The sequence below is a fragment of the Liolophura sinensis genome, chromosome 2 (genome assembly GCF_032854445.1).
Source record: "Liolophura sinensis isolate JHLJ2023 chromosome 2, CUHK_Ljap_v2, whole genome shotgun sequence".
Classification (NCBI taxonomy): Eukaryota; Metazoa; Mollusca; class Polyplacophora; order Chitonida; family Chitonidae; genus Liolophura; species Liolophura sinensis.
The window spans coordinates 26,312,340-26,384,428 of NC_088296.1; the positions used below are offsets into that span (position 1 = coordinate 26,312,340).

General features: G+C 43.1%; 3 protein-coding genes across 3 annotated transcripts; 1 reads left to right on the forward strand and 2 right to left on the reverse strand.

Annotated features, from left to right (window-relative positions):
- Positions 1 to 13,248: 13,248 nt before the first annotated feature.
- Positions 13,249 to 32,960, reverse strand: LOC135462783 (riboflavin kinase-like). Its single transcript, XM_064740038.1, has 4 exons — positions 32,858 to 32,960; positions 21,694 to 21,845; positions 16,761 to 16,863; positions 13,249 to 15,683 (listed from the first exon to the last, which is right to left on the reverse strand). The coding sequence occupies exons 1-4, from the start codon at positions 32,940 to 32,942 to the stop codon at positions 15,565 to 15,567; spliced, it is 459 nt and encodes a 152-aa protein (XP_064596108.1). The 5' UTR covers positions 32,943 to 32,960; the 3' UTR covers positions 13,249 to 15,564.
- Positions 32,961 to 33,575: 615 nt separating this feature from the next.
- LOC135462618 (serine beta-lactamase-like protein LACTB, mitochondrial) lies at positions 33,576 to 45,656 on the forward strand. Its single transcript, XM_064739842.1, has 7 exons — positions 33,576 to 33,941; positions 34,616 to 34,682; positions 36,160 to 36,350; positions 40,018 to 40,110; positions 41,718 to 41,877; positions 42,895 to 43,060; positions 44,294 to 45,656. The coding sequence occupies exons 1-7, from the start codon at positions 33,576 to 33,578 to the stop codon at positions 45,009 to 45,011; spliced, it is 1,761 nt and encodes a 586-aa protein (XP_064595912.1). The 3' UTR covers positions 45,012 to 45,656.
- Positions 45,657 to 47,140: 1,484 nt separating this feature from the next.
- On the reverse strand, positions 47,141 to 60,378 carry LOC135463140 (uncharacterized). Its single transcript, XM_064740457.1, has 6 exons — positions 60,053 to 60,378; positions 58,407 to 58,661; positions 53,973 to 54,159; positions 52,792 to 52,905; positions 51,802 to 51,879; positions 47,141 to 47,955 (listed from the first exon to the last, which is right to left on the reverse strand). Exons 3-6 carry the CDS (start codon positions 54,142 to 54,144, stop codon positions 47,903 to 47,905), a joined length of 417 nt encoding a protein of 138 aa, XP_064596527.1. The 5' UTR covers positions 54,145 to 54,159; positions 58,407 to 58,661; positions 60,053 to 60,378; the 3' UTR covers positions 47,141 to 47,902.
- Between the last annotated feature and the right edge of the window lie 11,711 nt (positions 60,379 to 72,089).

Genomic DNA, 72,089 nt, shown 5'->3' on the forward strand with positions numbered 1-72,089 from the left:
GCGCGTTCCTGCCGCAGAACCCCTATTTCTAAAGGAAAAGAATCACGATGCGGAGAAGACAGCCACCGTCGTTGCTGGGGTTGGTATCGGCTTACTGCTGCTGTGGACTATGCGTTAAATACTTGCGAACAGCCACGAGCATTAGGCCACCTACTGTGACGACTAGAGCCCAGACATTATCGGCCAGCCACCCAGCCGCTTTCCCGAGAAGGTTCAGTAGCCAGGACACGATACTGCCAATAATACCGGAATCGCAGCGGCAGCCTTCCAAGCCAGATTGCTAAGGGCGCGCGCCAGGGACAGGAGATGCTTTTTCACCCATTCTTTAAGACCACGCCCGTCGGGTGGAGGTGGTGTTGGCTGGATGCCCCCGCCGGACCCGCCAGTCAGCGCCAACTTTATTGCTAGCCCCAGTGTCGAGATCGCCATCCCAATTGCCGTAAGAATGGAGACCACGGTTATTCCCTGCTCTCGGAAGAGGGTGCGGACGCGCTCGGCCAGAGTGGTATCCTTGTGTAGGATGCGATCGATCGTCTGCTTGGTGCGGCGTATTTGCGCGCGCAGGGCTTCGCCCGTTAAAGAGGCTGCTTCGAGCCGGGCCACCCTCTCGTCCTCGAGATTCCTTATCCGGTCTGCGATCAGGCGCCGGGAGAATTCATCAGTGGCCTCCTTCAAGTTATGTTGTTCTTTTGCGATGTCCTTATCGAGACTTGACAGCTTGGCGAGGTTATTCGCGTGATCGCCTTCCAAGGTCTGCAGTGCCTTGTCAAGCCCCAGAAGTTCTCGCATGGGAAGAGGAGAGTCGTTAATCGTTTTAAGAGCCCGCCCGACCTCACTCTCCGTAAAGCTTGTATCCATTGTGTGGATAGCATCATGGACCTTTTCCACTGGTTGGATTAAATTCTTCAGCGGTATGGTTTCTGCCTCGGCGGCCGCGGCACCAACTTCTAAACTCGCTTTCTACAGGGCTGCGACTGCTTTCGTAGTCAGAGATTTCTGTTTTCTGTTTTTCACTTTGCTTTCTCCATTCCGGTTTACAAAGCCCAGCCCATCCACATCCTTAACAATCCTTCTCCCTCCTCCTCTCTGGGCGATTGTTGTGAGGGCTAGCGGTTCGCCAGTTTGTTCGTTGGTGAGTTCCAGGTCTGGGTATTTCACGAGTCGCAGACGCCCATCGACAAGCATAAACTTTTTTTCTTCGTTAAAACGGAGTGGGGGAAAGTCGGGATACCAACCATCCTTCGCTATTATTTGGGAATAAGACATCACGGCGTTCTTGACCAACCTTGGTTTTTGGGCTTCGTAGATCGTACCCAATATTGGTGTCTTGGGAAAAACATCACCTGTAAAGAGAGAGGTCTGTTCGACGACGTCGTCATTGGCGTTGTCCTCTTGGGCATTGTCCTCTTGGGCTTCGAACGGATCATCAATGTCAAAATCTGCCAAAATCCTCGTATTGAACAGTGCAAGGTATACCTTCAATACAATAATGGATGCATACGGACGCAGGCTAAACCCCTTCAGAACACTCCGTAAGCCTCGGGGGGTACAGGGTGTACGACAGTCTTTGGTCGTCACCAACCACCCGAGTACGATGGACCAAAATCAACAACTCTTGGCCCGTTTCCCCAACCTCGGCCCAAATGACGTCATTGTGCCCGGTACCGTGCGTTTGGCCTTCTCGATCACGATCAATTCAGAAGACTCGAACGCCACAGTGGTCGGGAATCTCGGACGCGCAGTAGTCAAGAAAACCACGATCAGAATCAGCGGGAATGAGGTAATGTCCATCGACGATTCTGATGTGTTTCTTTGCTATGGCGACTTATGTCTGACCAAAAACGAACGGAGGAATGCGGCCTACCAAGGCATCGGCAGCGAAAACATGCTTAAACTTCGAGTCTGAGCGGAGGACGCAAGTAACGACGATGCTGGAGAAAAAGCCATCGCTCGCGCCTTTAGCAGCCGGTTCCACATCCCGCTAGACTTTGAGCTTCTAGATAGCCACATGCCATTCTACCAGAGTGCCTTGGCCGACCGACTGGAGTACGAACTGACGTTCAACGATTACAGCCGGGTCATCAAGACAACCGACGATGACACAACTTACACCATCGACAACATCAGCCTGGAGTTCGATATGGTCACCGAAGAGGAGCTCGCTAGACAGATCCGCATCCAGTTTGCCAGGGGCGTCTCCATTCTGTATGATCGCGTCCTCCGCCACCGAATGTTTGTGAAGGACAAGTCTGATACTCTCTGGAACATAAACCTGAACACGCCAGCGACAGCAATGAAGGGCATCCTCATGCTGTTCGAGACTAAAGGAATCCCGTGGGAGAGGAGGTCGGAATCCTTCTACAACCCGAAGATCACCAAAGTAGGTGACAATAGAAGGGGTCCCCTATCAGCTGTACAGCCAGTGCATGCGGGCGTACCAAAAATGGGGCGAGGTCCAGAGGTTCTTGGCCAGCTCACCCCTTAAGAAGCGGGACCCTGAGATGGCCAGGGTCGTTAAAGACTAAGGCCTGGCAGACGTCTCCCTGGAAGAGTTCTTGATGTACAAGCACACCTTCAGGCTTGACCTTCGGCCAAGCGACGATAACGAGTTGCATGGCAGTGGTAGGCGCGTTCTGAACGCCAGCGAGGGGATTACGATACAGGTGACAAAAGAGAGAGAAGATCCCGGCGTGTTAAACGTATATCATTATGTGATCATGGACGCAAAGCTGCACATCCAGAATGGTAGATTCGTTAGCGCGCTTTAATGATGACGCCCACTGCACGATTATCTGTGGGCAGACGAACTGCGGCAAAACAGTCTTCGTGCTGGACCTGCTTGAGGGCCCTTTCCGCGGTTTCTTTCATCGCATTGTGATCCTGTGCCCCACTCTTAAGCATAACGAGGCGTACCGGCGGCGATGGATACTGTCTGACCCTAAGGTCTATTGTTTTAATCCCGGCGGGCGGCTCAATGACTGTCTGAGAGCTTTCTACAGATTGTTCGAGGGGGAGCCCACCCTATACATCATCGATGATTGTAGCGCGTTGGAGGCGATGAAGAAGAAACAAAAAATGCTTTCATTCATGGCTTTCTCGGGCCGTCATGCAAAGCAAAGCGTCTGGGGTCCTCACTCAGAAATACAACGCCGTCCTCAAAGACTTTTGCGAGCAGAACAGGTGGGTGGCTTTATTCCACTGCAAAGATCGGCACTCCTTCAACGAATGCCTGAAGGAGAACCACATCATCGAGGCCGAGAGCAAAAAAGCAGAGGTTCGACAGAAGCTCAAGAACAATCCGCATTCTAAGCTCCTGCTAATGACCGATACGCCCGCCACATCTAAGATTGTATATTAGATGTAGGCGCCCCTACGTATTAAGCATGGATACCGACGAGCTTATAGACGAGATTCTGGGCGCAGAGGAGGAGCCCAGCCAACAGCCCGGTCCCAGCCAACAGCGCGGCCCCAGCCAACAGCCCGGACGAAGCCACCAGCCCGGCGAAAGCCAACAGCCCGACACCAGCCAACAAGATGACGCACGGCAGCTCAGGGATAGGTTGGCAGCACTTGCGGTGGGTGGGCAGGTCAAGCGATATCTGGGAAAAGACGTAACAGCCGCTGAGATCGACGCCATGAGCGACGAAGACGTTGAAAGGCTGCACTCCCGGTACGAGGCTAAGCTCGGTGCGCGGATGGTTAATGGTCTCGGAGGTATATTCTTGAGATCATATGTAAGGGCGTCCAGCTGGCTCCTACCAATCCCACCCGAGAATCGACTAAAGCTCATGGCACAGCTCGCCACCGACCCATTTGTTGAACAGGCACTTAGCAGTGCTAGCTGCTGGCTATACAAATGCTATGGTAAGTACTTGGTACCGTTAACCATGGCGCTGACCACTACTGAGCGCTGCTCATTTGAACACCACTGCTGTCCTAGAAATGAGCCGTATGATCCAGAGGAACATGAGTACAACGAATCCGAAAGGCCCGAAGGAAGTGGAGAGTGTGACAGCGGATTCGACGGATGACGGCCCTGCGAAGAATCCCCAAAAAGTTGCTGCCGGTCGAGCGGGTGCTGCAGCGAGACAGGCCAAGGCTAAAAAGCTCAGGGACAAGCTTCGCGAGGCAAAGGCTGCTTTGCTTGGCGCAGCTGATTCCACCAAGAAACAGCCGAATGAGGCCGCGAAGGAACCGGATTCTACGAAGGCACACCAAATCACCCACTGGAGGGCGCTCCCGGCGTTATTAGGCGCTGGCAGCCTTGCAGTGCTAGTGTTGCTACGCGTGTGGCGCAGCCGCTATACAGCACGAGGTGCAGATATTAAACCGCGTGCAGATATCACGCCGGAAGAAAAGAATCTCCATTTGAATACACGTCGCGACCCTTTCTATATAGAGCAGCACGTCTACTCCACCCAGTGACGGAAAAGTGCTAGTCAACGCGGTCTACCACGCCGCTGTGGTCTCTCTCCTGGCTACTGGGTACGCTCGTCTCGTCCAGATGTTCATGAAAGGAGCCCTCCCGAAGCTGGACTTAACACCCCGTGACGTCGGCATGGTCATTGCAGATGTAGGCCTGGCCATGTTTTCGAAGGACCTGCTAATTAAAGAAGGGCTCCTTCCTCCCAATATAATCAAGTAGTAATGGCCTCCATCGCAATGATGATGGGCGGCGCCCTCGTGAACGCTTTGGCCTTCAGCGGGAGCAGCTATATGTTTTCAATGCTGAGGAGTTCCGGTGTCGACGAAGAGCGTAGGCGCCATGACCGCGCTGTAGAACAGCTCCAAGCCGCCCAGGAAAAATGGGCCCGAAAGCGCACTGAGCGCTTGGACTGGATCAACGATGAACTCCGCCGCCAGGGCCACGCTATCCATACGTTCCGGGATGTCGACCCTGCAATCCGCGAGTATTGTAGGGTCACGGGCAAAACTTTTACACGCGACGCACGCGACGCGCTGCTGGGCTCAGAGCCACAGCTCTCCGATTTATATGTGCCTAGTGAAGATCAAAAACACCGCGAGATGACCTTCGTCATCTTGGGAATGTGTGTGGTTGGGGGTGTGAGTTACGGAATCGCAAAACTCACCAAGTAATCCGAACTGACTGTGCCGGACTCGCCGGGCACGATCTTAGTAGTGAGGTTGTTCTGCGCGCGACGATTAACATCTTTTTCGTCGCAAATCTGTTAAAGGGCTGCTAGAATACCATGATGACATGGCTAGTAAAGTGTCTGCTCGCCTGGCAAATATCTACTACAGCCCTCTTTGGTGCTGGAAGGGCCGCGCGGCCATCCAGAAACTTGCCACTGCGGCTAAAGCCTCAGAAGGTGTGGTCCGGGCCTGGCTTAAAAAGCAGGCTATCTGGCAGATATACCTGCCTCGTCCCCGAAAAATACCGAGGCCTATGTTCGATGTTTCCACGCCGACTGACATCCACCAAGCCGATCTTCTATTTCTACCACATGATCCGCGAGGCCGGAAGCTGTATAAGTACGTGCTGACAGTTGTTGATGTCGCTTCTTGCTACAAGGAGGCGGAACCTCTGGCTACTAAAGATTCCAAAGAAGTCGCTGATGCTCTCTCTAGCATTTACAAGAGGGGACCCATTCGATGGCCGAAGCTTCTCCAAGTTGACCCTGGGCGCGAGTTTATGGGTGCTGTGAGCCAACTGATGGCCAAACACAATGTCACAGTCCGCCGAGGCCGCGTGGATATCCACCGAGACCAAGGCATAGTGGAGCGTTTCAACCGTACTCTGGCTGAGCGGCTCTATGGACATCAGTACGCCCAGGAGATGCGCCTCCCTCCCAAACACCGGTCTACTGAATGGGTGGCTCGGCTGCCCTCTGTTGTGGCCGCTCTGAATAACGAGACAACGAGACTGATCGGTAAAAAGCCGAAAGACGCCATCAAGGCAAAGGGGGTGCCCCATAAACCTTCCTCGACGGTTCCAGGTCGTCCTGTTTGAATTAATGAGCGGAAGATCCCCGAGGGTGTTGGCGTTCGTTATCTCTATCAACCTGGAGAGCTGGAGGGAGGCCGCCGTCGCGCGACTGATCCTGTTTGGTCTCTAGAGATATATCGGCTTGGGCGCTCTGTCACAAAGCCTAATGAACCCGTGCTGTACTATCTAGACTATACGTCGGATGGCCTGCGACGGGGATTCGTTCGTGAGGAGTTGCTTATAGTGCCTCCCGATACTCAGCTTCCCCCTGATGGCGTTCTACGGCGCTAGTAGTTCCTGGATGTCCATTCCTGCGTTAAGGAGACGCATCTCTATGGCCATAAGCCAAGTTGTGGACACCATCTTCGGCGATCCAGCGCTTACTATCGAAGGGGGACAGTGAGACCTTATTCAGGTGCTGCCTATAGATATGGTGGCGCTCTGATCGCAGCACGTCTATACCGTGGCGGGAGATCTTTTTCTCGAAGAGGGCCTCTTTGTACTGCTTATGGTGGATGCGCTTTTCCACAACTCACTTTTTCACGCACTTGGCCTTCTTAATGTTGGCTCCACCTGCCTCCAGAATGGAGTACATCTTGGGGCGCAGACCAATGTATTCGGCGATCGGCCGCCCCGCGCACTCGTCCTTCATTTTCCCCAAGACCTTCATATTTGCTACGCCGTGCAGGGGGTGGTCTTGTGGGTAATCTGAGGAGTCGTACAGGTTTGCATTCTCAGCTATATCCCTATAAACATCCTCGGTCTGAATCTCGAGTAGCAGACTATCCGTGTCAGTGTAGTGGAGCTGGCAGCGCTCTCCGTACTGGACCTTCATGTGGTTATAGTAGAAGTCGTACATCAGGTGCTTGGATAGATCTAGAATGCTCATGCCCACGTAGATAGGTCGGTTTAGGACTAGACGGGTCTTATGCATCTGAATCGCTGCGAGGTCATCATCAAATATGTTTACCCGTGCGAAGCTCGGGCTGGCTATCAAGCGTCGGAGCTTGTCGTCTTCTCCAGAGCGTACCAGCTTGACGTCAACACGCCTCCGACGGCTCTCCATAGTTTTTCCGAAGACCGAGTTGTTCATTAGCTTGTACAGGTCCTTCTCGAATTTACTCGCGGCCGTTTTTCGGAGCTCGGTGTTCATCCTGATATAGGGTTCCATCCAAGGGCTCTGGGCGAATCTTAGGGCCCGGTGAACGTTTGTCAGGCGCATTCCCAGAGATAGATACAGCTGTAGGTTCTGGTAGTGCAGGACGTACCATTCCTTGTTACGGAGGTTGGGGAGCAGCTTTTCGAGCTCGGTAGGCGCTTTCTTGCCGAGAAGACCGTGCTGATAGTCTGACATCCACTCCTTCTGGACCACCAGACGCTCCGGGGTTAATGGGTAGCCGTTATGTGCGTTATGTAGGTCGGCCGGATACTCTAGGTCGACCTCGAGGATGTAACCAGAAGGACTGTCGTGGGGGTGGGTAGCAATCGTTTCACCGAGACGCTGCGCGTCACCTACCCACTGAAACCAGCCCGTTGGAAGAAACTGACTCATAGCTCATCCATATAGATTATTGGCGTCTAGGTATTGGATGTAGCTGTTTGGACTTTCGGGGTTGTATCCCTCTACCTGCGGATTATTAAGTTGGCTAATCGCTTACTTACCATGGAGATACCTCATCGCAACCCCTTCTCAATGAAGAGATGTTGGTCATAGTCCGTCAAGAACTCCAGCTCTACCCCGGTCTTCTTGAACAGCGCATTCCACGAGAGACCTGGGCTCGTAAAGTAGTGAGGAGGGTCCAATCCATACTGCCGTAAACAAGTCTTCCGGAAGGCCTCAAACACATCGGCCAACAGGAGCACGTCTGTGAGGCAGTAAAGGTCTGTGTAGTCTCCCAGATTGGTGCAGTCAAATACCTTCCATACTTGTTGAGCATGGATGTAGTCCTCATCGCTAATGCCTCCGACTTTGAGCTTACTGTAGAAAGCCTCTTTGGGTGGGAGGCTGGACTCGTCGAAGCGCTCCCAGCAGCCCATATACTCATAGGGGTAGACACCCTTTCGCATGAGTAGGTTTCGTTTTTCTTCGGCGGGCTCATACCGGGCTGTGATGTGGAAAGCCTCAGGTTTGTTGGCCTCTACCAGGTTGTCAAGGGAAGTCGGTAAGAATTGAGCGATGTCGATGAAGCGGAGCTGCCCCAGCGAGAAGGAGATGTACTTTTCCGTGTTGTTGGGGGTGCAGGAGATGCGGCCCTCCGCCTTACTTATGGCTTGCATCAGGAGGTGCCCGTCGTAGCCGCGTAGGTTGTGGAAGACTACTGGTATGGCTCTCTTTGGACCCAGCCGCAACTTTAGGTTGCATGCGTTATGGGCCGCGCCTCTGTACTTGCCGGTGATATGGCAGTGCTCGCGCACAGAATCGGCGCCTAGAGGCTTCTCACACACGTGACAGGTTGTGGCGTTGTTGTGGGCCTGCCACTCTTGGGGAGTCATATTCATGGCTATAGGATTGGCTAGAACATTTCTGATTTCTTGCTCCTCCTGTTGGAGAGCTCTGAGGAAGTGTTCCGTCGCGTTAGTGCCTCTGTATTCCACGGGGCGTTTTGTGCGGCCGTCGCAACGCACCACAACATAGCAGTAACTGCAGGGCTCGTGGTGCTGAGTCTTTTGAGTGCTGCTCTCTGTGGGGCTGGGCGGCGGGCCTTCAACCTTTTTGGTCAGAGCCTCGAAGTCGGCATATATGATGAACGGAGCCGGTAGCTGTTTGTGGTGGTTCTGAAAGGTGAACTTGTTTTCCCCCTCTTGAGGCATTTCCACCCTCACCGCCGTCTGGCCAATCCCTCGGCATTCCAGTTTATGCGCGTCGAGCAGGTCCTCCCTTGTGTAGCCGTGTAGGCAGCGATCGCAGAAGTGTTTGCGATTTCGTTTCTTACTTTCTTGGAACAGGAGACAATCGAGATCTTTTATCCACATATAATGGAATTTACCTGCCTTCCCAATCAGCTGCAAATTGATTCGGGGCGTGCCACTGGGCTGCTTGCTGAGACGATGCACCATCACACCCTTGTCCCACCCGAACACGTTGATGGCGAGGTCGTTCTTTTCCTCCACCTTATGGATCTGAGAGATGGGCGTGTGGGCGTCGATCCCACTAATGTCAAGACCATCATTGGTGGGATACTTTGTAGGTCTCTGAGGGTCCCGGGCGGCTGGAAATAAGGCAGACCGGAGTGCCCATCGGCCCATCGGAAGCAGTCGTCGTCTTTCTTCACATTGATGACTGCTTTCTTGTTACTCACAACTGCAGGTAGGGGGATGTAGGACCCGCCTCTCAGTGGCTGATACCTTGCAATGTCAAGCCAGAGTGTTTGCACGCTACTGACAACCCACCCTGACCCTCGCTGTGTCCATTTTTCCAGCACCTCCTGGATGGTGGGGAAGGCCTTATCTGGAACCCCGCCAATGTCACCAGCCTCTAAGAGGGTCTCCTGTTTGCTGTGGAGTACTGGGCTGGTATACTCTTCACTGCCATCGGCGTTGTCCTTTCGCAACTGAACCCTGAGGCCTAGTTGGAACTTAACCCCGTTGAGTGCCAGGATCTCTTCTTCTAGCTTCTGGCGAATAATAGCTCGATTTTCTTCTAAGAAGGCTGCTGGGTCCGTCCAAACGCCTTCGGGTACGCCCATCTGCCAGGCCCAGAGGAGATTCCTTATAGCCCTCCCGGTGTTAGTGAATTCTAGTTTCTTTTCACCCAGTATTCCGCCTAACAATTCATCCAACTCCTCGTTACTGAGGAGGTTCTTGACGTCTTGCTTCAACTCCTCGTTACTGAGGGGGTTCTTGACGTCTTGCTTCAACTCCTCGTTACTTCGGGAGTTCATGCTGTCCTGCAGTCGCTTCAACTCAGCCACAGCCGTTTTATGCCTGTCGAGGATCCCATGCAATTCTTCCAAGACATTGCGGGACCGTGGGTACTTAGGCCGCACACCTAGGAGCGTCTCAAACTCCCCCCGTAGTGCTCGCGCTTTTTGATGGTGGTTCATTGTACGCGCTGATATTATCATTATACTAATAACATCAACTCTCTAATTGTAAATTTCGAGAGCCGCCAGCCGTTTGAACTCATCCAAGAAAGCCTTTAACCTCCGCTGTCTTTCACGCGTCTGGACCCTATTATATCCGCAGGCCATGCAAAGCCGAAATTGGTTTTTAACACCCCGACCACAGTTAATACATGGCTTGGTGCCAAGACCCTTGCGCAGACGGTTTAGGTGAACCCCACAGTACTCACCCAGACAACTCTTACCACAGAGCTCCGTGAAGCCGATGAGTAGCCACCGGCAATTATTGTAACCCTTTGGCATGTTGTTGTTGTATACACAATTGGTGTAGAAGCATATCTGAGCAATGGGTATGTCTAATAGAACCCCAGATGAGGTTGGTGGGGCCTCTATTTGTTATGGGGAGGGCCCCAAGGGGGTGGTTGCTTTATTAGCTCGGGCAGCAGCCGGTTTTCATAATACTGCCGGATGGGCTCGGGGTGCTCCACCGAAGCGCACACGTCGTTGGTGAAGAGCTTCAGCACGAGCAGCCGGCCCCCGTGGACGCGGCCGTCTTCAAACATGCTGCGGGTGACTCCTTGGTAGCCTCGCAAGTCTTGCACCGTGCCGACTAACTTCGCCCAAAGAGGCCGGCCGTCCGCGGACGGTGGGCTGGTCATTTCCGCCTGAGCGGGAGATCCCATGATGATGATGATTCATTGTATGTGCTGTATACCTAATAAGAAATTTCGATAGCCGCCAGACCCTCCGCTGGGGGGTTGGGGACCTCTATTTGTTATGGGGAGGGCCCCAAGGGGGGGCGTGCGCCAGAACCCTCCTTCCCTATACTACTTAGAAAATTGTTTGGACGCGGCAGAGAGTGGCCGCTTACGGCAGATGAACGCTGATTACAGGTGGCCGTAGGTACAGGTTGACTGTATATATATGCTCCTAGTAACTCAGTAGTTTGTAAAAGTGACCGTTTTCCGTGACTGAACACCTGTTTACATGCTGTTGTTGAATTAATGCGGGTGTTCTTATTCAAACATGGTTAGTTCATTAAGCGCTATTATTATCTGATACAAGGTGTATATGTACGATATGTTTACTCCGATATAACACGATACAATTCTGTGGTAATATGTCCGGATGATGAAAGCCACCCCCAAAAGTCTATTATTATGATAACGCTCAACAAGTCATTATCAAACATGCCTGCGTCTTGTTTAATTAATCTGATGTCACCCCAGGCAACGAGTTCTTTGAATTCAAGGTGATTAAGATTGACATTAAACAAATTTGAAAAAAAAAAAAAAAACAATCTGGTTGAATATTCTTTACAATAACATGGAAGTCCAGCATCTCATTGTGTAGAGCTTGTCGTGTTTGCGTGTCACTAACAAGACGCAGTTTTCATTGTGACTCCGACTGATTTTACACAGAGAGCTGAATATAGACGACAAGCTAAAGAAACACACTATAGTAACTGACCTCTTAGGCCTACACAATGAAATAAAAATATAGTTCACCCACTAGTTGACTGCTGATATATGTAAATAGCAGCAAATACGTTAGGCTTTTTCCCCAGAAAAGACTTGTTGCTAACATGTAGTTACTTAGTTATAGTCAAACACACTTACAAAATGGGACACCTCAGGAAACGAAGTTGACTTGATTCATTTGATGGGAGTAAGCGCCAGTACTCAAACGCATTCTTACACAACGGTTGTTAGGTTTAGTAAAGCTACCTGCCAAACTATTTGACATAAAACAACCCCCCCCCCCCCCCCCGCTTCCGCAACCAACCAGAACTGGACTGGAAACCATGATAAGTCCAAATGTATATTCATTGAATGTCACTTACATTTCGCAGACATTATGGCTTAATCCAGACACACAATGGGCACATGTTTATCAACCGTTTAAACATTAAAAGGTTTTACTCCATGAAATCTAAAATTGTATTCCGATTCCTTACTAAAGAACAGTGTAACACACAATTTGTGTTTTCTGTTCTGAGTTTATCTTTCTAAGCAATTGCAATCAATGATTTATGCCGTTAACTGTTTAATCAATACAAGCCCACGACCTTCGTTCGGGGACATTGTGAAGAGTATGTCTGGTGAGATCGATGCACTATCTCCCAATAACTGGCGTTCACCAGGCAATCGTGTAGACAAACGGTTAGAATCATGTAGACAAACGGTTAAAATGTTCCGAATGCATAATCATACATGTACACTAGTGCGACATTGCTCTCCGACTACACATCATCAGTAACCACACATCGGCTCTCACAGACATGACATGCGCAGAAGTTTTCCTGCACTATGTAAAAAGGCCTATGTACAAAAACCAATAACTCAATCACAATATAATCACCTAGAATAAATCGTCTTTTCCAAACGCCGAGTGTTGGTGATGTGTTTAAAACTTTTCAACGCTTCCGATACCAGATTGCTCACAGTACACCAGACAAAGCCAGATATACGAGATTCTGCGAGACTTGTGGCTGAGGTGCTAGCCTTTCCATCGCTTTTTCACACTGGACGAGGGTTCGAACCTAGTCTCGAAAGGAAATTGTTTTAAAGATTCTGGTGCTTCCATTGTTCTCGTGGCGGTACTGATCGCAAGAAGCGGCCAACGGGGATCCTTTGTGTGGCCTTGCACGGAGTCCTCTTATCAACCCCTTGGCTTTCGCCCCTGATACGCGGAAGAGATAGTTCATAACCTCATCAACGGCCAGTGGTTTAGCCCAGGCACTCCGGTTTTTACCCCCAATAAAACTGGCCGTCATCGTCATCAAATTATGACGTTATACAGGAGTGACACATAAATAAAATGCCTTAAATAATTAAAAGAAAAAAAAAACAAGAAGACATGATATGCTATGTTAAATATTTAATTATGTATTGTGCATTATGACAGCACGCAAAGATAAGTTAGCCTCTTGAAAAACACAGGTAAAAAGCGACGACATATCCACATATGCGTAATCCTAGCACACCGCTGAAACCGAACACACAACAAAAAACATGTGAGATAGCTTGTAAAAGCAAATACCCCAGATACTAACATTTATTCACGTCAATAAAAAACACGTCAATACATGTAATCAACATGTAAGTATTTAACAACATTGTACATGGTGTGCATGCGAAGACTGGACGGGTGAATTTGATCTGGCACGGCTGCACCTATAGTCATATATATATATATATATATATATATATATATATATATATATATATATATCAGATAGTGATAACTACGTGTTCCCGATGTACATGCACGTGTACAAATGAGAGCACATTCATGTATGTGTACAAATGAGAGCACGTGCATGTACGTGTACAAATCAGAGCAAATACATGTGTGTGTACAAACCAGAACACATACATGTACGTGTACAGATCAAGAACACATACATGTACAAATCAGAGCACATACATGTACGTGTACAAATCAGAGCAAACACATGTATGTGTACAAATCAGAGCACATACATGTACGTGTACAAATCAGAATACGAACATGTGCGTGTACAAATCAGAGCACATACATATACACATTTGACTGGAATGCCTATGTACTGGATTTTTACAATCAAACAACAAATTGAGACTTCTGCGACTGGCAGATGGTGTGTTGAGAGCGTGCACAAATATACACTGCATGGTATGAAGAGATCGAATTTAACAGTGGTCCGAGGCCGGTGGAATTTTGGATTAGAAAGTAGGTTTAAAGAAACTCTGGTTTATGTGGCATGTGACTGATCAAAACTGAATCCAGTTACCGCGCCTAATCATTTACAAACTACAAATCATCTAAACAAATTATTTCTACCAAGATATAAATTCTATAAATTTAGATGAAAACACAATGTAACCCGTAAACTGTTTGGATCAGTACACTAAAATCTATTGGCCAGTGATATTTTTTATAGTTAATTTGGAACTCACGAATCCATTCAATGCCTTGGGCAAGCCAGAACCCACATTTCCCTCAAGTACTCATGATGAGACATGATGATGGCACACAGCACTGTACAGTAGGGGAATGTCAGGATCAAAACATTTCACCTCCAATATGTTCTGCATTCCAAGATCATCATCACTGGGAAATACGGTGATTGTATTTATGTTGATTTTGATTACCCTTTAAGGATATTGTTTATTTAATATTTTTGATGTAACACTATGGCCTAGTACTTCAGGTATAGACCTGCTAGATAAGGTACAATTAATTACCCTAAGGCATCTATTCTTCTGCACCATGTACAGCATGTTACTGCTTCAGGCTTTATCATTTCTGGTTTGTCAGCAATGCCTTTATGTCTGTTTTATTCAGCCTTTGGAGTCTACTTCTGTGCTATCTCATATTTTCTGTACTGAAACAACCCATCTGGTTGTAGCCTATTTAAAAACACTTATCTATAATTCATTTACTAGCCCTATCTTCACACTTGTGTGTCTAAAACACAAAGCAATCATGTTATTTGGTGTTGCACATTTTGGTCGGTTGTCCTACGTACATAACAAAACTCCTAAATCTAAAACTCTGATTAAGTTATCACTTCTGCACACTTTGATTGTTTCCCTGCACAACTAACTTCCTAGATGTGTGAAACCCTAAACAATCCTGAGTGCTTCACAGTTTGGTCAGTTACAGATGTGATCAGTTACAGGTGTGATCAGTTACAGGTGTGATCAGTTACAGGTGTGTACCTGCTCTTAAACATCTCATTACACATCACTTTGTTCTAACAGGTAAAAATTCTGTGTTAGATCAGAACTTTACACACAGACATACCTACATAACAAGTACACCCAAACTTTACACGCAGACATACCTTTGTGTTTGTACCTACACTAACATTACACGTACATTTGAACACATTGCACATTCAATAACATACACACCTGTGTACAATAACATCACAAATGCTCTAACAGGTCAGACTCTGAAAAGGTTCCAGTGTTCATATGGATGCCCATCCACCCATACATCAGTCAGCCCATCCACTCATCCATCAATCAACCCATCCACTCATCTATCAGTCAACCCATCCACCCATCCATCAGTCAACCCATCCACTCATCCACACAATAGTTGGTCCATCCACTAACCCATCTATCCACCCTTCCAATATTTGGTACATCCACTCATCCATTCTTCCATTGGTTGGTTCATCCACTCATCCATCCTTCCATTAGTTTGTCCATCCACTCATCCATCCTTCCATTAGTTGGTCCATCTACTCATCCATCCTTCCATTAGTTGGTCCATCCACCCATCGATACATCCATCTTTCCAGTAGTTGGTCCATCCACACATCCACACTTCCAATGGTTGGTCCATCCACTCATCCATCCTTTCATTAGTTTGTCCATCCACTCATCCATCTTTCCAGTAGTTGGTCCATCCACACATCCATAGGGATCCACCCTTCCAGTAGTTGGTCCGCCCACTCATCCACACATAGCTCTAACTCTTTGCCAATAAAAAAGAGAATGATTCAATGCTCTCAATTAAAACTATCTCTAAGATAAATCATGATCTTAATGTCCACTTTGGTCAAGAGCCTTCTCCATTTGTCTTGAAGAAGTTGTCATCTTTGAAAGCCTCGTGTTTGGGAAGTTTTAGCTGCTTTTCTGTCTCAGCTATATCAGCTCTGATTGCCTTTATTAGCTCATCTGAAAACAAACCACAAACACATATACAACATTAGCTGTGATTGTCATCATGAGCTCTTCCCATACAAACCACAAACATATACAACATTAGCTGTGATTCCTTACAAATGCACCACTAATGTGTTTTTCGTCTCCTATATCTACTGTGTCTCAATGGTAACTAGATACAGTAAACATGCAGGTCACGGCTGACAGGTTATCATGCTTGTCTCTTGATGGCCAGGACACAGGAGGAGTGGACTAGATACAGCAAACATGCAGGTCACGGCTGACAGGTTATCATGCTTGTCTCTTGATGGCCAGGACACATGAGGAGTGGACTAGATACAGCAAACATGCAGGTCACGGCTGACAGGTTATTATGCTTGTCTCTTGATGGCCAGGGCACAGGAGGAGTGGAATCAGTCACAGGTGAGGGTTCAATCCCCGACTTCGACAGGTGCTTTGTAGAATGACAGTATTGAATACCACACACATTTTTGGGCTTTGTACATGTAGCAATACGCATTTGACTTCACTCAGGGGATGTTTGTGCAGCTCAGTATGTACTTCAGCCAACATAATACAAACATGTTTACATAGCTAAAGTGCATCAGAAACTTTCCAAACAAAAGTGATTTTCCCCTGGCACTCCGTTTTCATCTATCATGTAGGACCAGGAGGATCAACGTGTGCATGTATGTTGTATAAACTTATATACGTTTTGTACGCGTAATGGATGTCATAATGCACTACCCTATTTCTCCTGCTGACTGGGACAGTTTCAGGAGGAATACATTTATTTTGTTGTTGCTTTTGTATGTGGGAATGTATGTAACTTCACTTTTATCTCGTTTTATATATACTGATGTATTTTGGGTTTTTTTCTTTTGATTGGGACTCTGAAGTATGTGTTTCATGTATATTGTTTCCCCTGTGAAGATCTTGAGGAAGAAGAGTTTCACTGTAAATTGATTGCACTACCTTCGTTAAATGAAGATGATATTATTATTATTATTATCATCATACGGGTGATCAGGCAAGGGGAGGTAACTGTCTGAGATGGTCAGTCTAGGGGAGGTAACCCTGATAACTCACCCACAGAGGAGAAGTTTTCCATGGGTCTAACATATCCCAGCATAACCACCTTCAGTGTGGAGCCGTAAAAGTCATCCTTGAACTTGTGTAGTACATGGGTTTCCTGCAAAAACATAAACGTGTAAACATACATGTGCACTTACAGCTGAGTTTGTAAGTTCTGTTTGTCCAAGAGTGGTTAGGGTTGGTGGGAGATGGGGAGAGGGGAGGGGTGCTGAGTATCTTACCATGTATAACCACCGCCCACCTACAGCTGTGATTGGTAAGTGCCATGTGCATTCAGAAATCAGCCCATAAAACTCTATTACTAACATTTGTTTTCTCACATGCACTGTCTGGGATGTAATGCACATACAAAATAAATGAACACAAGATTAGAACTAAATCCCACTTGGGTGTTAATACAAAAGCCGTTCCCAGTACACAGTATTGTACCCAATGTACACCACCACATGGATGTCAGGACTATAATTAGATTCTGTCAGCTTTTATTCTAAACATACAAACATTCCCTCCCGATTGACTGAACAAAGATCAGTAAAGTCTGTTCCTACACATAAATGTACACATCATAGGTGGCAAATCATCCCAGACAGGCATTCCCTCCAGACACTGACTGAACAAGGATCAGTGAAGTCTGTTCCTACACATAAATGTACACATCATAGGTGGCAAATCGTCCAAGACAGGCATTCCCTCAAGACACTGACTGCACAAGGGTCAGTAAAGTCTGTTCCTACACATAAATGTACACATCATAGGTGGCAAATCATCCGAGACAGGCATTCCCTCCAGACACTGACTGAACAAGGGTCAGTAAAGTCTGTTCCTACACACAAATGTACACATCATAGGTGGCAAATCGTCCCAGAGAGACATTCCCTCCAGACACTGACTGAACAAGGATCAGTAAAGTCTGTTCCTACACACAAATGTACACATCATAGGTGGCAAATCGTCCCAGACAGGCATTCCCTCCAGACACTGACTGAACAAGGGTCAGTACAGTCTGTTCATACACATAAATGTACACATCATAGGTGGCAAATCGTCCCAGACAGGCATTCCCTCCAGACACTGACTGAACAAGGGTCAGTACAGTCTGTTCCTACACATAAATGTACACATCATAGGTGGCAAATCGTCCCACACAGGCATTCCCTCCAGACACTGACTGAACAAGGGTCAGTACAGTCTGTTCCTACACACAAATGTACACATCATAGGTGGCAAATCGTCCCAGACAGGCATTCCCTCCAGACACTGACTGAACAAGGGTCAGTACAGTCTGTTCCTACACATAAATGTACACATCATAGGTGGCAAATCGTCCCAGGCAGGCATTCCCTCCAGACACTGACTGAACAAGGGTCAGTAAAGTCTGTTCCTACACACAAATGTACACATCATAGGTGACAGATCCTCCAAGACAGACATTCCCTCCAGACACTGACTGAACAAGGGTCAGTAAAGTCTGTTCCTACACATAAATGTACACATCATAGGTGGCAAATCGTCCCAGACAGGCATTCCCTCCAGACACTGACTGAACAAGGATCAGTAAAGTCTGTTCCTACACATAAATGTACACATCATAGGTGACAGATCGTCCGACCACTATTTATACCTAATATACTTAATAAGGTACGTAAATTCAGTGCCTACGGCAAAATACCGAATTTTACATAGCTGGACACGAAACACCGAAAAACAGTCCAATCTCAAGCAAACGACGTTCGTTCAAAAGTTGACACATTAAGCTTTAGACTGGATCATAAAATGACCCACAAACATGCTTTCATTTGGCTAGACGAAAATGGAAGCCTGCAAGTTTGTAGGTTTTTTTTTAGTTGGAGTAATCCGGTAACAGCTGGAAGGCCATCAGGCGACGGTTCTGGCTGGATTTCTCAAAGGTAAAAGCCTCTGAAGCCACAATATTTCTATCATCGGCCAATTGAAATGTTACTTTAATGAAACACTTTGAAATACCTTCATTGGCTACAGTCTATGCGGGTTAAGCGGCATTCTCTATTTCTTACTTCATAAACGCACAGATGTCCGGTCAACCAGCATCACTTGTAATCTGTCAGCTGCGCTCTAATTGGTCAATGATTTCCATACAACCAATCAGAGCTAAGCTTTTTTCGCCTTGACGAATTACAGTGATGGAGGCAAGTTGAAGTGACAGACTTGTGTTTGTGGAGCTAAATACAGTGAATGCAACATAAATTAACAACTGTTGACCGTCATCAATCAAGCTATTTTAAGGTGATTTATTAAAAGAACATTTCACTTTGTCGATGGCAGAAATATGATCGCTCCAGCGGCTTTCATCACTGAGAAATGACAAAACTCTCGCATGACGGTCTTCTCACTGCTACCGGATTCGTCAGACTAAACAAACAACCTACAAACTTACTGGTTCCCATCTTTGTGTAGCCAAGTGAAAGCATGCATGTTTAACGATTCACACAGCAATGTAAATCACAATGTGTCACCACAATTCGTCAAACAAATGCTCTTTGGTTGAGACTGAACTATTTTTCCGTATTTAATGTCACGCTACAAAGAGTTGAGTTTTCTGTCTCAGGCTTTGGAGTTACGTGCCTTGTTATATTTATTAGATATAAACAGCATTGGGACGATTCTGCCAGCTATGGTGCCCATATTCAAATGTAGAGCTCAGACCAGGTCATGCTAATACAGGGGCTTTATCCTTCATGTATAAAACACTTATCACATATTCCCACGTACAGCTCAGACCAGGTCATGCTAACACCGGGGCTTTATCCTTCATGTATACAACACTTATCACATATTCCCATGTAGAGCTCAGACCAGGTCATACTAACAGAGTGGCTTTATCCTTCATGTATACAACACTTATCACATATTCCCACGTACAGCTCAGACCAGGTCATGCTAACACCGGGGCTTTATCCTTCATGTATACAACACTTATCACATATTCCCATGTAGAGCTCAGACCAGGTCATACTAACACAGGGGCTTTATCCTTCATGTATAAAACACTTATCACATATTCCCACGTACAGCTCAGACCAGGTCATACTAACACAGGGGCTTTATCCTTTATGTATACAACACTTATCACATATTCCCATGCAGAGCTCAGACCAGGTCATAGTAACACAGGGGCTTTATCCTTCATGTATAAAACACTTATCACATACTCCCATGTAGAGCTCAGGCCAGGTCATACTAACACAGGGGCTTTATCCTTCATGTATAAAACACTTATCACATATTCCCATGTAGAGCTCAGACCAGGTCATACTAACACAGGGGCTTTATCCTTTATGTATACAACACTTATCACATATTCCCATGTAGAGCTCAGACCAGGTCATACTAACACAGGGGCTTTATCCTTCATGTATAAAACACTTATCACATATTCCCACGTACAGCTCAGACCAGGTCATACTAACACAGGGGCATTATCCTTCATGTATAAAACACTTATGACGCATTCCCACGTACAGCTCAGACCAGGTCATACTAACACAGGGGCATTATCCTTCATGTATAAAACACTTATCACGTATTCCCATGTAGAGCTCAGACCAGGTCATACTAACACAGGGGCTTTATCCTTCATGTATACAACACTTATCACATATTCCCACGTACAGCTCAGACCAGGTCATACTAACACAGGGGCTTTATCCTTTATGTATACAACACTTATCACATATTCCCACGTACAGCTCAGACCAGGTCATAGTAACACAGGGGCTTTATCCTTCATGTATAAAACACTTATCACATATTCCCATGTAGAGCTCAGACCAGGTCATACTAACACAGGGGCTTTATACTTCATGTATAAAACACTTATCACATATTCCCATGTAGAGCTCAGACCAGGTCATAGTAACACAGGGGCTTTATCCTTCACGTATAAAACACTTATCACATACTCCCATGTAGAGCTCAGGCCAGGTCATACTAACACAGGGGCTTTATCCTTCATGTATAAAAGACTTATCACATATTCCCATGTAGAGCTCAGACCAGGTCATACTAACACAGGGGCTTTATCCTTTATGTATACAACACTTATCACATATTCCCATGTAGAGCTCAGACCAGGTCATACTAACACAGGGGCTTTATCCTTCATGTATAAAACACTTATCACATATTCCCACTTACAGCTCAGACCAGGTCATACTAACACAGGGGCTTTATCCTTTATGTATAAAACACTTATCACGTATTCCCACGTAGAGCTCAGACCAGGTCATACTAACACAGGGGCATTATCCTTCATGTATAAAACACTTATCACGTATTCCCATGTAGAGCTCAGACAAGGTCATACTAACACAGGGGTTTTATCCTTTATGTATACAACACTTATCATATATTCCCACGTAGAGCTCAGACCAGGTCATACTAACACAGGGGCTTTATCCTTCATGTATACAACACTTATCACATATTCCCTTCAGGCTCCAAGTTAAAGGATTCGTGTGCATGTAAGTTATTTTCACACTTAGCACTCACCATGGCTTTCTACTATTTCTTACAGAACAGGTTCCAGCCTATACTTAGCACTCACCATGGTTTTCTTCTGGTTCTTACAGAACAGGTTTTACCCTATATTCAGTATTCACCTTGGATTTGCTTCTGGTTCTTATAGAACAGGTTCCAGCCTGTACGTTTTTTTCTGATTCTAGAAACGGTTCTGGTTACAGAACGGGTGCCAGCCTATATTCAGCACTCACCATGGTTTTCTTCTGGTTCTTACACAGGGGTTCCAGTCTAATTCCTTAGCACTCACCATAAGCCCATGTTTTTTTTTTCCTGTTTATAACAGAATAACATATCCATCCTGTATTCAGGACTCACCATCATTTTTTTCTGGTTCTTATAGAACGGGTTCCAGCCTATCCTTAGCACTCACCATGGTTTTCTTCTGGTTCTTATAGAACGGGTTCCAGCCTATACTCAACACCATCTTGTGAACAGGGCCGTTGTCGACCATGGCCCAGCCGTAGTACACACCACAGGGAATGTCTTTAGGCAAAGCTTCCACCACACGGTCAGGAAAATTGGCTGCAACCAGTACAACATAAACAACTGACTGTAACCAGTACAACATAATCAATTTGCTGTAACCAGTACAACATAAACAATTTGCTGTAACCAGTAAAACATAGACAAATGGCTGTAACCAGTAAAACATAAACAAATGGCTGTAACCAGTAAAACATAAACAACTTACACACATGCCGTGCATTTAAACCTGAATTCGCAGATGCCCCAAATTTTGTGAATCATGTTTTCTAAGCAGGCCCTGCAATGAAGAAAATGTTTGCGAGTGGCACTTCACACAATAATCGCTGCATGGCCTGTGTACACGTATGTCTCTGTTCATGTTGCTACACATTAGATTATTACCCTCCCGCCCCCACCCCACCCCACCCCAACCCTAATGTTTAACAGTTATCTTGGGTTTCATGTCTACCACAACTGTAGCTTTAGAGACCACTCCTGTCCACCTCACCTGTATCTTTAGAGACCACTCATGTTTACCACGCCTGTACCTTTTCAGACCACTCATGTCTACCATGCCTTTACCTTTAAAGACCACCCACGTCTACCACACCTGTACCTTTAGAGACCACCCATGTCAACCACACCTGTACCTTTAGAGATCACCCATGTCTATCGCACCTGTGCCTTTTGAGTCCACTCATGTCTATCACAACTGTATCTTTTCAGACCACTCATGTCTACCGCACCTGTACCTTTTGAGACCATTCATGTCTACCACAACTGTACCTTTTAAGACCACCCATGTCTACCGCACCTGTACCTTTTGAGACCACACGTCTACCACAACTGTGCCTTTTGAGACCACACATGTGTACCGCACCTGTATCTTTAGAGACCACTCATGTCTACCACACCTGTACCTTTTGAGACCACTCATGTCCACCACACCTGTACCTTTTCAGACCACTCATGTCTACCTAACATCTGTACCTTTTCAGACCACTCATGTCTACCACAACTGTACCTTTTGAGACCACTCATGTCTACCACAACTGAACCTTTTGAGACCACTGATGTCCATAACACCTGTACCTTTTCAGACCACTCATGTCTACCTAACATCTGTACCTATTCAGACCACTCATACCTACCACGCCTGTACCCTTTGAGACCCCTCATGTCTACCACACCTGTACCATTTGAGAACACTCATGTCTACCTAACAACTGTACCTGTTCAGACCACTCATGTCTACCACACCTGAACCTTTTGAGAACACTCATGTCTACCTAACAACTGTACCTTTTCAGACCACTCATGTCTACCACACCTGTACCCTTTGAGACCACTCATATCTACCACAACTGTACCTTCTGAGAACACACGTCTACCACACCTGTATCTTTAGAGACCACTCATGTCTACCGCACCTGTATCTTTTGAGAACACTCATGTCTACCTAACAACTGTACCTTTTCAGACCACTTATGTCTACCACACCTGTACCTTTCCAGACCACTCATGTCTACCGCACCTGTATCTTTTGAGAACACTCATGTCTACTTAACAACTGTACCTTTTCAGACCACCCATGTCTACCACGCCTGTACCTTTTCAAACCACTCATGTCTACCTAACAACTGCACCTTTTCAGACCACTCGTGTCTACCACGCCTGTACCCTTTGAGACCACTCATGTCTACCACACCTGTACCTTTTGAGAACACTCATGTCTACCTAACAACTGTACCTTTTCAGACCACTCATGTCTACCACACCTGTACCTTTCCAGACCACTCATGTCTACCGCACCTGTATCTTTTGAGAACACTCATGTCTACTTAACAACTGTACTTTTTCAGACCACCCATGTCTACCACACCTGTACCTTTTCAGACCACTCATGTCTACCTAACAACTGTACCTTTTCAGACCACTCGTGTCTACCACGCCTGTACCCTTTGAGACCACTCATGTCTACCACACCTGTGCCTTTTGAGAACACTCATGTCTACCTAACAACTGTACCTTTTCAGACCACTCATGTCTACCAAGCCTGTACCCTCTGACACCACTCATGTCTACCACACACCCATCTAACTTTTGAGAACACTCATGTCTACCTAACAACTGTACCTTTTCAGACCACTCATGTCTACCACACCTGTACCCTTTGAGACCGCCCATGTCTACCACAACTGTACCTTTTGAGAACACTCATGTCTACCTAACAACTGTACCTTTTCAGACCACTCATGTCTACCTAACAACTGTACCTTTTCAGACCACTCATGTCTACCACGCCTGTACCCTTTGAGACCACTCCTGTCTATCTAACATCTGTACCTTTTGAGACCACTCATGTCTACCACACCTGTACCCTTTGAGACCACTCATGTCTACCTAACAACTGTACCTTTTCAGACCATTCATGTCTACCACCACTGCTACCTTTCGAGACCACTCATGTCTACCGCACCTGTACCTTTTGAGACCACCCATGTCTACCTAACGACTGTACCTTTTGAGACCACTTATGTCTACCACGCCTGTACCCTTTGAGACCGCCCATGTCTACCACAACTGTACCTTTTGAGAACACTCATGTCTACCTAACAACTGTACCTTTTCAGACCACTCATGTCTACCACGCCTGTACTTTTCAGACCACTCATGTCTACCACGCCTGTACCCTTTGAGACCACTCCTGTCTATCTAACATCTGTACCTTTTGAGACCACTCATGTCTACCACACCTGTACCCTTTGAGACCACTCATGTCTACCTAACAACTGTACCTTTTCAGACCACTCATGTCTACCATGCCTGTACCCACTGAGAACACTCATGTCTACCACATCTGTACGTTTTGAGAACACTCATGTCTACCTAACAACTGTACCTTTTCAGACCACTCATGTCTACCACGCCTGTACCTTTTGAGACCACCCATGTCTACCTAACGACTGTACCTATTGAGACCACTCATGTCTACCATGCCTGTACCCATTGAGAACACTCATGTCTACCACATCTGTACGTTTTGAGAACACTCATGTCTACCTAACAACTGTACCTTTTCAGACCACTCATGTCTACCACGCCTGTACCTTTTGAGACTACCCATGTCTACCTAACGACTGTACCTATTGAGACCACTCATGTCTACCATGCCTGTACCCATTGAGAACACTCATGTCTACCACATCTGTACGTTTTGAGAACACTCATGTCTACCTAACAACTGTACCTTTTCAGACCACTCATGTCTACCACGCCTGTACCTTTTCAGACCACCCATGTCTACCTAACGACTGTACCTATTGAGACCACTTATGTCTACCATGCCTGTACCCTTTGAGACCACTCATGTCTACCACATCTGTATGTTTTGAGAACACTCATGTCTACCTAACAACTGTACCTTTTCAGACCACTCATGTCTACCACGCCTGTACCTTTTCAGACCACCCATGTCTACCTAACATCTGTACCTTTTGAGACCACTCATGTCTACCATGCCTGTACCCTTTGAGACCACACATGTCTACCACACCTGTACCTTTTGTGACCGCTCATGTCCACCACAACATGAGACATTTTGTAACAATTTACACCTGTATATTTGCAACATATATTATCTTCACCTACTATAATACTCTACCATGCTAAAGCATCAAAGAGATGAAAGAAAGATTAAACTCTAACTCAGCATACCAGCCATAAGAGTTAAGCAGATTCAATGCTATTGATGACAACAAGAGCTCAAAAAGAAAAATGTGAAAAGTTAAGGACATGCAGAGCTATATGTATTTATAACCTTCACAAGCACTCGCCAAATTCTGCTCTCAACAGTTGTGTTTACAGAAGATGCCAATATCAGAAACGGCGTGGAACATGAATGTGGTAAAACTGTTTAAACAAACTTTCAGCCAAGAGAGATTTAAAGTGTGTGAGAAAATGCTAAAATGTTTGCTGAAATTTTGGGGATACAGAGAGTAAACATTCGTGATGAAAGTAATCCCAGGATCAAGTGAAGGTATGAGCATGTTGTTGGTTAGATGGTCGGACCATGTGAGAAATAAGAAACTCAATATTCCTGCTACATGTACAGTTACGTATATACTGGCACAAATCAGCAGACCAGGTTTCCCCAAAATTTGAAGAAATAGGGCAATGTTCTAACACCATCAACTTGGCTGTCACTCTGTCAACAGCCACTACTTATGAGTATATCAGAGAATAGCATATATGTACATTATACCCCCACTATATACATGTGTAACACAAACACACACATCTGCTTATGAACCTCATAAATATAACTTCATCCATCTTCAAGTATTTCCTTTCAGTGATATTCATAACTAGCAAACTGTGATGGTACATGTATAGCAAAAGATGAAATATTCAGCACAAATGAAGCTAACCGTACATATATGCTACATCTCAGTTTTCAGTCAACATGAAGCTAACCGTATGTATGTGCTACATCAACATGAAGCTAACTGCTGTAGGGTACAAATGTATCAAGCAGGTCACCTGTAGGACACGTATGAAGCAAACAGGTCACCTGCAGGATACACATGAAGCAAACAGGTCAACTGTAGGATACACATGAAGCAAACAGGTAACCTGTAGGATACACATGAAGCAAACAGGTCACCTGTAGGATACACGTACCAAACAGGTCACCTGTAGGATACACATAAAGCAAACAGTTCACCTGTAAGATACACGTACCAAACAGGTCACCTGTAGGATACACATAAAGCAAACAGTTCACCTGTAAGATACACGTACCAAACAGGTCACCTGTAAGACACACATGAAGCAAAAAGGTCACCTGTAGGATACACATGAAGCACACATGTCACCTGTAAGATACACATGATGCAAACAGGTCACCTGTAGGATACACATGAAGCAAACAGGTCACCTGTAGGATACACGTACCAAACAGGTCACCTGTAAGACACACATGAAGCAAAAAGGTCACCTGTAGGATACACATGAAGCACACATGTCACCTGTAAGATACACATGATGCAAACAGGTCACCTGTAGGATACACATGAAGCAAACAGGTCAACTGTAGGATACACATGAAGCAAATAGGTCACCTGTAGGATACACATGAAGCAAACAGGTCACCTGTAGGATACACATGAAGCAAATAGGTCAACTGTATGATACACATGAAGCAAACCTGTCACCTGTAGGATACACATGAGCAAACAGGTCACCTGTAGGGTACACATGAAGCAAAGAGGTCAACTTTTGGATACACATGAAGCAAACAGGTCACCTGTAGGATATACATGAAAGCAAAACTAAACCTCAATACATCACATACTGAAATCTTGAATTAGGTAATTAATGGTAATTAATATGCTCGCAGAGCATCAGTGATGGAACATCCCCCTTGGGTCACTGTGCTTTATATGTATGCAAAACTTCAGGCCAATACATACAAATACTCTTTTAAGATACCAACCTTCACATTTTGTTTAACTGTGATTCTAATACACAATACACTACATGTAATTCAGGACTTACAATTTGTGATTTGTGTTTATTTAATATGCACACACCATGTCAGCAATGGAATACCCCCCGCCTGTTATTTTGCTCTCCATGTAGGCAAACCTTGGGCTGAATACTGGCAGTACCTGTACGTGTGAAATAACCCCACCCCCGACATTTTGTTTAACTGTCACTTGTAACTTAGTAAACTGAACTAAATGATGATAAATCACAGGTCAGCCAGATCAATGCTTGCACTAAATGTATATTCATAGCCAAAATTCCAGTCCACTAACCAGCAGAACGGTTATCAGTTTGCTTTTAGTGTTGGGTCATTCTATGTCGCATCAGACAAAAAAATTTTTTTTTCTTTTTGCCCTGACACCCTTGGATTATTTTGAAAAATTCTAAACAAAGCTTAGCATATATGAGTAAGTTTTGCCAAGTTATAGCTCCAAATCCCAAGTGGTTTTTGAGATGTGGCCCTGTAGAAACACCATGTACTGTTTGGAGGTATAGAAACACCATGTACTGTTTGGAGGTATAGAAACACCATGAACTGTTATGAGATAAAGAAACACCATGAACTGTTTGGAGGTATAGAAACAACATGAACTGTTTGGAGGTATAGAAACACCTTGTACTGTTTGGAAATATAGAAACAACATGTACTGTTTGGAGATGAAACAACATGTACTGTTCATTTTTAACAGCCTTGAAATGAAAGCATTTTTAGATGATTGTAATTTCCTTTCAAGTGTACTAGAGGTCTGGAAATCCATCTCCTGGGTTTAACTACTCAGGCTGTCAGAATATGGCTTTAGAAAAGTAATATATTCAATACTTTTTGAGATAACAGCCCTTAAACATCACCCTCTGACTGACACTTTTGATAAATTTTTGTATTTTTAGTGAGCTGCCATAAGTCAACAGAAATATCAGGAGATCTCTGTTTCAGCACTGGGTGTTTCTACACAGCCATATCTAAAAAAGCACTCAGAATATGGAGCTGTAACACAGCAAACCTTCCTCATGTGCTGAGGCATGTTAAGAATTTTTTCAAAATAATCCAAGTGTATCACCACAACAGCCTGCTGAAATGACATGAAAAGACTCTGGTTAAAACAATTTTTAAAGGGTGAGAAAACCGGCGCAGCACAATGACCCAGGAGCCTCTTATAGCAGTGGCTATAAGTGTCCACCTCATGGCACCTTCCTTTCTGTCAATATGTAGGGCAGTCTGCCAGAAACCTGCCAATAGTCGTGGGTTTCCCCAGGCTCTGCCTGTCTTCCTCCCACCATAATATTGGCTTTCATCATATAAGTGAAACATTCTCAAGTATGGCCTAAAACACCAATCAAATCCATGTACGTGTAAAGGTCTTTCAGATAAAGAACTACAAGTAGCAGTACATGTACACTGCTGTTATCTGTGGTTCTCATTTAAGCATATTTATTTCATGATTTCTATGTTAGATTTCAGAATGCCAGAGTTCCACATTAATGGGTCTGACATTTACAAAACCCAATGCTGGCCTCCTTACAGGGATGGATTGTTCTATGCACATGCACATTATACAACTCTGATGCTGACCCACAGGGGCAGTGAAATGCAATGGCAGGATTAGGCTAGCTATGGGTCATTACATCAGAATGGACTTGACCCATGACCACAGATATGCTACATCTCAGTTTTCAGTCAACATGAAGCTAACCGTATGTATGTGCTACATCAACATGAAGCTAACTGCTGTAGGGTACAAATGTATCAAGCAGGTCACCTGTAGGACACGTATGAAGCAAACAGGTCACCTGCAGGATACACATGAAGCAAACAGGTCAACTGTAGGATACACATGAAGCAAACAGGTAACCTGTAGGATACACATGAAGCAAACAGGTCACCTGTAGGATACACGTACCAAACAGGTCACCTGTAGGATACACATAAAGCAAACAGTTCACCTGTAAGATACACGTACCAAACAGGTCACCTGTAGGATACACATAAAGCAAACAGTTCACCTGTAAGATACACGTACCAAACAGGTCACCTGTAAGACACACATGAAGCAAAAAGGTCACCTGTAGGATACACATGAAGCACACATGTCACCTGTAAGATACACATGATGCAAACAGGTCACCTGTAGGATACACATGAAGCAAACAGGTCACCTGTAGGATACACGTACCAAACAGGTCACCTGTAAGACACACATGAAGCAAAAAGGTCACCTGTAGGATACACATGAAGCACACATGTCACCTGTAAGATACACATGATGCAAACAGGTCACCTGTAGGATACACATGAAGCAAACAGGTCAACTGTAGGATACACATGAAGCAAATAGGTCACCTGTAGGATACACATGAAGCAAACAGGTCACCTGTAGGATACACATGAAGCAAATAGGTCAACTGTATGATACACATGAAGCAAACCTGTCACCTGTAGGATACACATGAGCAAACAGGTCACCTGTAGGGTACACATGAAGCAAAGAGGTCAACTTTTGGATACACATGAAGCAAACAGGTCACCTGTAGGATATACATGAAAGCAAAACTAAACCTCAATACATCACATACTGAAATCTTGAATTAGGTAATTAATGGTAATTAATATGCTCGCAGAGCATCAGTGATGGAACATCCCCCTTGGGTCACTGTGCTTTATATGTATGCAAAACTTCAGGCCAATACATACAAATACTCTTTTAAGATACCAACCTTCACATTTTGTTTAACTGTGATTCTAATACACAATACACTACATGTAATTCAGGACTTACAATTTGTGATTTGTGTTTATTTAATATGCACACACCATGTCAGCAATGGAATACCCCCCGCCTGTTATTTTGCTCTCCATGTAGGCAAACCTTGGGCTGAATACTGGCAGTACCTGTACGTGTGAAATAACCCCACCCCCGACATTTTGTTTAACTGTCACTTGTAACTTAGTAAACTGAACTAAATGATGATAAATCACAGGTCAGCCAGATCAATGCTTGCACTAAATGTATATTCATAGCCAAAATTCCAGTCCACTAACCAGCAGAACGGTTATCAGTTTGCTTTTAGTGTTGGGTCATTCTATGTCGCATCAGACAAAAAAATTTTTTTTTCTTTTTGCCCTGACACCCTTGGATTATTTTGAAAAATTCTAAACAAAGCTTAGCATATATGAGTAAGTTTTGCCAAGTTATAGCTCCAAATCCCAAGTGGTTTTTGAGATGTGGCCCTGTAGAAACACCATGTACTGTTTGGAGGTATAGAAACACCATGTACTGTTTGGAGGTATAGAAACACCATGAACTGTTATGAGATAAAGAAACACCATGAACTGTTTGCAGGTATAGAAACAACATGAACTGTTTGGAGGTATAGAAACACCTTGTACTGTTTGGAAATATAGAAACAACATGTACTGTTTGGAGATGAAACAACATGTACTGTTCATTTTTAACAGCCTTGAAATGAAAGCATTTTTAGATGATTGTAATTTCCTTTCAAGTGTACTAGAGGTCTGGAAATCCATCTCCTGGGTTTAACTACTCAGGCTGTCAGAATATGGCTTTAGAAAAGTAATATATTCAATACTTTTTGAGATAACAGCCCTTAAACATCACCCTCTGACTGACACTTTTGATAAATTTTTGTATTTTTAGTGAGCTGCCATAAGTCAACAGAAATATCAGGAGATCTCTGTTTCAGCACTGGGTGTTTCTACACAGCCATATCTAAAAAAGCACTCAGAATATGGAGCTGTAACACAGCAAACCTTCCTCATGTGCTGAGGCATGTTAAGAATTTTTTCAAAATAATCCAAGTGTATCACCACAACAGCCTGCTGAAATGACATGAAAAGACTCTGGTTAAAACAATTTTTAAAGGGTGAGAAAACCGGCGCAGCACAATGACCCAGGAGCCTCTTATAGCAGTGGCTATAAGTGTCCACCTCATGGCACCTTCCTTTCTGTCAATATGTAGGGCAGTCTGCCAGCAACCTGCCAATAGTCGTGGGTTTCCCCAGGCTCTGCCTGTCTTCCTCCCACCATAATATTGGCTTTCATCATATAAGTGAAACATTCTCAAGTATGGCCTAAAACACCAATCAAATCCATGTACGTGTAAAGGTCTTTCAGATAAAGAACTACAAGTAGCAGTACATGTACACTGCTGTTATCTGTGGTTCTCATTTAAGCACATTTATTTCATGATTTCTATGTTAGATTTCAGAATGCCAGAGTTCCACATTAATGGGTCTGACATTTACAAAACCCAATGCTGGCCTCTTTACAGGGATGGATTGTTCTATGCACATGCACATTATACAACTCTGATGCTGACCCACAGGGGCAGTGAAATGCAATGGCAGGATTAGGCTAGCTATGGGTCATTACATCAGAATGGACTTGACCCATGACCACAGAGTGTGAAATCAAGGTCATCATCAGGTTATCAAACTGGAAGTGACCCAGCTCTTGGTAACTGGTCAGAATGTAGACCTTACACAACAGTTTACCTTTCCCATGTCCTACCCCTCAAATCTGCCACACCTCGATCCCCATAGTGCCACCAAAAAAAAAAAAAAAAGAAAAAAAAAAACGCATTCATAAGAAAGTCACTCCTTGCCAAAGTTTTGTAGGTCTTGTATGTTTTGTACAATTACCACAGCCAAACCACAGCCGGACTGCTGATGGTATCAGCATAGCCAGTGCCTGCCCTGAGATGTACCAGGTAGACAGTTTGACCACGTATTACCACGGCCAAACCACAGCACGACAGTTGATGGTATCAACATAGCAAGTGCGTCGGTGATGTACCAGGTAGACAGTTTGACCGAAATCACTAAGTTGTTTCATGATGTGAGGAAATATGGTGACCTGAAATTACTGAAATCTTAGCCTCTGAGAAGGCAACTGATAACAAGCGCTTTTCAAAAGGTGTGACATCTTGCACCAAGATTTTCGTCGTTGTTCATTCAATTAACGGAATGGTTTACGTTAAAAGATAGGATGATAAAAATGTTACTGTCTGTTGGCCAACTGACGGACCAACTGACCGACACACATCTATGACAGACCAAGCTTATCACAGTTGTACACCTGCTTGTCCTTCATGCTAACACCATGACATTAAAGTTCCAGATGACTGGTACATACATAAGGCCAGAGTTAGCGGTTATATCTAAACACACACCATTCATCACAGAACATTTCCTGGAAAGTAGACAAAATGTAGGCCTACACCAGTACATATGTAACTATGTATGTCATATACAGTGAGATATCAGTACCTAATGATTTATTCTAAAACCAGGTGCATGTGCAGTGTAGTTTCACACTCACATCATCAGTGAATTGGAGAAATAAAAGAAGAAAGATAAAATGTCTTACACTGACAATATAGTTTATATATTATTGGCTAAATTCACGATTCTGTCGGCTGAAGACAGTCATCGCTTCTAGAAGTTACCCTGCATCCAGACAACACAACTGCGGTAGATTTACGTGTAAATACAATCCACAAACCTGTCGGTATTCCTAGTTCTTTGCTACCTCGCCCAAATCCTTTGACAACTTCGCCCTCAGCGAAATAAGGAAGATACTTCGCCATGCTAGACACTGAACGAAATGATCGGAACATCGCGTGCTTATGAAATAACCTTTGACAGGGGCCCTAGAACCGTGACGTCATCAATTTGTGCGTAGGGATTTCCCAGAGCCTATGGTCTATGCTGTCAAAACAGTACTACATAATCTCAGTCGATATAGTATTATTCCAATACATATGAATTTATTTACTCAATACATACTTCACTAATATTACACTAATATAGCGGCGGCCATCATTATGGTGGGCCAATACATATGAAGACCACATGGCTAAACAGATGTGCACAAATGCATAAAGCATCAATAAAAATAACAAAATGCAAACATGCAGTTTCTTTTAATTAAATACAGCACATCTCATTTCAAACGACAAAAATTCATCATATTTTCAATTATATTATTTTCACAGTCCCCATATGTAGATTTGACGATTTGCAAATTTACCGCACACAGTAAAACAGTAGCAGATATGAAGTTTGTCGACTTGGTTTTGTGTTTTTGCATGAGTGCTCTGAAGGACGATAGAATGGTAACACATGTCTCCAAACCTCTACGTGTAAAATGTACTATGGGATTCTTGCCCACGCAAATTGATGACGTTTACCACAGAGGATATTGAGCAGCTGCTGTGAAAATGATAGGAGCGTTGCGTAAGGGGAGATATTTTTTAAAATCCGTGGTAGTTTGTTATCAAACATCGCTATCTTTCAGTAGGAACAGTAACGTGCTGCTAAAATTCCAAACATGGAGCAAAATATCTGCCAAAATTTTGAGTTTAGGTGCCGGATCCGTGATCGTTGCAGGTGTTATTTTAGCACAGGCGGCACGTGACAACTCCCCGCGCGAGGAGGCGGATCTACAGTGTGACGTAACTGAAAATAACACGCGAGCACGTGGAGGACATAAAGTGAAAGACAAAGGGCAAAATGAAACCAAAGCAGAAAGGAAAAGACTACATGATGCTGTTGTGGAATCCCGCGATCTGATTCAGAGAATAAAGGTACCCAGCCATGCCAATAGACATGATAGAGAGCTTATGCAACAGCTATAGCTTGTATGGGCAGGGCTGATGAAGAAGAACTGCCGATATAGTTTCTTGTGTAAAACATGACAGGCGAGATAGGGCTTACATAAATGAAATCAGTACAAAATTCATTCAAGTCAGGAAAAATATTTTATTTAGATAACTTTTTATTTATTAATTTATCTGTTTATTATTATTTGTATTATTTACTTATGTATTTATTGGTTTATTATTATTCAAATAGTTTAATAATTGGGATGACTATTTATGTGTTTTTTTATTCATAATTTCTTTTTTGGGTCTGCCTGCAACCTGTGGATGGTAATGGGTTTCCCTGCCTGGTTTCCTCCCACCATAATGCTGGCCCCTTGTAAGTGAAATATTCTTGAGCACGGCGTAAAACGCCGATCAAGTAAACAAATAAATATTTTTTTTTGTTTTTCTTTTATTTTTAACTTATTCAATCTTTAATAGAAAAAAAAACACGAATATATATATATATATATATATATATATATATATATATATAGGGAATGAAAGCATAAACAAGAGCATTTTGTATATCTACTTTTGTACATACACTTCCGGTACCAAAACAGGTGTAAAACCTGTACAGTTAATTTAAATTATGTATTATGATTACACTGTAGGATGAAGCAGGGTGTCCTGGTGTTGTTATAGGAGTCAGTGTGGACGGGAAAACTGTGTGGTCTGAAGGTAGGTCACCTTGTTATGCTGTGTCCAGGAGTCCTGGCCGTAAACTGGTCTGGAGATAGGTCACCTTGTTATGCTGTGTCCAGGAGTCCTGGCCATAAACTGGTCTGAAGATAGGTCACCTTGTTTTGCTGTATCCAGGAGTCTTGGCCATAAACTGGTCTGAAATAAATCTGCAAATAATTGATTATTTATTTATTTGATTTACTCAATAATATTTCACATATACGACAGCAACCAGCATTATGGTGGGAGGAATCCACGCAGAGCCCAAGAGATACCCACAACCATCCGCAGGTTGCTGACAGACCTTCCCACGTATTGCGAAAGAGGAAGCCAGCAAGAGCTGGAAAATAATCATCTGATTTTTCCTGATTCTGGATAAACAAATAATAACTCTTACCAAATTATTGTAGTTAACACAGGTGTACATTGATTCACAACTGGCTTACTAAAGTGAAGCCTACATAAAGCCTTAATTATACATGTGTACATTGATTCACAACTGGCTTATTAATGTGAAGCCTACATAAAGCCTTAAATAGACCCTAATAAAACCCTGCGTGCCTACTGAAAATAGATCCGAACTGAACATATAACTTCACATATTTTTATATGTTATCTTTCTAGCATTGCGGGGAAAGTGTCTATTTTTATGAATGGGAAATTTTATACGGAGGAAGCTTGATTGCCCTGAAAACAGACATTTTGTTTAGTTTCTCTTCACACCCTTTTAATGCAATATTTCATATTCAGTTCATATGTAAGAAAATTGGTGGCTATAGGTTTTCTGCTTTGTGTGTATTTTTTTAAAGAAATTCTCTCTCTTCTTCCAGGTGTGACAGCTAGGCCAGAAAACACTAAGACTCGCGAGACACCTGCATGTTATACATGTGGCCTGCTTTATGAGTGGCTTTCCTAATGGCTCTACATGTGTATTAAACAAACAGAAATTCAAAAACAGACTGTTTATTTTTGTAGCCTTTTATCGTTGCTCCAAGTACATGTTTACTTCTGTCCTCTGATTATGTAATGAGTGCCCATTATGAGGACTTTAGGCTGAAGCAAGGTTCAGAATTTCATAGCTGCTGTAACGGGATACATCAGTGGTAGATTAAGCAACCATCAGTGTCTTATTTCTGATACTGTGGCATTTAACTGAGCTGCCATCAATTTATTCCTCCATCTGTCGTGTGAAGTTAAATATTTTCTGACACGTTATACTCAAGAAAGGACTTGAGCATTATAAATATGTTTAATGCAGTTGAAGTTGCAAAAGCAGACATTTGAAATTTAAAAAGAACTAAGTTTTAAAGTGTATGCTGTATATTCCTACATACATTATGTACTTGTGGTTGAGATGTGAATTAAATGTTGTCAAAGCTATGAACTAGAAATAATTAAAGGTTAAGATTACAAATATTTCTTGCCAGCCTACATTTACATATCATTTGAAATTTGCTTGTGAATCTGATTTCAGGTGTAGGCTTCTCTGATCTAGAAAATCGTATTGCCATTGGTCCAGAAAAAGTCTTCCGTATTGCCAGCATCAGCAAGTCTATCACTATGTCCATTGTTGCTAAATTGTGGGAGTCTGGCAAGTTGGATTTAGACGCTCCTGTGCAAAAATATGTGCCTGACTTTCCTGAGAAGTCAGTGAATGGGGAAAAGGTATGTGGTACAAATCCTAGTTCTCCTGAGAAAAGGTGAACGAGGGAAAAGGTGTATAAAAACTGTCCTAATTCTGCTGGGAAAAGATAAATGGAGAAAAGGTGTATGGCAACTGTCCTAATTCTGCTGAGAAAAGGTGAATGATGGAACAGGTGTGTGATCACTGTCCTCATTCTGCTGAGAAAAGGTGAATGGAGAAAAGGTGTGTGGTAAGTGTCCTAACTTTCCTGAGAAAAGGTGAATGATGGAACAGGTGTGTGATCACTGTCCTCATTCTGCTGAGAAAAGGTGAATGGAAAAAAGGTGTGTGGTAACTGTCCTTATTCTGAGAAAAGGTGAATGGAGAAAAGGTGTGTGGTAACTGTCCTAACTTTCCTGAGAAAAGGTGAATGATGGAACAGGTGTGTGATCACTGTCCTCATTCTGCTGAGAAAAGGTGAATGGAAAAAAGGTGTGTGGTAACTGTCCTTATTCTGAGAAAAGGTGAATGGAGAAAAGGTGTGTGGCAACTGTCCTAACTTTCCTGAGAAAAGGTGAATGATGGAACAGGTGTGTGATCACTGTCCTCATTCTGCTGAGAAAAGGTGAATGGAAAAAAGGTGTGTGGTAACTGTCCTTATTCTGAGAAAAGGTGAATGGAGAAAAGGTGTGTGGTAACTGTCCTAACTTTCCTGAGAAAAGGTGAATGGAGAAAAGGTGTGTGGTAACTGTCTTAATTCTCCTGAGAAAAGGTGAATGGAGAAAAGGTGTGTGGTAACTGTCCTAACTTTCCTGAGAAAAGGTGAATGGGGAAAAGGAGTGAGGTAACTATCCTAACTTTCCTGAGAAAAGGTCAATGGAGAAAAGGTGTGTGGTAACTGTCCTAACTTTCTTGAGAAAAGGTGAATGGAGAAAAGGTGTGTGGTAACTGTCCTAACTTTCCTGAGAAAAGGTGAATGGGGAAAAGGAGTGAGGTAACTGTCCTAACTTTCCTGAGAAAAGGTCAATGGAGAAAAGGTGTGTGGTAACTGTCCTAACTTTCTTGAGAAAAGGTGAATGGGGAAAAGGAGTGAGGTAACTGTCCTAACTTTCCTGAGAAAAGGTGAATGGAGAAAAGGTGTGTGGTAACTGTCCTAACTTTCCTGAGAAAAGGTGAGTGGGGAAAAGGAGTGAGGTAACTGTCCTAACTTTCCTGAGAAAAGGTCAATGGAGAAAAGGTGTGTGGTAACTGTCCTAACTTTCTTGAGAAAAAGTGAATGGAGAAAAGGAGTGTGGTAACTGCCCTAATTCTCCTGAGAAAAGATGATTGGAGAAAAGGTGTGTGGTAACTGTCCTTATTCTGAGAAAAGGTCAATGGACAAAAGGTGTGAGTTAACTGTCCTAACTTTCTTGAGAAAAGATGAATGGAGAAAAGGTGTGTGGTAACTGTCCTAATTTTCCTGAGAAAAGGTGAATGGAGAAAAGGTGTGTGGTAACTGTCCTTATTCCCCTGAGAAAAGGTGATTGGAGAAAAGGTGTGTGGTAACTGTCCTAACTTTCCTGAGAAAAGGTGATTGGAGAAAAGGTGTGTGGTAACTGTCCTTATTCTGAGAAAAGGTCAATGGACAAAAGGTGTGAGTTAACTGTCCTAACTTTCTTGAGAAAAGATGAATGGAAAATAGGTGTGTGGTAACTGTCCTTATTCTGAGAAAAGGTCAATGGACAAAAGGTGTGAGTTAACTGTCCTAACTTTCTTGAGAAAAGATGAATGGAGAAAAGGTGTGTGGTAACTGTCCTAACTTTCCTGAGAAAAGATGATTGGAGAAAAGGTGTGTGGTAACTGTCCTTATTCTGAGAAAAGGTCAATGGACAAAAGGTGTGAGTTAACTGTCCTAACTTTCTTGAGAAAAGATGAATGGAGAAAAGGTGTGTGGTAACTGTCCTAACTTTCCTGAGAAAAGGTGAATGAAGAAAAGGAGTGTGGTAACTGTCCTTATTCCCCTGAGAAAAGGTGATTGGAGAAAAGGTGTGTGGTAACTGTCCTAACTTTCCTGAGAAATGGAGAAAAGGTGTGTGGCAACTGTCTTAATTCTCCTGAGAAAAGGTGAATGGAGAAAAGGGGTGTGGTAACTGTCCTAACTTTCCTGAGAAAAGGTCAATGGAGAAAAGGAGTGTGGTAACTGTCCTTATTCTCCTGAGAAAAGGTCAATGGAGAAAAGGTGTTTGGTAACTGTCCTTATTCTCCTGAGAAAAGGTGAACAGAGAAAAGGTGTGTGGTAACTGCCCTAACTTTCCTGAGAAAAGGTCAATGGAGAAAAGGTGTGTGGTAACTGTCTTTATTCTCCTGAGAAAAGGTCAATGGAGAAAAGGTGTGTGGTAACTGTCCTTATTCTCCTGAGAAAAGGTGAATGGAGAAAAGGGGTGTGGTAACTGTCCTAACTTTCCTGAGAAATGGAGAAAAGGTGTGTGGGAACTGTCCTAACTTTCCTGAGAAAAGGTGAATGGAGAAAAGGAGTGTGGTAACTGTCCTAACTTTCCTGAGAAAAGGTGAATGGAGAAAAGGGGTGTGGTAACTGTCCTTATTCTCCTGAGAAAAGGTCAATGGACAAAAGGTGTGTGGTAACTGTCCTAACTTTCCTGAGAAAAGGTGAATGGAGAAAAGGTGTGTGGTAACTGTCCTAACTTTCCTGAGAAAAGGTGAATGGAGAAAAGGTGTGTGGTAACTGTCCTTATTTTCCTGAGAAAGGGTGAATGGAGAAAAAGTGTGGTAACTGTCTTAAATTTCCTGAGAAAAGGTGAATGGAGAAAAGGAGTGTGGTAACTGTCCTTATTCTCCTGAGAAAAGGTGAATGGAGAAAAGGTGTGTGGTAACTGTCCTAATTCTCCTGAGAAAAGGTGAATGGAGAAAAGGTGTGTGGTAACTGTCCTAACTTTCCTGAGAAAAGGTGAATAGAGAAAATGGGTGTGATAACTGTCCTAACTTTCCTGAGAAAAGGTGAATGGAGAAAAGGTGTGTGGTAACTCTCCTTATTCTGAGAAAAGGTGAATGGAGAAAAGGAGTGTGGTAACTGTCCTAACTTCCCTGAGGAAAGGAGTGTGGTGACTGTCTTAACTTTCCTGAGAAAAGGTGAATGGAGAAAAGGAGTGTGGTAACTGTCCGAACTTTCTGGAGAAAAGGTGAATGGAGAAAAATATGTATGCTTGTCCAATTGATAATACTACTTGTACCTCCTAATACAAGAGGATAGTTGATTTGTGATTTGTAATGTTTAGAATTTGTGTGATTTTCTAACAGTATAAAAAAAGTACATTGGAGTAGTTTTCATAAATTACTAGGATTCGCCAATTTCCTGACTTGTTACAGATTTGTCTAATGTCACCATTTATGTCTGATCAAAGCTTTATCTGATGGATTCTGGTGAGTCAGTATAATTTAGCAGCAACTTAATGTGGACAAATATCATTAATCAATTTCTTTGCATAGTTCTTTGCATGTAAAAAAGTTGTTTTGCTTCCTTTTTCATGTTTCGTAGTGAAAAACATTCGTTTTAAATTTAGAATACATTTTGTGAATGGATTGTCTGATTTAAAAAGAAATGTAAAGGCAAACTTACTTTCATAATAACATAGTGAGACATATTGTTCTCACTTTCCAGACATATGGTTGATATCTGTGACTTCAGTCATTTCTAGTTCCAATGCATTTCAGGTTACCATAACAACCAGACATCTTGTGTCTCACCTCTCAGGTATTAGGCATTATAAGAAGGAGTCAATGAAAACAGAATCTGAGGAAAAACAGGTACGTGTATTTCACAGTGTTAATGTCACAATGTCAGGCTTGTTGATCAGATATCAGATGTTATGAGGTAAAACAGGTAGGCCCCTGCGTGTATTTCACAATGTTAATTAGACGTGTCAGGCTTGTTGATCAGATATCAGATGTTATGAGGTAAAACAGGTAGGCCCCTGCGTGTATTTCACAATGTTAAATAGACGTGTCAGGCTTGTTGATCAGATATCAGATGTTATGAGGTAAAACAGGTAGGCCCCTGAATGTATTTCACAATGTTAATTAGAGGTGTCAGGCTTGTTGATCAGATATCAGATGTTATGAGGTAAAACAGGTAGGCCCCTGCGTGTATTTCACAATGTTAATTGAATGTGTCAGGCTTGTTGATCAGATATCAGATGTTATGAGGTAAAACAGGTAGGCCCCTGCGTGTATTTCACAATGTTAATTAGACGTGTCAGGCTTGTTGATCAGATATCAGATGTTATGAGGTAAAACAGGTAGGCCCCTGCGTGTATTTCACAATGTTAATTAGACGTGTCAGGCTTGTTGATCAGATATCAGATGTTATGAGGTAAAACAGGTAGGCCCCTGCGTGTATTTCACAATGTTAATTAGAGGTGTCAGGCTTGTTGATCAGATATCAGATGTTATGAGGTAAAACAGGTAGGCCCCTGCGTGTATTTCACAATGTTAATTAGACGTGTCAGGCTTGTTGATCAGATATCAGATGTTATGAGGTAAAACAGGTAGGCCCCTGCGTGTATTTCACAATGTTAATTAAAGGTGTCAGGCTTGTTGATCAGATATCAGATGTTATGAGGTAAAACAGGTAGGCCCCTGAATGTATTTCACAATGTTAATTAGACATATCAGGCTGCTTGATCAGATATCAGATGTTATGAGGTAAAACAGATACATGTGTTTCACAATGTTAATTAGACATGTCAAGACAGTTACGTGTTAGGCTGCTTTATCATATATCAATGTGGTGAGAAGAATGAGTAAATGTAGCATCATTTTATCTGTTCACCTCAACCCCCCCCCCCCCCCCAACCCCCCCCCCCCCTCACTCAAAACTTCTTTACTTAGATGTACACATATTCTTGAATGCAGTACATGTGCTAACATTTCTACATCTGAACAGAGCTATTCTTACACTGTGCAGCTGGTTGTCAGAAAGTCAGCACTTTGAGCAGAAGTATGGATTGTTTTTGGAAAGAATATTGGTAATACTGGAAATCATGTGATAAAATTTCCACGCATTACTATGACAGTTAGTTGTTACTTTTTTTGTGGGGCCTCCGTGTTGGTTAGCGTGCTAGCTCAGCGTAATGACCCAGGAGTCTCTCACCCACGCGGTCGCTGTGAGTCCAGGTGCAGCTCATGCTGGCTTCCTCTCCGGCCGTATGTCGGAAGGTCTGCCATCAACCTGCGGATGGTCGTGAGTTTCCCCCGGGCTCTGCCCGGTATCCTCCCACCATAATGTTGGCCGTCGTGTAAATGAAAGATTCTTGAGTATGGCTTACAACACCAATCAAATAAACAAATAAATAAATAAATTACTTTTGTTATATTAATACATTGTAAATGAAACATGCTATTTTTCCCGGCAGGATGTGAAAGACAAAAAATCTAAAGAGAAGAAAAACGACAATGAGAGAAGAAATGTGGAAGGAGATGAAAAATATAAAGAGTTTTATTTGAAAAAAAAGTTTGCAACAACAAAAGAGGCTTTAGAGCTATTTAAAGACGACCCTCTTCTGCACAAGCCAGGTAAACATATAGGTGGTAGCGACCTACATATACAGGTATCATATTCACCTGTTCTCCAAATCCTTTAACGCTTTTAGGCATTTTTTAAAACTTCTTTGTTGAGGAAGACTCAGTCTAAAATAGGGTAGGTTAGAAGGAAAGCTGTTCTTTATCAGTCTGGTTAAGTAGAAAAAAAAAACAGACATTTTATAGAAATTTGTAATTGAGACATAAAGACACAAATTATAGATTCTGTCAATAGCCCAGTAAAATCTTTAGATTAGGTGTCTTATTTGGAGAGTCCGGCATGTTACACCCAACAAACATTTTTAATAGCAGCCTTACGCATTGTAATGCGTCCTCATCATATGACTGAAAAGTTGTTAAGTGCGACGTTAGACACCAAGCATTAATGCATTCACCGTAATGTGCAGAACAACTAGATTTTATGCGTGTAAATGAGAAGATCTGTACTGGCTAACATCTGGAGCAACTCCGAAGATACAACTAAGTCATTGAGCAGAATATATACGTGTAGTGTAAAAACGTACACAATGGATTTGAGGGTCAGAATGGTATATGTATTTGCTTTAGTATGGGGAAAGGCATGCAGACGTTTTACACCCGCCTGTGTGAAGACACAAAGTAGTCCAGTTTCATTGGACAGCAACAGTCAGGTGTATGTTACAATATTCTCCAGCAGGTGCCATATTAAGGCTCTGATAATCCAACGGAGTGGGGACAGCGTCTTGATCTAACGTTTACAACTCACACAGTCACTACCTGACAGAGGCCTGTTGGTGCACTACTGTTGATAACATTAACCATCCAAAAGCCCCTATATCACTGCTTCCGAATTTGACGTTCAGTTTCATCGACCTGGCGGGAATTTACAATAGAACCTTTTTTCGCCAGAAACGTGTCTCTTTCTAATTTTGAGGGTTTTCTACCTCGCCATTATGCACATTTAACTAAAGTATGGCAGGAAAAAAAAAACAATATCTGGATAAACAGATAAGTCATGTGGCATGTCTGCAGGCAGTAAGTTCCTGTACACGACACACGGTTGGACGCTGGTTAGTGCTGTTCTGGAGGGAGCCTCTGGCCAAACCTTTCCCAAACTGCTGACCAGTCTTTTCAAGGACCTGGGTATGTCCAGCACTTACCTGGATGTGAATGAGCCTTTGATTTACCATCGTGGCAGGTGAGTGAGCGTTTGATCTGCCATGATGACAGGTGAGTGAGCCTTTGTTCTACCGTCGTAACAGTTGAGTGAGCCTTTGTTCTACCGTCGTAACAGGAGAGTGAGGCCTTATTTTACTGTTGTAACAGGTGAGTGAGCCTTTGATCTACCGTCGTAACAGGTGAGTGAGCCTTTATTCTACCGTCGTAACAGGTGAGTGAGCCTTTGATCTACCGTCGTAACAGGTGAGTGAGTCTTTGTTCTACCGTCGTAACAGGTGAATGAGTCTTTGTTCTACCGTCGTAACAGTTGAGTGAGCCTTTGATCTACCGTCGTAACAGGTGAGTGAGCCTTTGTTCTACCGTCGTAACAGGTGAGTGAGTCTTTGTTCTACCGTCGTAACATGTGAGTGAGCCTTTGTTCTACCATCGTAACAGGTGAGTGAGTCTTTAATCTACCATCGTAACAGGTGAGTTAGTCTTCGATCTACCATCGTGACAGATGGGTGAGTCTTTTTTCTACCATCATGACAGGTGAGCAAGTATGTTCTACCATTGTGACAGTGAGTATTGGATCTACCATCGTTGCAGGTAAGTAAGCCTTTGATATACCATCGTGACAGGTGTGTGAGTCTTTGATCTACCGTCTTAACAGATGAGTGGATCTTTGATCTACCGTCGTAACAGGTGTGTAAGTCTTACATCTACCATCGTGACAGATGAGTGAGTCTTTGATCTACCATCATGACATATGAGTGTCTTTGATCTACCATCGTGACAGATGAGTGAGTGAATTGCTATGAGATCCAGGATCAATCCTGGGTAGAGTCACACCTAAGACTCTAGAAGAGGAAGTTGTAACTTCCTGGCTTGGCGTTCAGCATAAAGGGGACAGTGCAACGACTGGTTGACCCGTATCAGTATAATGGCTCGGGCGGGGCGGCTTACTTGCCTTTGGTAAGTCGTCTCAGTGAAGCAGCACTAGATAAACCGTGGACAGCAGTTGGTTAATTTCCCCACTCTTTTGCATTTGGGGGCCACTGGGACAATAAACGGTTTGTGCCCGTTGTCTAACGTTCGTTATCTTCCTATACCTGTGGGGAATTTTGTAAGTAACATTGGGGTCAGTGTGTTACAACGGACAGTTAAGTTTCCTCCACCTGTAAAACTTGCCACCTATGTGCAAGTTAAAATTCAGAATCAACTTATCAAAGCGTTAAGCAGCAATCAAATAAATAACTAACTTTACTTTCAGGCATTACGTGAAAAACAAGAAGGGCCGAATGATTAATGCTCCTTATGTGGACAACTCATACAAATGGGCTGGTGGTGGATTACTCTCCACAGTCGGGGATCTAATGAAGTTCGGCAATGTTATGTTGTACAGTTTTCAGCGCGATGATGGCACCAATCAGGTACGAGGAGAACGCAAATCAGAGATGAAATCTAAGTCAAAATTTGAATGTAGATCCAAAATGGACGGAATTGGTGGGAATGTAAATCTTCCTGGGTATTTGAAACGCGAGACTGTTCAGAAACTGTGGACAGTGGTGGAGAATGCCTCGCCTGGCGGGGAAACTTCATGGGGTTATGGTATGGGGTGGAGCGTGATGCCGGAGACGTACAAGTACGGATTCTGTGAACATCAGCGTTACTTCGTCTCCCACTCGGGCGGTGCCATGGGCGGGAGCAGCATCCTGCTGGTATACCCCAGTGACAAGAACACACAATGTCAAAAACATCGTAGAAATGAATCCCAAGGTCAAGGTCAAGGTCAGCAGCAAAGCCCAGTAAAGAAGGTTTTGTCTGTAGATAATCAGTCTTCAGGTGACGTTGTTAGCCAGAGTCCTTCAGACGGACAAGACCGGTTGCCTCAGGGAATTGTTGTTGCCGTCATAGCGAACACCAGTGCTGTGGGACTGAGCAAGACGGCATTCAACATTGCTCAGATATTTGAACAAGTTTATAGATAGGTGAAGTTTATTATTTTTTGTTGGGCGTTTGGGTATCTACACGTTGCTTCTGACTTCAGTTCTGCCTCTCATTTCACCACGTGTAATATCAAATGGGGAAACCATACTATGCAGTTACATGTAGTAATAGTTTGCATATACAAATCATGGTTCTGTCTGTATTGCTTACTCTCTGATCAGATCTCACTTGGCAATTTGGCATTTTGTAAGACGGATCGGAAGCTAGAGACCACGTGATCTCCTTAGTAAAAAACGGCGTGGGTGAAGAAAATGATCCCAACTTTATTGCATAGGAAAATGCCTATTGATCGTTATCAGTGATGTTGTACCGTTGGATTTGTATAATTTTGAGCTTTCCAGGTGTTTCTGCTTTAGAGCTTTTGCGATGTTATTTTGTACAACTAAGCCCTATTGATCGCTAGCGAAGTAACAAAAAGTGACCTTTTCCATTGGGCGGCCATTTTGTTTTACAGACGAAAGGGTGGTCATGTGACCTCTAACTTACAACCCGGCCTACAGAATACACCTTTGTCTAAGTCAGTGTATGCGTTATGTGCTCATGACACATTGTTGTATTACATGGGGCAAAATTAAACTTGTAATTTGTAATAATTTATAAGTCTTGACAATAAATAATGCTCAAATGCACACTTTCTATTTATCTATTTTATTGTTGTCTTACGCCGTTCTCACGCCGTGTTTCACTTAATACCGGCGGTCAGCAGGCAGAGCCCGGGGAAATCCGCCAATCTTCCGCACATTACTGGTAGACCTTACCACGTACGGCTGGAGAGGAAGCCAGGATGAGCTGGACTCACCGCTGTAGTGAGTGGCTGCTGAATCATTACACCGGGAGGACACGCTAACCACGTAGACACCGAATCGTCTTGTAATGCATGCCTGTTTAACATGTTTCATGACGGTGTGATAAGAGAGCCACTTTGTAACGGGTGTATTGATACGCAGCTATGAATTTTTCCGGTGTCATGATACGTATTAAAAACTCACACTACACGCCACGGAAACTGCATTAGATATATTTAGATTAGATATATTTAGGCAAATCAGCACCATATATATATATATATATATATATATATATATATATATATATATATATATATATATATACGTGCAGATACTCATGCATTTCTCTTACAGGCATATAAGCAAACACACTAAGCAAGTTCAGGGACGACAAATTTACCAAAATGCTCGTTTTCTCTTAACAATAAAATCCTGCAAACGATAAAGTTTTATGTTTAATAATGTATAAACGGCTTTGTTCAATCTTACAACTACAGATCGCCTATCTAAAGTAGGAGTCTTTTTATATATGTAGTTAGCAATATAGACACGAGCGATACCCTTTCACCCCTCCACCCCCACCCCCCGCCGTTTGGCAAATAAGCTTCCTATCTGTTTTCCAAGTATACGTCTTACTGTACCTCTTTTATAAATATGCAACTAGGAAAATTAGCCTCCAACCACTGTTGCCGGCAAGTAACAATGGACAAAAGACAAATTGAGAAGAAAAAATACTAAATACAATAAACTGGAGTCAAATAATTATAATGAAGTAATAAGCAAAGACAAATATATGAAGAGCACGCCAAGCTCTAACTGCTCAGGCATTACAGTCTGCCACTATAAAACATTGATCAGTGTACGTACAAGAATTACTGGGAAAGTATATCTCACATTATCAAATAAAAAAAGACACTTTCCGGTGGAAAATTACCCGGAGGAAGTTACAAAAGCAAATGTGACGTTATAATGATCACTCCATTTGACCGGTTTAGCCGTATCATCAAAGTGGGAAAAAAGCTATCCTTTTTTGAAAAAATCGTATGCGAGTTTAAAATCATCAGCTTACATTTTACTTGTTTGGCAGTATCAACAGCGGAACCGACAAAACAAATATCCACACGTTAAAAAAGCAAATGTGAGCCTAAAACGATCAACTCGCATTTGTTTCGCTTTGCCAAATCAACAACCGTAGCAGACCTTTGTTGTGTAGTGTTCAACTTAGCGTCTAACAAGTTTGTTGTATATGCCCAACCTCCGCTATAGAGCTGATGTAAAGATTTCGAGTAAACAAAGACTTTTATAATTGTTCCAGCCTCTGTTTTCGCGTCAACCAGAATACGTGTACATGTCATGTTGCACGTACAGAACACCCACATTCCAGCCGAAGATCCTACGCCCATTATGGCTCCACTGTCGGCGTACGGTGAGCCCACCATGATCAGATTATGTTCCCGTGTAGGCGCATGGTGGGTGTACAACCCGATCGGGATCCGCGTATCATAGCGCCACCGTGGGACCATCGTGGCCGGACGATCTAAGCATAATTTTCCGCAGCGCTTTATTTTACGTAATCGACATAAGTGCTACACGTGTATGGTCTTAGGAGGAGTCAACGTCTAAACTCTACAACTACAAGAATGTAACTATTTAGATGTTTGCAGATTATTTTCTGCAGCTAATGGTGACGTCACAGCATCATTCACATGTTCCCAATGTGTACAAGCTTGTATTACAGTATGCATGCGCAGTATTCTCCAGTAATACGATACAAACACTGGTGCTATAGTCCTCGCATGATGGCCGGATCTTCCGCGTATGATATGGCCACGATGAGCGTAGGATATTCGGCTGGGATCCGGCTGTACTGTACCATGACTATCTTGGGTGAAGAGAGCGTCGCCTATACATATTTCTATCTCACACGAACTCCCTGCAAACCCACAGCCTATAATGCTCATGAACTACGTGACGCCACAGATAGGTCACAGGTGTGTCCCAGTCCCCGGACCCGAAGCTGCATACGTCATAGACTGTCATCATGTGGTACCATCTACGTCATCGATGACGCCACATGGTGTTATCTATACCCAGTCCTGTTTTTTCTCTTTTTTAGACTTCAGCCAGGCAGTAACATCTGTGAACATGAAAAAATATACCGTTAACCTAAATAAAAAAGTCTTTATATTGACGAAATTAATCGTATTGCTAGGCTAGGGTTGATTCCTCAAAACCTTAGGTTTAGATTTACTCAAAGCTGTGATTTAAACGCGAACGCCTAGTGATAACATTGGAAACGCTTAGCAAGTGGTATTTTAAGATAAACCAATGCAAGTAGTGACATTACTGCCACTACGACCTTAATCCGAATCTTCCATTATCTACAGGTGTTACGAATCTTCCATTATCTACAGGTGTTACGAATATTCCATTATCTACAGGTGTTACGAATATTCCATTATCTACAGGTGTTACGAATCTTCCATTATCTACAGGTGTTACGAATATTCCATTCTCTACAGGTATTACGAATATTCCATTATCTACAGGTGTTACCAACATTCAGTATCCACAGGTGTTAAATTTGGCATAGTCCTCTGATACCCTGTAAGTAGATGTACATGTAGACACAGGTGGTTTGTATTGGCCATATGCATGCATTTAGGCCAGAATATCGTGTTAAAAAAAGTAACACTAGAACAAATGTAGATCAAAGACGCACAATGATACAGTTGAAAGCGTCGACATTGTGTCAGTTTTAACCAATCAGGCGTGAGTTATTTTTATAACTCTAGAACGTAACTGTTTCCACCTACGTCGATTCCTGATTAAATGTTGACTTATGGTCAAACAACTCTAGGGGAAATATCCATAAGGGCATGGGAGAATTAGGGGCTCATATAGGGAAATGTCCTGGAGGGTAGTGTTCGTGGGGAAAATGTCCTGGTGGAAAGTGCCTATAGGGGGAAATGTCCAGGAGGGAAGTCCCTATAGGGGGAAATGTCCTGGAGGGAAGTGCCTATAGGGGGAAGTGTCCAGGAGGGAAGTGCCTATAGGGGGAATGTCGAGGAGGGAAGTGTCCATGGGGAAAATGTCCTGGTGGAAAGTGCCCATATGGGGAAATCTCCGGGAGGGAAGTGCCTATAGGTTGAAATGTCCAGGAGGGAAGTGCCTATAGAGGGAAATGTCCAGGAGGGAAGTGCCTATAGGGGGAAATGTTCTGGTGGGAAGTGCCTATAGGGGAAAATGTCCCGGAGGGAAGTGCCTATATGGGGAAATGTCCAGGAGGGAAGTGCCTATAGAGGGAAATGTCCAGGAGGGAAGTGCCTATAGGGGGAAATGTCTTTGAGGGAAATGCCTATAGGGGAAAATGTCCGGGAGGGAAGTGTCCGTGGCGAAAGAGTCCATAGGGCGAAATGCGTTGAAGACGAAAGAAAAAGTCCATTGGGGAAGCGTTCCTAGGGGAGGTGTCCATTGGGGAAATGGCTTAAGAGAAAATGTCCATTGGGAAGATGCCCATGGGAAAGTGTCCTGGGAAAAAGTCCTAGGGGGGAGTGCTCCTATGTGGAAGTGTCCATAGGTTAAAATGTATCAGAGGGGAGTGTCTCAGGGGAAGGTGCAGATGTCCACATGGGAAGTGTCCATAGGTACAAATGTCCTAGGGGAAGTGTGCATGGGGGGAACTGTTCACAGACGGAAGTTTCCATAGGGGAAGTGTTCAAAGGGGGAAATGTCCACATGGGAAGTGTCCATAGGTGCAAATGTCCTAGGAGAAGTGTGCATAGGGGGAACTGTTCACAGAGGGAAGTTTCCATAGGGAAAGTGTCCAAAGGGGGAAATGTCCACATGAGAAGTGTCCATAGGTGCAAATGCCCTAGGAGAAGTGTGCATGGGGGGGGGGGGGAGGGACCGTTCACAGAGGGAAGTTTCCATAGGGAAAGTGTCCAAAAGCTGTAATGTCCATTGGGGTGGTGTTTTAAGTTGGGAGTGTCCATACGTAGAAATCTCCAAAGGAGAAGTGTCCTTTGATGGAAATGTCCTAGATGGAAATGTCCCAGAGGGAACTGTCCGTAGGTGGAAATATCCCAGGGGGAAGTGTCCATAGGTACAAATGTCCTAGGGGAAGTGTGCATGGGGGGAACTGTTCACAGAGGGAAGTTCCATAGGGGAAGTGTTCAAAGGGGGAAATGTCCACATGGGAAGTGTCCATAGGTGCAAATGTCCTAGGAGAAGTGTGCATAGGGGGAACTGTTCACAGAGGGAAGTTTCTATAGGGAAAGTGTCCAAAGGGGGAAATGTCCACATGAGAAGTGTCCATAGGTGCAAATGTCCTAGGAGAAGTGTGCATGCGGGGAACTGTTCACTGAGGGAAGTTTCCGTAGGGGAAGTGTCCAAAAGCCGTTATGTCCATTGTTGTGGTGTTTTAAGTTGGGGGTGTCCATAGGTAGAAATCTCCAAAGGAGAAGTGTCCTTTGATGGAAATGTCCTAGATGGAAATGTCCCAGAGGGAACTGTCCGTAGGTGGAAATATCCCAGGGGGAAGTGTCCATAGGTACAAATGTCCTAGGGGAAGTGTGCATGGGGGGAACTGTTCACAGAGGGAAGTTCCATAGGGGAAGTGTCCAATGGGGGAAATGTCCACATGAGAAGTGTCCATAGGTGCAAATGTTCTAGGGGAAGTGTGCATGAGGGGAACTGTTCACAGAGGGAAGTTCCATAGGGGAAGTGTTCAAAGGGGGAAATGTCCACATGGGAAGTGTCCATAGGTGCAAATGTCCTAGGAGAAGTGTGCATAGGGGGAACTGTTCACAGAGGGAAGTTTCCATAGGGAAAGTGTCCAAAGGGGGAAATGTCCACATGAGAAGTGTCCATAGGTGCAAATGTCCTAGGAGAAGTGTGCATGGGGGGAACTGTTCACTGAGGGAAGTTTCCATAGGGGAAGTGTCCAAAAGCTGTAATGTCCAAGGTGGTGGTGTTTTAAGTTGGGAGTGTCCATACGTAGAAATCTCCAAAGGAGAAGTGTCCTTTGATGGAAATGTCCCATTGGGAACTGTTCGTAAGTGGAAATATTCCAGGGGGAAGTGTCCATGGAAGAAATGTTCATAGGCGAAGTGCCCATAGTGGAAATACCCATGTGGGAATTGTCCATGTGGGTAAATGTCCTAGAGGGAAGTCTCTATAGAGGAAATGTGCATAGAAGTGTCCATAGGGAAAGTGTCCATAGAGGAAATGTCCATAGGGGAAGTGTCCATGGAGGAAATATTAAGAGAAAAGGTGTCCATAGGAAAAGTGTCCATGGAAGAAATGTCCATAGTGGAAGTGTTGATAGGGGGAAGTGTCCATAGAGGAAATGTCTATAGGGGAAGTGTCCATAGGGAAAGTAACCATAGAGGAAATGTTAATAGGAGAAATATCCATGGAGGAAATGTCCATAGAGGGATGTGTCCTTACGGGAATTGTTCTTACGGGAAGTGTCCATGGATGAAATGTCCATAGAAGAAATGTCCATAGGGAGAAGTGTCCATGAAGGAAATATCCATAGAGGGAAGCGTCCATAGGGGGAAATGTCCATGGGGGAAGTGTCCATGGAAAAAATGTCCATGGAAGAAATGTCCATAGCGGGAAGTGTCCATGGAGGAAATGTCCATAGAGGGAAGTGTTCAAAGGGGGAATATCCATGGGGGTGGTGTTTTTAAATGGGAAGTGTTCATAGGGGTGGAAATGTCTTTGGGAGAAGTGTCCATAAATGGAAATGTCCTAGAGGAAACTGTCCGTAAGTGGAAGTATTCCAGAGGGAAGTGTCCATGGAAGAAATGTCCATAGGCGAAGTGCCCAAAGTGGAAATGCCCTTGGGAATTGTCCATGTGGGGAAATGTTCTAGAGGGAAATGTTTACCAGGAAAATTGCTCCTTCTGACAATACCCTACATGTAGTCTCAACACAATCCCTTCCACCTGTCCTGGGAAGTCTCCAGTTTACTTACATGGTATGTACCCTTGAGCATGGCGGCAGTCAGACAACACAAGGGCCATACAGGCGATGAGGAGAGAGATCAAGGTCACTGAAAACCAAAAAAATGGTTGTTGAGGGGTCTTTACCATTGCAAATGTTACACTCTACATTAACTTCTAAAGTAAAGCAAATAGTTCAATAGCGGCAGCAAACCATAAGTGATTCTTTACACGGCAGTATGTGTGTATGGTGTAGGATATTGTCAAGCACTTACCCGCAGTATGGATGTATGGTATAGGATTATGTCAAGCACTTGTCCGGCAGTATGTGTGTATGGTGTAGGATATTGTCAAGCACTCACCGGCAGTATGTGTGTATGGTATAGGATTATGTCAAGCACTTGTCCGGCAGTATGTGTGTATGGTATAGGATATTGTCAAGCACTCACCGGCAGTATGGATGTATGGTATAGGATTATATCAAGGACTTGTCCGGCAGTATGTGTGTATGGTGTAGGATATTGTCAAGCACTCACCGGCAGTATAGATGTATGGTATAGGATTATGTCAAGGACTTGTCCGGCAGTATGTGTGTATGGTGTAGGATATTGTCAAGCACATACCCGCAGTATAGATGTATGGTATAGGATTATATCAAGGACTTGTCCGGCAGTATGTGTGTATGGTGTAGGATATTGTCAAGCACATACCCGCAGTATGGATGTATGGTATAGGATTATGTCAAGGACTTGTCCGGCAGTATGTGTGTATGGTGTAGGATATTGTCAAGCACATACCCGCAGTATGGATGTATGGTATAGGATTATGTCAAGCACTTGCCCCGCAGTAAGAGTGCATGGTATAGGATAAGGTCAAGCACTTACACTGCAGTATGTGTGTATGGTGTAGGATAATGTCCAGCACTTGCCCGGCAATAAGAGTGTATAATATAGGATAATGCCCAGCACTTGTCCGGCAATATGGCTGTATGATATACATGTAGTATTTTGTCAAGCACTTGCCTGATAGTATGGGGGAACTGTCGAGAACTATACCAGCCACCCCGGTCACGACAGCTTCCAGAAAGAACAACAGCCCAGCACCGATCACCACCCACTGATACATCGTCACGAGGCCTGACAGAGAGGGCAGTGATGACATTTGACATGACGCTGATGTCGCACATGATAGCTGATTAATAAATCAGCTATCACTAAGAACATATACCTGGAAATCATGTACATCAGCCAATACTAAGTACATGTACCTGGAACCAAGGATTCTGCCCAGTTTCCTCCCATCATAATATAAATGAAATACTATAAGTATAAGTAAGTAGGGCGTAAAACACCCATTAATAAATAAATCTAGACTCGCGGTACAAAGAACCAGAACTATATACATACAGATTATCCGCACGCATGCGGGTATAACACACACATCACGTGTATACATGTAGATTATTCGCACGTATGTGGGTATAACACACACAGCACGTGTATACATGCACATTATCAGTACGCATGTGGGTATAACACACATACCACGTGCATACATGTAGATTATCAGCACGCATGCGGGTATAACACACAAAGCACGTGTATTCATGTAAAATGTAGATTACCAGCAAGTATATGGGTATAACACACACAGCACGTGTATACATGTCGGTTATCAGTACGCATGTGGGTATAACACACATACTACGTGCATACCTGTAGATTATCAGCACGCATGCAGGTATAGCACACACACGTGTATACATGTAGATTATCAGGACGCATGCGGGTATATCACACACACAACGTGTGTATTCATGTACAATGTAGGCTACCAGGACGTATGTGGGTAGAACACACAAACAGCTCGTGTATACATGTAGACGATCATCACACATGCGGGTATAACACACTCAGCACGTTTATACATGTAGATTATCAGCACGCATGTAGGTATAACACACATATCACGTGTATATATGTAGATTATCAGCACGCAGGCGGGTAGAACACACAACACGTGTACACATGTACAATGTAGATCACCAGCACGTATGTGGGTATAACACACATGCAACACGTGTATACATGTAGATTACCACCACGCAAGCGGGTATAAATCACACCGCGCGTGTTTATATGTAGATTATCAGCACGTATGCGGGTATAACACGCACAGTGTTTATACTGATCTCAACACTGACCGTTTTCCAGGTCCCGGATAACCTTCCACGTGTGGTGGGCGTGGCAGACGAGACCGATGATTGACAGCAGGACCAATATGATGTACAACATCTGCCTTGGTTGGAGACCGTTCCTGGCTCCCGGCTGGTCAGTTGACGCATTGGGCCACATTGTAGAATTAGTGATGTTCATCAGGTCTCTCAGATTCTGTCAAATTGTAATATCATTTGCTAGAGCTTCTCAAATGTGAATTTCTTTTCCTTGGAAGCTAATAAATATATTTTCAGCCTGTGTGGACGTTTAGGTTAAAAATAACGTGTACACCAATACCTTTAGAGTGTGACGTCACAGGCGTTACCCTTTAAAAGGTGTAGTTTAAAGAGTTTTAAAAATGATTTTAAACCAGTTTGGCATCGCCAGTGTTAACAAAAACCAGGGGACATTCCATCCGGTTGATTTACTCTAGCCACCCACGTCTTTTTTACTCTAGTTTCTGAACTTTAACTATTTGCTGTGCCATATGAAGAGTAACCGGACAAATTGTCCCGAATATGCATTTTGACGCTATTTTGCTGATATACAACTGGCTTTAATCAGACTCTCTAAACGGACAGATTCATAAACAGGAAAAACTTATATAGCCTGCATCCCATAACATTTTGAAATGCAAACTCAAAGAACCATCTTACACACCATCATAAAAAAGAACCATCATAAAGCTCAAAGCACAACCTTACACACACATCATAAAACTCAAATCACTACCTTACACATTCATCATAAAACACGGTTTCATGTAATCTTTCGAAAGATCTATAAATCCTATTGATGACCTTTCAATTTTCAAATTCCAGAAAAATAATCTCAGCATTATTACCCCAAAAGTACATACACATATACATATCGAAAACAACAACAATCGCCAAAATTTTAGAGATATCTGCATGTTTATGACTGATGTAATAAACGGCTGAGACAAACCTCGGGTAACTGATCGAACAAAGAAAAATCCTCGAGGTATCGGTAGTTAATGTTTGAGAAAATAATATCGCGATTGTTAAACAAACGTCATCAGAAGATAATACATCCACCAGGGCCCAAACTGGAGAAACGTTGTTATAGCCCCATGGTTCTTTCATAATTGTTTTAAAAGAGCGTATGGAATGCAAACTCAAAGCACCATCTTACACACCCGTCAAAAAGCTCAAAGCACAACCTTACACACCCATCATAAAACTCAAAGGACCACCTTACACACTCATCATCAAACTCAAAGCACCACCTTACACATCCACCAAAAAGCTCAAAGCACCAACTTACACACTCATTATAAAACTCAAAGGACCACCTTCCACACTCATCATCAAACTCAAAGCACCACCTTACACACTCATCATCAAACTCAGAGCACCACCCTACACACTTATCATAAAACTCAAAGCACCACCTTACACACTCATCATCAAACTCAAAGCACCACCTTCCACACTCATCATCAAACTCAAAGCACCACCTTACACACTCATCATCAAACTCAGAGCACCACCCTACACACTTATCATAAAACTCAAAGCACCACCTTACACACTCATCATCAAACTCAGAGCACCACCCTACACACTTATCATAAAACCCAAAGCACCATCTTACACACCCATCAAAAAGCTCAAAGCACCAACTTACACACTCATTATAAAACTCAAATCACTACCTTACACATTTATCATAAAACTCAAAGCACCACCTTATGTACTCATCATCAAACTCAAAGCACAACCTTACACACTCATCATCAAACTCAAAACACAACCTTACACACTAATCATTAAACTCAAAGCACCACCTTACACACTCATTATCAAACTCGAAGCACCACCTTACACACTCATCATCAAACTCGAAGCACCACGCTACACACACATCATAAAACTCAAAGCACCACCTTACACACAACATCATAAAACTCAAATCACTGCCTCACCCGTTCATCATAAAACACGGTTTCATGTAATCTTTCGAAAGATCTATAATCGTATTGACGATTTTTCAGATTTCAAATTCCAGAAAAATAATCTCAGCATTATTACCCCAAAAGTACATAGAAATCTCCATATCGAAAAAAACAACAAATGCCAAAGTTTTAGAGATATCTGCATGTTTATGACTGATGAAAAACGTGCGTGAACTTGCAGTCATTGTTCAAGTATCTATGGCCATGAACACAACAAACCACATGTAGATCTGCATTAAATGCACACGCATACAGAGTATACATAGAGTATTTCAATAGTTGACAACCACGCATACAGAGTATACATAGAGTATTTCAATAGTTGACAACCACTGTTAATATGAAAGGAAAAAAAGGGAGGAAGAACCCCCCCCCCCTTCCCCCAGGCAAATGCAAAGTCGTGTAAAACGATGAAAATGTGATGTATAAAAGATTCTGTATCTGCAACTGTGCTTTTAAAAACATTTTTTTTTAATTGACCTACTTAACACGTGTAGGGTTTACATGTAACTACAATAATTTACAGGATGCATCCTCCCATCGATTCACCCATTTCATCGCAATTATTCAGCCCTTCATCGATTCACCCATTTCATCGCAATTATTCAGCCCTTCATCGATTCACCCATTTCATCGCAATTGTTCAACCCTTCATCGATTCACCCATTTCATCACAATTGTTCAGCCCTTCATCGATTCACCCATTTCATCGCAATTATTCAGCCATTCATCGATTCACCCATTTCATCACAATTGTTCAGCCCTTCATCGCTCCACCCATTTCATCGCAATTGTTCAGCCCTTCATCGATTCATCCATTTCATCACAATTGTTCAGCCCTTAATCGATTCACCCATTTCATTGCAATTGTTCAGCCCTTCATCGATTCACCCATTTTATCGCAATTGTTCAGCTCTCCATCGATTCACGCATTTCATTGCAATTGTTCAGCCCTCCATCGATTCACCCATTTCATCGCAATTGTTCAGCCCTTCATCGATTCACCCATTTCATCACAATTGTTCAGTCCTCCATCGATTCACCCATTTCATCGCAATTGTTCAGCCTTCCATTAATTCACCCATTTCATCGCAATTGTTCAGCTCTCCATCGATTCACGCATTTCATTGCAATTGTTCAGCCCTCCATTAATTCACCCATTTCATCGTAATTGTTCAGTTCTCCATCGATTCACCCATTTTATCGCAATTGTTCAGCCCTTCATCGATTCACGCATTTCATCGCAATTGTTCAGCCCTCCATCGATTCACCCATTTTATCGCAATTGTTTAGCCCTTCATCGATTCATCCATTTCATCGCAATTGTTCAGCCCTTCATCGATTCACGCATTTCATTGCAATTGTTCAGCCCTCCATTAATTCACCCATTTCATCGCAATTGTTCAGCCCTTCATCGATTCACCCATTTCATCACAATTGTTCAGCCCTCCATTAATTCACCCATTTCATCGCAATTGTTCAGTTCTCCATCGATTCACCCATTTCATCGCAATTGTTCAGCCCTCCACTGATTCACCCATTTCATCGCAATTGTTCAGCCCTCCACTGATTCACCCATTTCATCGCAATTGTTCAGCCCTCCATCGATTCACCCATTTCATCGCAATTGTTCAGTTCTCCATCGATTCACCCATTTTATCGCAATTGTTCAGCCCTTCATCGATTCACGCATTTCATCGCAATTGTTCAGCCCTCCATTAATTCACCCATTTCATCGCAATTGTTCAGCCCTCCACTGATTCACCCATTTCATCGCAATTGTTCAGCCCTCCATCGATTCACCCATTTCATTGCAATTGTTCAACCCTCCATTAATTCACCCATTTCATCGCAATTGTTCAGTTCTCCATCGATTCACCCATTTTATCGCAATTGTTCAGCCCTTCATCGATTCACCCATTTCATCGCGATTGTTCAGCCCTTCATCGATTCACACATTTCATTGCAATTGTTCAGCCCCCCATCGATTCATCCATTTCATCGCAATTGTTCAGCCCTTCATCGATTCACGCATTTTATCGCAATTGTTCAGCCCTCCACTGATTCACCCATTTCCTCGCAATTGTTCAGCCCTCCATTAATTCACCCATTTCATCGCAATTGTTCAGCCCTCCATTAATTCACCCATTTCATCGCAATTGTTCAGCCCTCCACTGATTCACCCATTTTATCGCAATTGTTCAGCCCTCCATTAATTCACCCATTTCATCGCAATTGTTCAGCCCTTCATCGATTCACGCATTTCATTGCAATTGTTCAGCCCTCCATTAATTCACCCATTTCATCGCAATTGTTCAGCCCTTCATCGATTCATCCATTTCATCACAATTGTTCAGCCCTTCCTCGATTCACCCATTTCATCGGAAATGTTTAAATGTTATGAGCCACACAGTAAAATCTCACTAATAAACTAGAGACTTACTTGAGCTCCTATGTACTATGTACGATATTAAGATGTCGCTCACAATGTCTATCAGTTTTCGGTGATTTTGCGATCTTCTGCAGATAAACCTCGTAGTTAGCCAACCTGCTTCACACCTGTTACTGTATGCTGAGCCGTCTACAGCTAACCAAACGCTACAGCAGCAGTCTTCAACGCTGGGATCTGCTATACTGCGCTGACAACAGACTTCTGCGTAGTTTCTCCGTACAAAGCTATATATAGGATGCTTGTAGTCTGGAAAACGAAAGTGAGAGTTGAGCGCTGTTTAAATCCTCTCATGTCTCACGCATTCAATACATCGACTCCTCCATGCGAAATGTTAGAATTTTTGTTTATGTATGGCATCATAAAATACGCAAGGGGATTTGAACACTGTGAGCAAACGAAAACAGAAACTGTGAGCACAGAAAACGAAACTAAAACTCTCTGCTCTTCAATAACGCATTTATTTATAGTGTCATTTACTGTAAATAACAAGACGAGGAGCATATACACGGGAGTGACGAGGAATTCGAAAACAAAGAAGAATATCGAGCACTCATATACATGTGCCCCACCTGGCATACGGCAACAACAGTAACACAGTCGCCATGTTGTTAGGGGTGCTTTACCATGTGTGAGTGTGACGGAGGGAAGGGGAAGTGATGGTGGGTGGGTTGTGGCTAGCACATGCTGGTCTTAACTCCCTGTGTTCACCGGTCAGATGTACGTGGAACTGTAAACTTATGTCAGAATGTAACACCAGATATGATACGTGTAGGCCACAAACTCACCTAATTTGGACGTGGAACTGTAAACTTATGTCAGAATGTAACACCAGATATGATACGTGTAGGCCACAAACTCACCTAAATTTGCTTATCATACACTTAGAAAGGTTATTAGAGAGAAAAATATAAGCCAAATTTCACGTAATCCACATTTTCTAAGCTCTCCCAATATCACGAAAAGAGATATACATACATATACATATATGTATATTACATATACATGTAATTTACATTTTCAAAATATCTCGTGTGTTGTCGTTTCTCTGATTTTGTTTACATGCTGAATATAGGCTTACTCCTTTAGTCTCGTCAATTTGTACTGCAGCACGTGTACGGTATGTACACGTGTGCGAACGTACCCAGTTTGTACACGTGTGTGCAAACGTACCCAGTTTGTACACGTGTGTGCAAACGTACCCAGTTTGTACACGTGTGTGCAAACGTTCCCAGTTTGTACACGTGTGTGCAAGCGTACCTAGTTTGTACACGTGTGTACAAACGTACCCAGTTTGTACACGTGTGTGCAAGCGTACCCAGTTTGTACACGTGTGTGCGACATTGCCTGTTGTCTGAGTGATGCTAAAATGTATTCTGTTACTATAATACGTGCAATATTCTGTGAATTTCAACATAGCGCCATGTTAGTGTATTGGAATCCGTATGTGTGTTATATTTAACAGAAAAATCTGCTGCAATATCAAAATACACTCTAGCATCACTCAGACAAACGACTATTTCTTAAAATTAACAGATTATTTTTTTGAGTGTAACTAATTTTGAACTTCGAACTGGCAACCGCGAACTCACAGCTAACTCGAGGAACATTTGACAAACTGCATAACACTTTGTTCTCACCGTTTTGTTCAGTGGTGACCGTTCTGTTCAGTGATCACCGTTCTGTTCAGTGCTCACCGTTCTGTTCACAACTTTACCTGTGATTAGTAAGACAATGGTTGTAGTGAAAGTTGCACTTTCTCTTTCCTGTATACTACTAGTGGAGTCAGGCATTTTGTGCTCTTTACTATATACTACTGCAATGGAGTTAGGCATGTTATCCTCTTCCCTATATACCACTGCAATGGAGTTAGGCATGTTATCCTCTTTCCTATATACAACATCAGTAGAGTCAGGCATTTTGTCCTCTTTCCTGTATACTACTGCACTGGTACCCAAATTGAAAAACTTGGTCTCACGCGCAACCCGACTAAAGCCCCAGATCCGGTTTCATCCCAGGCTATGAACAGGGATTTTTTACACTCATCCGCTCTCCTGTCAGGGACCTTGGTGGCAAGACATAGTTGGCGGCGCTTCGGTGCGCAGTTTTATGATACGTGTCACATGGCATGCGCCGCTCCCTACGGTCGCTTCACATCACTACCATCACTAGACAAACTGGAGAGCTGGAGGTTGAGATAGAGTTTTTTGTGTTTCCTGACATCACTTCATGTCTCATCACAGTGACCCCAGTGACATCGGCGTTGTTCAAGGTTTATGTACAAAATTTGCCATCGGTGGCAGGAATGTAAGCGGATGTTAGAGAGCGGCACATGCGCTGTAAGGAGTATGGGTTTTATGTTCATTAAAGATATCTTGTTTTTATACCGTACAAAGTTTTGGTGGAAAGGTTGGTCAGAAACTTGCCAGATGCCCGTGGTTTATTACGAGGAATCTCATTCCTGTACCCAAAAATCTTAGTATTATCGTGAATTTAACATGATCAACTATGGAGTAAAACACTAATCGGTTAAATGAATACTGTTAAGGAGCAAGTAGTTCATGACATAACGGTTATCAGGTTATCAAATTTTAAAAACAGGACGACTCGCATTGAATTGCAATTTTTAAATGTGATTGTATGTTAAATGTGATGATAACACAGTATTTTGAGTGATGTCTAATATATTGCAGTTAAAATCACTGCATATATATACCCTTTTTTCACCTAATTCTACTTAAGCCGTGGAGTTAAAGGGCGTGTAAATTGCTACTATTTATGCATTAACATGAACAGTTAGAATAAAATCCTGAGCGAGGTAAATTGACAAGAGGCTGTATTTCACCCATTACGTGTGACCATTTGCCAGCGACAAAATGTCGTCCTTGTGAAGGTTTTACTCTCTATGCTGTAAATCTTTCATTATATTTTCTACAGTACAAGAGAGCGATTACTTTTGCAATAGACACCTACTATGCCATGTAAATAACAACCAGTCTGAATAGAAATCAATTCATCTCCAGCCCTGTCAGTAAAATGTAAATCGTGTATAATGTGTAGGGAGGGTCTTAACGGTATGGCTCACTTTCCGCGACTGTCTCTTTTCCTTTTTCAGAAAATAAAAGCAATTCTTGGAATATATGTGAACACGTTTCAGTTGACAGCAATTCTTTGAATATATGTGAACACGATTCAGTTGACAGCATGACTGAGGGCCGCCCCTGCTAAGCTGTTAACATTAGATCTCCGATGACATTGTATGTTACGGGGTAAACCCTGATATGATGGAGCAACTCTCAGTGCAATTTATGCACAGTTATAATTTGGTTTTGGAGACAAAACTACATTGGTTGGATTGGCCAATTTAAGGGCTTCACAAACAGTATAATTTTATCAGAATGCAAGGAATAATGGCCTCAGAGTAAGCTTGAACCTTGCAAACATGCGAAATGGTTGAAGAATTACAGTGTGCTGCATGTGAGATAAAACACAATTCATTTGTATTTACCTGTATGAATCTCTTCTATCCGGTGTCTTTGTTGATTTCCTGTTGATGTCTCCTGAACAGCCGTAAGAATAACAAAGATAATTTTTTGGGATACTTTTTACACTAGTATTCACTTGTGTCTTTCCCTCAGGTAAACTAAGTTCTTGGGGGTGTCTTCTATGGCATGGCAGGCATGAGGAGCCGAGGTGAGAGACACCGAAATCCGGCAGTTCATGAATGTCACTGTGCTGATTATACCCGACAGATGGCGTAATGTTCCGACAGTTCACGATTAACTGACTGACATGTATATATCTCAAACTTCCTCACTGACCGTGACATATAGTAAGCTAATCTGTTTGATTAGCTAACTGTGTGTGACAGCCGATTACAGGCTCTCATGTCATAGTACATAGCAAAGTACGGAGACCAGACAGCCTGAACTTTCCTGATCTAGTACCGTATTGTGACAGATATATAATAAGAGCACACGCAAAGTTCCTCACATGCAGCCAGCTCACGGCTCGACTAACTTCTTGGTGCGCAGCACACCTGCTTTCGGATGTGTGAATACGCGGAAATATATAGTTCCGTATTTAATACATGGATCAAGGTGGATCAGGGTGTACATAGCAATCTTAGTCCTTAACACGCCTGTGATTAAACTTCACGCATGAATTAACCTCCTGTGGTAGTATCCCGCGTTTCTTGTACATTCTAACTTATATCACACCATTGCAGCTACATCTGTACACAGACTTTACAGTGCATGGAAAAGGTCCCCATGTGATGTGACAGAATATGACACCCGTGTGATGTGACAGAATATGACACCCGTGTGATGTGACAGAATATGACACCCGTGTGATGTGAGAGAATATGACACAATGTGATGTGACAGAATGTGACACCCGTGTGATGTGACAGAATATTACACTCGTGTGATGTGACAGAATATGACACCAATGTGATGTGACAGTATATGACACCATGTGATGTAAAAGAATATGACATAAATGTAGTGTGACAGAATATGACACCATAATATGTGACAGAATATGACACCATGTGATGTGACAGAATGTGACATAAATGTGATGTGACAGATCATGACACCAATGAGGTGTAACAGAATATGACACCCATGTGATGTGACATATGGCACCTATGTGATGTGACACATGACACCCATTTGATATAACAGAATGTGACACCCATGTGACACCCATATGTCACATGGTGTCATGTGATGTAACAAAATGTGACAACCATGTGACATATGACACCCATGTAATGTAACATATGTAACATACACTTATGTGATATGACAGAATATGACACCCAAGTGATGAGACAGAATATGGCACCCATGTGATGTGACATAATTTGACACCCGTGTGATGTGACAGAATATGACACTCATGCGATAAGACAGAATATGACACCCATGTGATATGACATAATATGACATCCATGTGATGTAACAGAATGTGACACCAATGTGACGAGATAAAATATGACACCCATGTGATGTGACAGAATATGACACCAATGTAATGTGACAGAATGTGACACCAATGTGACGTGAGAGAATGTGACACCCATGTAATGTGACATAAGACACCCATGTGATGTGACAGAATATGACAGTCTTGTGATGTAACAGAATATGACACCCATATGATGTGACAGAATAAGACACCCATGTGATGTGACAGAATATGACACCCAAGTAATGAGACAAAATATAACACCCATTTGATGTAACAGAATATGACACCCGTGTGATGTTACAGAATGTGACATCAATGTGACGTGAGAAAATATGACACCCATGTGAAATGACAGAATATGACACCCATGTGATGTAACAGAATGTGACACCCATGTGATGGGACAGAATATGACGCCCACGTGATGTGACAGAATAAGACACCCATGTGATGTGACAGACTGTGACACCTATGTGATGTAACAAAAAGTGACACCCATGTGTTCCGACATATGACACTCATGTGACGTGACAGAATATGACATCCATGTGATGTGGCAGATAATGATACCCATGTGATGTGACAGAATATGACACCATTTGATGTGACAGAATGTGACACCAATGTGACGTGAGAGAATATGACACCCATGTGACGTGACAGAATATGACACCCATGTGATGTAACATATGACACACACGTGATGTGACAGAATATGACAGCCGTGTGATGTGACAGAATATGACACCCATGTGATGTGACAGAATATGGCACTCATGTGATGTGACAGTTTATTACACCCAGTCAAATACTGAACATGGTGTACATACATATCCATTACAACTAGCCAGCCATAGAGTCGCTGTTACAGAGACTAAAACGTCTGTATATTGAGCTCAACTTTGACACATCCTTGAAGACATAAGGGCCAGTTGTATCAGTTTATTAGCATGGAGGGGATAGTGCAACGACTGGTTGGCACGTATCAGTATAATGGCTCGGGCGGGGCCGCTTACTTGTCTTCGGTAAGTCGTCTCAGTGACCCAGCACTAGATAAAAGAGTGGTGGAAATCCGTCCTGCAACAATAAGGTACATCACATACACCCTAAGGATTCCTTCGTCGTCATATGACTGAAAAATTGTTAAACCCCAAGCATTCACTATCAGGTTATTATCTATAAACCTCCCCTGTAAACATTCAGGCTGGTTTGGCCTCAATTCCAGCACTCGGGTTTCCTCCAACCATAATGCTGGCCGCCGTCGTATTAGTTAAATATTCTTGAGTACGGCGTAAAACACTAATCAAGCAAATAAACCAAACACTTGTATCATTCACAGTTAAAATACCGGGCCGGCTGGAGCCCGGGTCAATAGTTTGTTTGTTTCTTTTGTTAACTGTTTAACGTCACTGTCAGCCTTAATTGCTGGCATATCAGGGTGGTTTTTGACCCCGAGGCGAGGCCTCTGCACAATTATACCAGTAACTATTAATTACAACAATATGTATAGGACTAACGCTGGGAATAGTGGTGCATGTTCCCAGGGCGAGTCAAGGGCACTAAGACCCATTTCCATCCAAAGATCGGATATATTTGAGAAAATTAAACATGATATTTCCACCAAATCGTGTTCTATCCAACGGAACGATTGTTTAACACTGAATTTCCAAAGCAAACATTTAACTATTTCCAGATGTGGACATACCAATTGTCTTACATGTCCATCATTTGATACATGAACGGGCACCGTAACTCCGTGCGCAAGAAACAATTGCTAATAGGCAAACATTTCTCTGCCTCCGATCATGACTGGGACCATTTCCGCATTCAAATAATAGAATCAGTTTATCCATCAGAAATGAGACAGGTGTCGAATTTGAACGTAAAATCCATGACCGTCAGCTTTTCTGGATGCTAGAGATTGGTTCAGTCTTCCCATATGGGTTGAATGATAACGTTATGGGAATCGGCAATGTAACATCTAGCCAACCATATGACTCCATCATAACAAATTTATTCAAATACCATAAACGTAGGCCTCGCAGTCATGGTAGTAGGAAGTTCAACAGAAACATGATTCACCAACACGTTACAGTTAGCTATTTAGTAGGATTGTCGTATGGCACCAATAGCATGCATGCTCTACACACAGTATTATATGCGCTGCCATTGAACTTGCTAAAACAGGTCGTTCAAGACATATCCAATAACATACACAATTTTAATGTTCCACCTCAACGTGTACGTCTGTGTCAAGACATATCGTATTTTCGATTGTATCGCCCTGTTACTACAATTGAAACTCAACACGATCGACTCTTTCTGAAGATAAAGTATTTAGACAGAGGCCTTGATTTAATTAACCTATCACGCATCTTTAATGAACCTGATGTTCGTAGTGCTGTGCCTAATTAATTTAATATCCAAGAGCCAACTTGCATATACTATGAGTATACGAAGCGTATCGCTTACGAAATTTTCAATTATTCCCAGGCCATCAAGGAGTTCGATTTGGCGACGTATACTTCTGGCGGCTATAACTGTGATTGTGAATCCTCAGTTTTAACCTACGACAAATGTAAACATGTCTTGACTGGTGACCTTAATATTATTAAGAATCATGATCTAATGAATCTCTTTGTGAGGGGTCCTAAGTATAGAGAAAAGTCAAATGTCAACATGTGATCAAAAATAATAAATATCATCTCGGCACTTGAGGAATATGTTAAAAATGGTCAAAACGGGAGAAAGTGGATTCTTCTGTACTTAACGATTGGCTTTAATTTGTCCAACAGAAAGTTAACTTAGCTATACACATTGATGCTCTACCTAAAGTTAAACAGGTTCTGAAGGATCCCACTGTGCAAGAAACCCTCGCTGACCTTCATAGTAAATTTGTCATCACTGTAGCAGACAAGGCACCTAATAAAGCCATCTTTTTTTTGCAAGGATCATTATTACCAAATTCTTGTTCAAGAGCTGTATACATCTACAACAACATCTATGTATTCTGCTACTACATGTACTCTGGAGGAACTATTTAATAAACACAAAACCTTTCTTAAAGAAAGATGCATATATATACCTATCCATCATACAGAAATACCACAATTTTACTGGATTCCTAAAATGCATAAATCCCATACAAGGCTCGATTTATTACGGATTCAAGAAGTTGTACCAACCAACTCTTGTCAGCCCTTCTTACGAGAGCGTTACAAGAAGTAAAGTCATTTTGGAATAAGTATTGTTGTGCCATAACAAAAAATTCAGGTGTCAACTGCATGTGAATTCTTAACAACTCCAAACGTCTTACAGAAGAACTCGATGCTCATATGCATATACCGTACAAAGACGTATCCACATGGGATTTCTCTACTCTCTATACTACAATTCCTCACAAAGATTTTATTGAAAAATATCGTCGTTAACTGTCTCGGTATTTACTAAAACAGGCCACCGTTACATTAACGTCAGAAGCAATAAGGCTTTCTTTAGTTCTACTATTTATAAAGAATTACTTGAATTTCTCATTAATAATATCTATGTGAAATTCGGAGATACCATTTACCAACAGTGCATAGGTATCCCAATGGGTACGAGTTGAGCGCCTCTTTTGGCAGACCTATACCTGTTTTCATATAAATACGACTATATGCAGAAATTACTGAAAAGTGATATATTTAAAGCTCGATCCTTTTCATTTACCAAGCGGTATATTGATGATCTACTGGGGTTAAATAACCCCCAAATTGCTGACGCGGTGAAGGAAATCTATCCGCCTTCATTGGATTTAAAGGAGACAATAGATAGTCCTGATGCATCTTATTTCGATCTAAATTTGTTCAAAGACGAACAAGGTCTCCTTTCACGCCGCCTCTACCACAAAAGGGATAATTTCAATTTTGATACTGTAAATTATCCTTATTTAGATGGCAATATACCAAAGGGCCATGCATATGGCGTATACATATCTCGCCTTGTAGCATTTGTCAGATCTTGCGTTAATTGTGATGATTTTAATCTGTGTCACAAGTTGTTATTTCAAAAACTAGTTTGTCAAGGATACTCCATCAAACGCCTTCATTCTAAGTTTCTCAAATTTTACAATGAGTGTAACGCTCATTGGCAGGCATGGACAGAGCGTTCAGAATCTCTGGTGATCTGCATTGTGATCAACCACATAGGCGGCGCTGTTATCCTTATGTACATATCTATAGCGTACATGGTATTTAACAACACAGATGGTGCTGGTTGTCGAGTGTAACCGTCTATCTTGTAGAGAGCTTTTATACAGACCAGCATGTCATTTGTAACATCATAGAGGGGGCCCCTTGTAGCATGAGATACTTACATATTAACGGGAAAGACGTAATCGTCCGTTACTTTTGAATCACAATCTGTTCGGTTAATGTCTATAAAGCTCGTCGTTTTCGAACTGTATCTAATACCGCTTAACCAGGTGCTAAGGGCCGTAAACGCAGCCATGCTCATTACATCTGCATGATGCCTTTATGAACAGTTGCAATCAAAGCGCGACTAAGATACCTTGTTTAATTGTTATTTGACCGGCAAGTCATTCATGGACTACGAATTTTATCTTTGATATGGAAATCATGCCTGGAATATCAACTGTCTGCCCGGCATCATTGAAAACTGATGACCGCTTCTGTCTTGTGTGTTACCGGCCTCATGCTGCCTTGGGAGCTAGTTTTAAACGTGGTTTTGGAAATGGATCTTGCGATTATCGACTTGGAACGCCCTTTATGGACTCCGAATGGTATACGAATGTCGGACATGACGCTTATATCCTGTACCAGGCAACACCAACTGTCTGCACATTTATATTTATTTATTTAATTGATTTGTTTTTTACGTCGTACTCATGAATATTTCACTTATACGATGGCAGCCAGCATTATGATGGGAGGAAACCGGACACAGCCCGGGGGAAACCCACGACCACCCGCAGGTTACTGACAGACCTGCACATTTTTAGTGCTGTCTCAATGAATCGCCATGCCGAAGACACCGAACACGCTCCCACGTTATATTGAAGCCAGTAAGCCTACTTGATCAATTCCTCTTATCTTGAGCCGAAAACAAGGTATTACAGGTACCAAGATTATTCACCGAGCCCTAGACCTACCGTCCATGAGACAGGCGCTCTATACCATAGGTCAGCGCAATCGACATTGATATAACAATATTGATACCGCCTCCCATCATTTCTTTCAATCAGTCTCTCTTTCTATGTGTTATAACAACCAACATTTTTGATATGAAGGTAAGTTTTAATATTATCTGTAATGTAAATATTATATGTTTAATTGATATCATCGCGTCTGTAAATATATAAACAGCACCTGGGCAAATTACATGTATGCTTAAAGAAAGAAAACATACGAAAAAGTACATGTAACCTTTATTAAAAGGTCGTTAAAACGTTGTCAGAAACCGCCTGTACTTTTCCAGATTTTGTCCTTTCACTGGATTAAATACAGTCAAATATATTTGCTGTAAGATGGGATGTATGAATGTCACCAATGGGGGTTTCTACCCAGACAACGTGAACAAAATTCTTGAATGTGCCGAAAAATAACCCCCGAGCGTGTCACTGAATACATGATTTAAATTACAACCAGCTTGACGTCATTACGACCAGTGTGACGTCATTACGGCCAGCGTGATGTCATTGAAAACATGCTTTGTCCACACGGTATATACCCTGCTTAGAATCGAGTGCGTTCAATTTACTGAAAAAGTAAATCAGTAACAGAGTTACTGATAGACATAGTAAAGGTATTAGTAAAGGTTTTAAGCTTTGCACTGCAGCTATATTAAATTTTAAATAAAATGTTGTATCTATATTGTCAATACGGAGCGTTTGTCAAACATTCGCTTCACATGTAGCAGACTATATAACTGTGCGGAGTTGAACACAACGGCTGGATGTCAAGTTTATCAGCCGATAAGGCATTTAAAATTCTCTCGAGTTCACGCGAGTTCAGTTGAGATAAGGTGGGAGCTCTCGAAAACTAACGCAGCCAACAAGCGGGATTTGCTCATAGTGCCGTGAGCTGACAGTAACTGTCTTAACTACTGTAGAATCACATCTTTCAGAGCATTAGTGTGCGAGAGCCCAACCTTCCCTCGCCCCAACCTAAACTAGTGAGAATCCTTACATAGTAATTCGGCTTACTATGCAAAATGTAGGTTATATCTGAACTGATGTCAGCCTAACCCCGTTACATGTAGTTGTGTATAAAATGTTAGGCTCACCCAAATGCACGTAACCCGGTATACCTATTATTATAACACAGCTGTACGCAACAAACCGTGTCAATTTTCTATGAATTCTAGCAGCTCTTTCCAGGAAAATTCAAAATAAGGCATACAAGGTATGAATCAGCTCTAGGGATTAGTTTATATACGAATGTAAAAGTAAAAGAAGGGTGACTTTCTCACCGCTCTATCAGGTTATTTTCAGGTTCTGGCCGTTTTTCTCCTGAACCTGTCCGGTCTCTCCCAGAATTTGCCGGGATTTCTCCGTTCTGCCCGGCTTACCCACGACTCTAACCGTGTCCCTTCTGGCGCTGCCCATACTACTCACGAAACTACCTGGTTTCCCACAGCCATGTGTTTTTTTCTCACACTTTCGTTTTTACTTTCAGAGTCTTTTTGCCCTTCTCCAAGATTTCTGCCTTATTTTCACTATCCTCTGGTCCGTTATCTCCAGACAGCCCGGCTTCCTCTGTTTTTCTCACACTTTCGTGTTTTACTTTGAGGCAGTCTTTGCCCTTCTCCACGATTTCTGCCTTATTTTCACCACCCTCTGATCCGTTATCTCCAGATAGCTCGGCTTACTGTAGGTTTTTTTCTCACATTTTTGTGTTTTACTTTCAGACTCTTTTTGCCCTTCTCCACGATATCTGCCTTATTTTCACCACCCTCTGATCCATTATCTCCAGACAGCCCGGCTTCCTCTAGGCTTTTTTCTCACACATTTGAGTTTTACTTTCAGACTCTTTTTGCCCTTCTCCACGATTTCTGCCTAATTTTCACTACCCTCTGATCCGTTATCTCCAGATAGCCCGGCTTACTGTAGTTTTTTTTTTCACATTTTTCTGTTTTACTTTCAGACTCTCTTTGCCATTCTCCAAGATCTGTGCCTTATTTTCACCACCCACTGATCCGTTATCTCCAGATAGTCCGGCTTACTGTAGGCTTTTTGAGTCCTCCTTTCCCCATACAGCCAGATAATCTCCACTGATCCTTTATTTCCTGATATCCCGGTTTCCTACAGACTGTATCCGATCTGATTTATCTTATCCGTTATCTCCAGACAGACCGGTTTCGTCTAGGCTTTATTCGCCCTTCCCCATCCTCTGATTCTCCAGACAGACCGGTTTCGTCTAGGCTTTATTCGCCCTTCCCCATCTTCTGATTCTCCAGAGAGACCGGTTTCGTCTAGGCTTTATTCGCCGTTCCCCATCCTCTTGTCAGTTCTCCAGACAGACCGGCTTCCTCTAGGCTTTATTCGCCCTTCCCCATCCTCTGATTCTCCAGAGAGACCGGTTTCGTCTTGGCTTTATTCGCCCTTCCCCATCCTCTGATTCTCCAGACAGACCGGTTTCCTCTAGGCTTTATTCGCCCTTCCCCATCCTCTGGTCAGTTCCCCAGAGAGACCGGTTTCGTTTAGACTTTATTCGCCCTTCGCCATCCTCTGATTCTCCAGAGAGACCGGGTTCGTCTAGGCTTTATTCGCCCTTCCCCATCCTCTGATTCTCCAGGGAGACCGGTTTCCTCTAGGCTTTATTCGCCCTTTCCCATCCTCTGATCCGCTATCTGCAGACATACCGTTTCCTCTAAGCTTTATTCTATCCTCTGGTCCCTTATCTCCAGACCGACCAGTTCCTTCTAGGTTTTATCTACCTTTTCCCATCCTCTGGTCCCTTATCTTCAGAGAGCCCTGTTTCCTCTAGGTTTTATGCGCCTTTCCTCAGATCCTGGCTGCTTTTCCCCATCCTCTGGTCCCTTATCTCCAGACAGTCCTGTTTCCTCTTGGTGTTATCCAACTTTCCTTAGACAGCTCGGGTTCCTCTAGGCTTTAAACGCCACTACCCATCCACTGTTCCGTTATCTTCAGAAATCTCTGTTCCTTCTAGGCGTTACCCGCCATTCCCCATCCTCCAAGCCGTTATCTCCAGATAGCCCAGACTCGTCTAAGCTATATCCGCCTTTCCCCATCCTCCAAGCCGTTATCTCTAGATAGCCCAGTCTCGTCTAAGCTATATCCGCCTTTCTCCATCCTCCAAGCCATTATCTCCAGATAACCCAGTCTCGTCTAAGCTATATCCGCCTTTCCCCATCCTGCAAGCCGTTATCTCCAGATAGCCCAGTCTCGTCTAAGCTATATCCGCCTTTCCCCATCCTCCCAGCTGTTATCTCCAGATAGCACAGTCTCGTCTAAACTTTTTTCGCCTTTCCCCATGCTCCCAGCCGCTATCTCCAGATAGCACAGTCTCGTCTAAGCTTTATCAGCCTTTCCCCACCCTTTTCTCCAGGCTCTGTCGATATTTCCGCTGAGTCTATCCAGGCTCCTTCAGGGTCTACTTGGCCATCATCAGTATCATAAAACTGCCCAGATTGCATAATCCTCAAAGCGGTTTTCTTCAACCCACCAACGTTTAGGGT

What these genes read in the sequence shown, in the direction of transcription:
- LOC135462783 (XM_064740038.1), bottom strand. Translation starts at nt 32,942, where the DNA reads ATGGCGAAGTATCTTCCTTATTTCGCTGAGGGCGAAGTTGTCAAAGGA. An exon ending in AGAACTAGGAATACCGACAG is followed by an intron (nt 21,846 to 32,857) that starts GTTTGTGGATTG and finishes TACTGGTTGCAG; the next exon opens with CCAATTTTCCTGACCGTGTG. An exon ending in AGAACCAGAAGAAAACCATG is followed by an intron (nt 16,864 to 21,693) that starts GTGAGTGCTAAG and finishes ATGTTTTTGCAG; the next exon opens with GAAACCCATGTACTACACAA.
- LOC135462618 (XM_064739842.1), top strand. Translation starts at nt 33,576, where the DNA reads ATGATAGGAGCGTTGCGTAAGGGGAGATATTTTTTAAAATCCGTGGTA. An exon ending in GAAAACTGTGTGGTCTGAAG is followed by an intron (nt 34,683 to 36,159) that starts GTAGGTCACCTT and finishes ATCTGATTTCAG; the next exon opens with GTGTAGGCTTCTCTGATCTA. An exon ending in TTGATTTACCATCGTGGCAG is followed by an intron (nt 43,061 to 44,293) that starts GTGAGTGAGCGT and finishes CTTTACTTTCAG; the next exon opens with GCATTACGTGAAAAACAAGA.
- LOC135463140 (XM_064740457.1), bottom strand. Translation starts at nt 54,144, where the DNA reads ATGAACATCACTAATTCTACAATGTGGCCCAATGCGTCAACTGACCAG. An exon ending in TATCCGGGACCTGGAAAACG is followed by an intron (nt 52,906 to 53,972) that starts GTCAGTGTTGAG and finishes CCTCTCTGTCAG; the next exon opens with GCCTCGTGACGATGTATCAG. An exon ending in CAGTTCCCCCATACTATCAG is followed by an intron (nt 51,880 to 52,791) that starts GCAAGTGCTTGA and finishes TTTGGTTTTCAG; the next exon opens with TGACCTTGATCTCTCTCCTC.